The sequence below is a fragment of the Rhipicephalus microplus genome, chromosome 6 (assembly GCF_043290135.1).
Source record: "Rhipicephalus microplus isolate Deutch F79 chromosome 6, USDA_Rmic, whole genome shotgun sequence".
Taxonomy (NCBI): Eukaryota; Metazoa; Arthropoda; class Arachnida; order Ixodida; family Ixodidae; genus Rhipicephalus; species Rhipicephalus microplus.
Genome location: NC_134705.1, coordinates 80,725,240 through 80,797,328, shown reverse-complemented (window position 1 = coordinate 80,797,328; position 72,089 = coordinate 80,725,240). Strand labels below are relative to the sequence as shown.

At 45.1% G+C, this 72,089-nt stretch overlaps 2 long non-coding RNA genes across 2 annotated transcripts; both read left to right on the top strand.

Moving 5' to 3' along the window:
* Positions 1 to 41,046: 41,046 nt before the first annotated feature.
* LOC142765334 (uncharacterized) lies at positions 41,047 to 43,961 on the top strand. Its single transcript, XR_012884190.1, has 3 exons — positions 41,047 to 41,509; positions 42,785 to 42,984; positions 43,948 to 43,961. It is a non-coding gene; the product is annotated as an uncharacterized LOC142765334 (long non-coding RNA).
* On the top strand, positions 43,951 to 47,712 carry LOC142765335 (uncharacterized). The gene is made up of 2 exons (XR_012884191.1): positions 43,951 to 44,025; positions 44,899 to 47,712. It is a non-coding gene; the product is annotated as an uncharacterized LOC142765335 (long non-coding RNA).
* Positions 47,713 to 72,089: the final 24,377 nt, after the last annotated feature.

The window sequence follows — 72,089 nt, the reverse complement described above, 5'->3', positions numbered from 1 at the left end:
GCATCAATGAATACACCTAGAAATCCGTGCGTCCTCACATATGGTATGATTTGGCCATCGACAGATATAGCATATGGTCTCTTTGGCTTTCGACTAAAATCAATCAATGCGCATTTCGCTGGGGAGATTTTCGGACCCTGGTCCCTGAGGTACACTGATACCAATGTCACAGCTTTCTGAAGTCTTGCGCGTACCTGAGGTCTTTTCACGCCAGATGCCCAGACGCAGATGTCGTAAGCGTACATGGATAGCTTGACCACACTAGGTAGTCGTTCTACAAGACCAATGAGAACGACGTTGAAGAGGGTTGGACTCAAGGCGCCAGCTTGTGGAACTCCACGATGCGTTGGGTGTTGGGAGGTTGGACCATCTGCAGTGTTCACAAATAAGGTCCGCCCTTGTAAATAACTGCGTGTCCAACAATACAGTTGTCCACCTAGGCCCACTGACTCAATGGCTTCGAGGATGGCGTCATGTAGAACGTTGTCATATGCTCCTTTTACGTCAAGGAACATAGCAGCAGATAGTCGTTTACGTGCCTTTTGTTGCTGGACATATGTGACGAGATCTATAACATTGTCGATCGAACATCGGTGACGGCGAAAACCAGCCATGGCGTTCGAATATATCTCACTGTAGTCTAGGTACCATTCAAGCCTGGCCAAGATCTTTCTTTCCATTACCTTTCCTACGCAACTTGAAAGTGCGATTGGTCGGTAAGAGGCAATGTCCAGGGGAGATTTGTCAGGCTTAAGAATTGGTACCAAGCGGCTAATCTTCCAATCTTGCGGAACGACGCCAGTTTGCCGGGAATCGTTGAAGATGTTAAGCAGTGCTTCCCGTGCCCATTTATCAAGGTTGCACAGCATCCTGTATGAAATGTCATCCGGGCTTGTCGACGACGACTTATTACATAAGACGAGCACCGCATCGAGCTCCTGTAATGTAAACGGTAGATCCATGCGCGGGTCCCTTTGTGAGGGATATGAGTCATGTATGTAGGCTTGTGTACGTTGTCTGGCCCACGGTCATAGATCATAGCGCAGAAATCTTCTGCTACCTCAATTTTGTGCTGACGATGAAAAAGTGCAAGGGCTTTGAAAGAAAAGCGCTGCTCTGGAACAGAACGTAGGCCTCGCACAATTCTCCGCATCTGCGACAGTGGTTTCTGAAGATCTAGCGACGCGCAAAATTTCCTCCATCGTCGGGTGGCTAATTTGTCGAGGCGCCATTGTATCTTCTTTTGGATGCGCCGGGCTGTTCGTAGATCGTCTGTGGAATTGGTGCGTCGGTAGCGTCTTTCGGCCCGACGGCGGATCGCACGAAGTTGTTCCAGCTCGAAGTCAAATTCAGAGTACTTCGAAGAGCATATTATTGTGCGCATAACCGCATGTTCAGTATCCTTAATAGCTTGCTCCAGACCATTGGACAGGCCTTCTTCACAAGCATCCTCAAGTTGAGTTTTGAACAAACTCCAATCTATTCTTTGTGTTGTGGTAGAAGAGTACGTGTTCGAAATACCTTTATACTTCAGGTAAGTGGGGATTCGGTCGCTTCCGTGTGTTTCAATGTCCAAAAACCACTTTCCCGTGTGACAAATTGGCGTGAAACAAAGGACAAATGAATGCAGCTGCTATAGGTAGTGCCTCGCCAAAACGTAGGACTGGCGTCATTCAGAAGGACGAGACCATGGCTAGAAACCGATGATGCTAGACATCGTTCCGTTGAACTAAGCCTTGAGCTTCCCCAGATGGGATCATGCGCATTGAAATCCCCGGTGATAACCCGCGCGCCCAGATGTGCCCTTAATATGCTGTCTAGTTTGTTGGTGTCGAATTGCATTGATGGGGATATACATAAACCTAGAAGTGCGAATGTCACCTTACCTTTTTCAACAGACAAGCACACATACTGATTGCCGTCGTGAGGCTGCATGCACTGGCTGGACGACGTAAGTAAGCTCCCGGTGAATAAATACAACAACCTTGCTATTTTCAATGTCACTTGAGGAGAAAAATGGCTGGTAGCCGGATAGTCTGATTGGGCGCGATAATTTCGGTTCACATATCATCATGATAAAAAATTGGTACAAATGAACGAACTGGCGAAAATGAGATATGCGTGATCTCAGACCTCTTGCGTTCCACTGAAAAATCGACACTTCTCTGACCTCCTGTCGGAACGATTTGTGATTGTCGGCCATGGCTTTACTGGAGGCTTGCAAGGACCGGGCTCAACGCGTCCAGCACCTGTAGGCTGCTCCTAGCAGATGGCGTATCGATGCTTGTCAGAAGACTTCTGATGACAGTCACAATGGATCGCAGCATAGGAATAATTTGACGATATGCGGTTGGAGCCTCGTCAAAAACAGCATTGGCTTTCACTGGGAGCAGAGAGCGGGAAGGCTGCTCGGAAGGCCGTGCGTACGCAAGCACCAGCCAATTTTTAGGGGACAGCGGCTTCGCCGGTGGAGGTTTTCTTGTACTTTCTGGCTTTCTACTGGATGTTGATGGTGGTGTAGACCTAAGTGGTGCAGGAATATCACCATGACTGGAGCGCTTCCGTCGGTGGCGACGTCGACGACGGATTTTCTGTGAAGCTTCTCTATGGGTGGAGTTATCCCTGACCATTTCTTTCAGGATACCAATTTCTGTCTTGAGCCTTGGGCATTCCTTAGACATGGCTTCATGCGCACCTCGATAATTGCCACACCTATAAGTTGTTGCACAACAGGTGTCTACCGTGTGCGCCTCCGCGCACCGGGGGCTTACGGTAGAGTTCGCACAGACGCCCTTGACATGGCCGATCTTGAAACACTTCTGGCACTGAAGCGGCTTTGGGACAAAACGCCGTACCACATGCCGGAAATGTCCCACCTTGAGGTGCGTAGAGATTGAGTCGCCCTTAAAGACTATCTTAAGGCAGCGGCTGTTCCCGAGGCGGCTTAAATGCTTAATGACCACTCCTTTTATGCTTAATGACCACTCCTTAATGACCACGCCGGTTTTATCAGAATGGGTAGATCCGTGTTCGGGATTGCCAAGTCAATGTCGTAAATGACATTTGCAGTGCAGGTCCCAGTCATTGGTATGACCGCTCGTACTTTGACATCTCCAATTTCTGTCATCATTCGAAGCTTTTCCAGCGTGTCTGCATGTGTTGTGTCAAAAGTTGAAACGTTCTTACGTGTGTTTAGCCGGACCTCTTTGATTTCATTTTGTGCTATTCCCTCAAGAACAGTGGAGATAGCTTGTCTGTTCAACTTGCGAAGGCTGATGGAAGGATCCACGGGCATGAAGAAAATGGTATGCGGCCAGCGTTCAATTCTTGCCTTCATGGTTGGCGTGCTTGCTGGTGATGACGTCTTGATGAGCCCCTTTTTGGCCTTCCGACTCCTCACAGACACGAAGCTGGCATCTGATGATTCGTCGCCGTTGACTCACTAGATGTCTGTGTCTTCACTGGAGCTGCACCAAGAGCCTCGTTGCCTTGCGGAGCTTACGAATGTTGAGCTGTAGCCAGACGGGCCAGGCACGAGAGCAGGGCACGAGAGCAGGGGCACGAGAGCAGGAGCATCTCTTAAGCCGTCGCTGGTGTTGGACCATGAGCCTTGAGTCACAGAAGAGCTTGAGGGCGCCAACATTTGACCACGTGGGCCTGTAGAAGTCGCCACTGCGATCGCCACAAGGCGGGACGCAGAGAGCGTTCTCATGGTTACTGTCCTCATGTCCTCATGGTTACTGCAATTCTGAACATAAATATACTCCTCCTTCAACCCATGTTCATGTATTGTAGTTATTGCTTACACAGAGCAAAACCACACCTTTTAATGCTCTAACAGAAATGCAGCATGCATGTCACAGGTGTTGGAAGCTTCAGGACTTGAAAAGTCTGCTCTGAATCTTACGGGCACGCATAGGTGTGGTCTGACATTTATAGCTCTGCTTTTCTGACAACACTTGTTTATACACGTACGAATGCTTTGAAAGAGCTGTTAGGAAGCAGCTTTTGTGCATGGACAACATTTGTGCAATTTTTCACAACATACCAGAGCTTTTTTGTGACCAAAAGCTTCGGGGCAGCTCCCGTAACTAGTCAATATGCAGAAGAGTGTCTATTCAGGCTAGTTGGTTATATTTTACTGCAATAGGCGTTACAGCGCGAATGTCAAAAGTGCTGGAAAAAAGGCCAACAGAAGGCGAGGAATGGAAGGCGAAGAGGACAACATGTGTGGTCCTCTTTGCTTTCTATTCCTCGCCTTCTGTTTGCTTTTCTTCCAGCACTTTCGTCCTTGCGCTGCAACCCTTATTACAATTGAAGTCAAGGGGCTTTTTATTACCAATGCACACCTAGTAGTATATATTTGCTGCGCACGTCACAGGAAAGTCAACACGTCGTGCAGCAATGTTGACACCACGTTGCCGGTATGTTGCGAAAACATTGCTTTGATGTTGCAAATGTGATCCTGGACGATGCCATATCGTCCTGAATGTTACAAGCAAAGTTATCATGTCATCAACAAAGAGTAATTAACGCTGCTGACTGACATCTGGGCGCTTTCATTCAACGTTGGGATAACAATATGCATTACTTGGGTGCCTTCGTCACTTTGTTAAAGTCATGAACACGTCACTATATATATATATATATATATATATATATATATATATATATATATATATATATATATATATATATATATATACTTGTATGACGCTTCACGCGTGAATGGGGAGAGGGGAGCAGTAGAAAGATGAAATAGATGAAGAGTCAGAATAAACTGGTGTTCTGGCTGACGCCATGTCTCAACCGTTACAGTAAGTCGACAGGACATAGCGCAGTAATACCATGAGCCCACCGAAGAAGATGATTAGCCTGGCGAAATGCACCAGAGCTGAAGACGATGTCCTTGTGGACAAGTAATTGCACCCCTTCGAAACGAAGGTGAGCAACGTTATCTGGTCTGAACGAGATCGCATCCGCTGAATCAGCGAGTGCCTGGAAAGTGAGGAATTCCACTGGCCCATCACCGAGATTCTCGACGCAGAATATACGTGGGAAGGCAACAAACAAGCACGACAGCACAATTTTCCTAATCTGTCAGCGACCCTTTCCGCCAATTCATACACTGCAGGCTCGAAAGACAACAGCGCATCAGGCACTACTATGAAGAGAAAACGCTCCTTGGTCGCCTCGCATATTTGAAGGTCGTTCGCATAGTATCAAGATTAACCGACTGTGTACCTAAGCAGAACGAAAGGCACCTCGCTGGGTTGACGCTGACTACCCCGGCCAAGTGGCTTGGTGCTGCGCTTCAAGTGGAAGACTGAGTCCACAGAGATCCTTCACAAAACTCGTCCAAGCGGCAGCTCATGCATCGACAGCCTCATTCTACACGACGATGGCTCCCTACAGGATCGATGCGCACCCCTCACAGTCAGTGCCGACATTGTACATCTGCTGGTTTGCCGAATTAGTATAACTGGCACATTGAGCGCGCTCTACATGAAATGGTGTCTGCTCTAACTGAGGACCAGAAAAACGAACAGGGCGGCCCAAAGCTTCATTATTACGTTTTGGTGCACTTGTGAACAGACACATGGTGAACGCAACACTGGATAAAGTAGCGACCATGATCTGTACCAATTGGATTTGTGTTAAAAAAAACTAAAGCTGCAGCTGCTGAAGAATTCATGCATAAGTGTCCAACAAGTCATCGCAACCACAAAAACTTTGGGCCGCGTACACATACCATTAGAAACAGGGAAGATAAAGCGAGAAGTCCAAGCCTAGCTTCTGCCAGGCATGAGGCTGAATTCTTGCTAGGCAAGGACAACGGTTCCTTTTTCAACCTTTCACTGAACTTTAACACGATAACTTTGCTTCAAGACAACAAAGCTCTTCAAAATTTTTTCAAAGTCAAAAGTGTATCTTCAGCGCCGATACAACCCCACTCCAAGCCGTCAATTTCATGCACCTTCAAACATCATAACAAGCGGCTGTGATAGAGTTGCTTCAAAGTTACGAGGACATTTTCCCAAAGTCTGAGATGGACTTCGGATGTATCACAGATTAACGACATTGAATTGTCCACAGCAACAACGTCTCTATCCACAGACCACCATATCAATTCTTTCCGGCAGAGAAAGAGGAAATTTTCAGGCAAGTGGACTAACTTCTCAAGCAAGTTGTAGTTCATCCATATTTTTTGCCATACGTGGCTTCCGTCATTCTTCCAGAGAAAACAGACGAAGGATGTACGCGTTTATGCATTGATTATTGAAAGCTTAACTCTGTCACTGTGCCTGACTACTAACCTATTCCGCGTATAGACATAGTTGGGAAAATCTATCTGGGAAAATCGAAATATTTTTCTACATTAGATATCACATCAGGCTACTGCATGTCAACATGAACCCAGAAGACATCCTGGAAACAGCTTTCGTCACGCTGAATAGCCATTGTGAGTGGTTTGTTATGCCTTTCGGTTTGAGAAATGCTCCTGCTACGTTCGAAAGAGTTGTGAAATCAGTTATCAGAAAATATAACATGAAAAATGTCATTCAATATTTTGATGATATCGTAGTCTTCTCCGACACATTTCTGAGCACCAAGAGCACCTCCAAGCTCTATTTCATGCCTTAAAATGAAGAATATAAACTTTAAACTGAATAAATGCTATTTTGCCTCAAACTTTATTGAATATTTGGGTCATTTGAGAGTCGCACGATACAGTATTCCCTATACGAAGCAATAAAAAAGCGGTATTGTGATTCCCAAGACCAAAATCTATGAAAGAGCTTCGGTCTTTTTTAGCCACCACCAACGTTTACTGCCAGTTAATACCGTACTTCAGTGACATAGTTTTTTCCACTTACAAAGCTGTTAAAGAAGGACACACCATGGGAATGGAATTTCTCATGTGAGCAAGCTTTTGAGAAAACGAAATACTGTGTGACCAAGGAACCAATTTTACGAATTTTTTTCTTTAGGGAAGCCATGCATTCTTCATTGCGACACATGTAGCATAGGCATGCGTGCAGTTCTGAAGCAATGAGATCATTTATTTTATTAATTTATTTATTTATTTATTTTTACATACTGCAGCCCTATTCAGGGCGATTGCAGGAATGGGACGTTATATAATACTAGGCAACAGAGAAAAAATACAAACAAATAATACAAATTGTGAAGCAAGTACACTCGTAACAAAGCAAAAGTAAAAATGGAGTTAATTACGCGTCGGTAAGATATTCATCGACAGCAACTATGAAGTCGGTAAGTGGTAAGGAGCGAATGCTACCAGGCAGCGAATTGCACAGTTCTATTGCACGCGGAAAAAACTGTATTTAAAGGTATTAGTACGACCAAACAAAGGTGTTACATTCAAAGCGTGGGAACTGCGGGTACAACTATCATCAGTAATTGTGATGAGGGTACCATGACCAAGGCCAGAGGAGGAGTTAATAATTCCGTATAAAAATTTAAAGCTTGGTTTTGGTATCGCGAGAGTTGTGATGAGAAGTTGAATGATTGAAGGGCTGAGGTCGGCGATAAGTTGCGGCTATAGTTATGAAAAATGACACGGATAAATTTTCGCTGAATGTTATCTAGCAAGCTCATTTCACAGTGTTTGTAAGGGAACCAAACTACGGATGCATATTCCAGAGCAGGGCGAATGAGTGATTTATGTAAAAGCAGTTTCATATCTGTCGGAGCGTTAGGTAAAGTGCGGCGCAAATAACCTAATTTTTTTAGCGCTTCACGATATACATGATCAATGTGGCTAGTCCAGGAAAGGTGTTCGGTTAGAATTACTCCTAAATATTTGTACTGTGAAACTCAATTGAGCTGGGTGCCACCTAGAAAATAGTCAAAAGAGAAGGGGTGGCGCCTATTGGTAAAAGACATTACGACTGTTTTAGTGCAGTCAACGTTCATTAGCCAAGTGTCACAGCAGTTGCCAAAAGACGTGAGTGAGTACGCGAGATGGTAATGATCGTCAATGGAGATGATAGTTTCATAGAGGACGCCATCATCTGCGTAGAGTCTTATTTTAGATGAGATGCTGTGAGGTAAATCATTAATGAAAAGTAAAAATAATAAAGGGCCTAGAACGGATACCTGAGGAACACCGGATGTGACGTCAATAGAAGATGAACCTGTCGAGCGGAAAGAAACGAATTGTGAGCGCGAATGAAGAAAACTAGCTATCCAAGAAACAATGCGAGGGTTATCGAGAATAAGGTTTAGTTTTATCAATAGCTTAGAATAAATGACGGAATCAAACGCTTTGGAGAAATCAATGAAAATGGTTACCTAGGTCTAAGTTATAAGCAACGTCATGCATGAAATCGACTAATTGTGCTACAGTACAATATCCGTGACGAAAACCATGTTGAGCTGATGATAGGATATTATTAGAGTCAAGGAATTCAATTATATGTTTGTGAATGATGTGTTCTAACATCTTGCAAGAATAAGGTGTAAGAGATATTGGTCTGTAATTAGAAAGAAGTTGTTTATCACCTCATTTATGCAAGGGAAGTACTTTGGCATATTTCCATGATCGTGGTGCTACACCAGAGTCCAAGGATTTCTGAAAAATTAAGGTAAGGTATTTTGCTGTCCATAAAGAGTATCGTGAGAGAAAAAAATTAGGAATGCCATAGGAACCGGTAAATTTTTTAGTATCAAGTTTCACAATAAGGTTTAAGACACGATCACAACTAATTGCGATATTTTCTAGTTCATTATTCTGAGCAACATACCTAAACTCCGGAACTGCATGGTTATCGAAGGTGAAAACAGATTGGAAGTATGAGTTGAAAGCACTCAAAATGACATCAGGGTCGTTGGTTATAGCATCGTTAATATAAAACAGGTACTGCCAGTCGTACTAGACGATACTGATGTCCAGAACTTTCGAGGATTTGATTTTAGTAGTTGAGGAGGTTGCACTGAAAAATAGAAGATTTTTGCATTTTTAGTAATAGTGCGAAGTTCATCCTTAGCTTTTTCAAAGGAGACGCGAGCCTCGGGATTCGATTGTTTAATTTTACGCAGCCTTCTAACACGTCATGATAGGTGCAAGATATCGCGATTAGTCAAAGGAAGTTTATTGTTTATCTTTTTTGTTTTCAGCGTAACGTGACAAGTTATGCATTACCTCAATAGCGACTCAAAGTGTTCGAGAAGCACGTCAACATGACACTTGGTACTGAGCGACACAAAATGATCAAGATTATCTGCCAGGGCGTCAACAGTATTCGTATCATCAGCCTTAGAAAAATCATGATATGTGGTATAGCTGAAACGTTCATGCGGAAGGGGACAGTTAATGTGCACCAGGACGGCATTGTGATCAGAGATACCTTCTAAGATCTCGTATGTGACACCTAAATGAGCAAGACTGTTACTAACAAACACTAAATCAAGAATAGAGTTCTGCCGAGTATTTTCATGAACTAGTTGTATTAGGTTATGTGACAACGAAAATGTAACTAGATCCCTACAGACAGGGGCACTAGACGCGGAATACGTAAGTGAAGGCCAGTGAATGCCGGTGATGTTGAAATCCCCTAGAAGTATCAAATTCGAACTATCCAGGTGATGCTCATGTATGAAATGTCAGAGATCGTCGAACAGATCGTTATGGCCATCAGGAGGGCGATAAATACCACATATGGTTAAATTCTGCTTATTTATTATTAGCTTGCACCAAACTGATTCAACGTTAGGGGGACCAGATAGCGCCTTAAAACTAAAATCTGAGCCCCTTTTCTATTCTGGCAATCACAACGGAGAGGAAAGTAACCACGAGGCGTGAATTGACAATCGTGAGTTTCATTGTGAAGCCAAGTTTTCGTGATGCATATAACATGAGGAGAACATGAAGAAACTAGCGAAAAAAATTGGGGGAATTTGTTAGTAATGCTTCTGGCATTAACGTTCAAAAACGTGTGGTGGCTGCATTTCCGATGGAAACGGAAATGTTGTAGGCCCGTGTGCTCAGATTTGGGTGCACGTTAAAGAACCCCAGGTGGTCTAAATTTCCGAAGCCCTCAACTACGGCGTCTCTCATAATGATATGGTGGTTTTGGGACGTTAAACCCCACATATCAATCAACGTTCAAAAACGCAAGATTGGAGGCGGGTTGATAGAACGGTCAGGGCAGTGATGCAGATGCGTTAGTCGTTCTGGCATTGCTGTCAGAACCACGAGCTAATATTAGTCTGTTTGAGGTGCCATCCCAATCATACCGAAGGTTATAAATAAAAAAAAAGATCAAACCTCATCTTGACAATTGATCCGCTATTACGATGTTCAGCTGAAGCATCCCATAGCTTTTTTTACGTACGGCGCGTACTTGCGAAGTAAAATTTTCGGACAGTTTTATATCAGAATTTTTCAACTTGTAATCATTCTTTAGCAGTAATAGTTTGTCATTGAAATCTAGCAATTTCAGATTGACAGGCCGAGAACGTCCAGGACGTGTTTTACCTAACCTATGGGAACGTTCAACACGCGGACAATCAACGGCAAGCCTGTTGAACACGTTCACTACCTTGGAATGCAGTGTGTCACGATTTTCATCCTTATCTTCTGGTATACCATGAATAGTGATAATGTTCCTTCGCGAACGGCTTTTAAGATTATCAACTTTAGCCGTTATGTCAGCCACTGTGCGTTTTAAACGAACGAGTTCGGAACGAAGCTGGTCGGAATTTTGCTTAGTCAGAGCTTTGGAGCATGTGTTTTCGAGAGCAGTCACACGCTGTTTCAAGGCGTCAAAACGTGTCTTCACAGTATTTTTATTTCGCATATGTCTTGCGATAAACTTTTCTGGCAAGCAACTAAATCTGAAAGAACCTTCACGAGGGAAGGGTTATCACAATCTGACACTGCCAGCTCAACTGACGACTCAAGAGCGCTTAGGGAATATTCACGTGACTCGTCAGGTTTACTCAATTTTGAAGCAGCCACTTTCGTTGGGCCTGGGATAAGCTCAAAGTCCCCGCTCAGGAGTAGGCGGCTGAGGCAATCAACGACATGGGAACAGTAGCACAAAAGACCAATACGCGAATAACCATATGGGCAACACAGCAGCGGCAAGAATCGATCATCAGACCGGATACAGCACGAGTTGTCGAGGTAACATACCTGTGCAAACAAGAAGATGCATTTAGGCAACATGCCGTGGCGGCGGCGGCGGCGGCTGCTGCTGCTGCTGCTGCTGCTGCCGCTGCCGAGATGTGTGAACGACCGGGCTTTTATACTGGTGATGCCTGACGTCACCCATGTGGTGGCGTCACTTAGCGGAGCTGCGATGATAGTAGCGTCCACGGGTGTGCGCAAGATTCCAGCTGTGTCAAGCACAAACGCCGAGAAACCAAGCCGATGTCGCTCTTCGCTGAGGGGGCTATCCCACAGCAAACCACCTGTGATCGCCACGTGTGCGTCCGAACTAGAGATCGCCGGGCACTGGACACGAGCGGCGAGGCCGGCAAAAAAATTCAGGAGCTGAGCAAACAAGAAGATGCATTTAGGCAACATGCCGAGGCTGCTGCTGCTGCTGCTGCATTGCCATGATCATGATGGTAAAGAACGCCCCGTTGCTTATCACTAGCGCAAGCAAGCTGCTCACACAAATCAAATTACACCATTACAGGGCTTAAATGCCTCGCTCCAAATGACGCTGTTGACAAGTGGCACTGCTATCTCCATGGACGACCATTCACTGTTCCTACTGATCATGCTGCTTTGCAATTGCTCAAAACATAAAAAAATCCCACGGCTGGCTCTTTCGATGGTCTCTGAAGCTGTCGATGTACGACGTTAACATTCGACTTCGAAAAGGCAGTGAAAACATCGAGGCAAACGCAATTTCGCGGAGCCCTTTGGTTCAACTCTTTTCGTTGCCAGAACTTCAAACTTACCAGGATGACCACCATCGCTGCAAGTACACAACGGAAAACGGGGTCACTATCGGGACACGTAAAGGAATTCGCAAAGTGTACGTTCCTCTGAAGCTTCGACTGGACCTTCTGCAGAAAGCACTTTGTCGGTTCGGACACGTCAGAATAAAGAAAACTGTGGCCTTGTTGTCATCATGATACTATTAGCCGGAAATCACCGCAGACGTTTCATCCTACGTCCGCCACTTAGACATATGTCAGCGTTGCAAGAAGCGAAAAACCAAAAGGTTCGGATCTCTCAAGACACTATCACCTGCAGAACAACCCTTTGATATTTTAGCAATGGAAACTATAGGTGGCTTTTTCAATACGGCTTGATAAATAAGTTTATTCACTTAGTGATCGACTACGCTACGCGGTATGTCTGCGCGTTCCTCTACAATAATGAAACTTGTGACGTGTACATTCGTGCATCGCCACCATCTTTGCTGCCGGAAAGCCCAAGAAGTTCCTATCTGATTGTGAGCCAGCTTTCAAAGCTGGAAAATTCAGGCAGTTTCTAAAACGCAATGGTGTCCACCGATCTTCACATCTTCCCAACACCCTCAATGTAATCGCATGAACGTACGTATGAATCAGACCATTGTAACCCGGCTAAAGTACAAAATAAATGAGCAACCGCAGAATCTTAGGTCAAACATCTTTCGGATGTCGTCGATGAATACAACAGAACCAGACACAAAAAAACTCGATATCCACCATCTAATCTCACATACGCAGTCCCTTCATACGACACACTTTATGACGCACCAATGGAGAGTGTGCAAAAAGCAAGGAAAAGTGCAGTGAAGAACACGCTTCGCTTGCCTACCATGAGAAGAACAAAATTATCTGCGACGAGAATTTCCTACCACAAGGTCTCCAACATGGCGAAGTGGTCCTCTTCGAAACACTTTGGCACCTGAACAAAGGAAAGCTCAGTTTGGTCATGGAAGGACCTTACAGAATCCCTCGCAGAGTCTCTTTTGTGAACTCTGAGACCGACCGATGCGTGGCGCCGTTAAGCAGAACTACTGACATTGTGCACGTCAGCAAACTGCACCGCTACTATTGTCCCAAAGGGTTGACGCTCTCTCGGGAGGAGAGGGAAACGTATTTCTCCACCAGCAATAGCGACGGAAATGGCCTTAGCGTTGCAAACTGTGCAGTAGATCGTCCATGAGAACGGTATCTACGGAAACGTTTATTTCAGCAGTTTGGCCAGAGCCTGGCCTTCGTCAGGTGTGAGAGTACGTGTTCTGTGCTGTCAATATTTTAATCATTCATGCAAAAGAGTTTGTCAGAATCTGCGCCGTCGAACAAAACATTTGATTCCAAACAGTCACTGAGACATTGTGAGAAATTATATATTACCGTGGTCCAGAAAGCTATGGTAAAGCAATACCACAAAAAGAAAAGAGGGAACAGTTGACAAAATCTGAGAAAAAGAGTATGAAAAACGTGATATCTACCACTCATATTAATGAAATGCGCGGACAAAAGAGGGGTAATGGAATTGAATACAGCCGACTACCTATAACAAGCATACCTTCAATTAAATGAATGAAAGTTTAACGAATGCCTCCCAGGTGATCCGACGTACAAATACGCGCGCATCGCAACAACAGAACTGACGAACCAGTTAGACGACTCATAAACAATGCGCAGTGAGCACAAACAAATGGGAACTGTACACTCCCGTCTAGGTTTCTTCTACGTACTGTTAGGTGTGTAGCGAGAAGCTTATACTGCAGGCTATTCAGAAAATATTGCTACGTGCCGGTGCATTGAGCTGAAGAAGACGAAGCAGATAGACTGGCACGAGCTAATCTGTGTGGCTGGCGCTGCTCGCCTAACCGGCTGTAAATACATCGGTGACTGCCCCTCTGAGTCAGTCTCCTTCACGTAACAATATAATTACAACAGCGGTTGCAGTGCTGGCCAGTCCGGCCAGCGCTGCAACCGCATTCGATAACAGAGCGTGAGTGCTTCGCTCTTGTATGGGCGGTGGCGAAATTTCGACCTTATCTATACGGACGCCCATTTTCGGTAGTTACCAACCACCACGCACTCTGCTGGCTGAACTCTCTGAAAGATCCATCAGGCCGCCTTGGTCGCTGGGCTTTGCGCCTGCAAGAGTTTTCCTATTCGGTGGTCTACAAATCTGGCCACCTACACCGTGATGCCGATTGCCTCTCCCGGTACCCTGTCGACGATCTTGAGGACACTGACGAGCCCACGGAGAACTCTATCTTGTCAGTGTCCGACTTCCTTAATATTGGGGAAGAACAGAAGCGTGATCCAGAGCTGCTTGACATCATCAGCCGTATGGAATCCTCCACAAATGATGCTTCCGTCCGCTACTTTGTCATTCTTATACCATCGCAATTTCCAACTAGACGAGCCCGACCTTCTCATTCTTGTGCCTAAGCATTTGCGCCGCTGTGTTCTCACCGAACTTCAAGACGCTCCTACGGCTGGACACCTTGGCGTATCCCGCACGTACGAGCGCATCCGGCGCCGTTTTTTCTGGCCAGGCCTTGCTCGTTTGGTACGCCGATACGTCGCCACCTGTGACCTATGCCAACGTCGTAAGACTACGTCGCTGCTACCCGCTGGCCATCTTCAACCAATTCACATACCCGCGGAACCATTTTAACGTGTTGGGTTAGACCTGCTTGGTCCTTTTCCCACATCAACATTGGGAAACAAATGGATAGCCGTTATCACAAACTACGCTACACGCTACGCTATTACGCGAGCTCTACCGACCAGCTGTGCAACCGACGTCGCTAACTTCTTGTTACGGAACGTTATATTGATTCACGGTGCGTCGAGACAGCTTCTCACAGACCGTGGCCGTACATTTCTATCCCAAGTCATCGCCGACATTCTGCATTCTTGTTCCACGCAACACACGCTGACAACCGCTTACCACCCTCAAACAAACGGCCTTACGGAACGATTTAACCGCACTTTAACAAATATGCTCGCTATGTACGTGTCACCCGACCACCGAGACTGGGACGTTGCCTTACCCTACGCAACTTTCGCGTATAATTCATCCCGTCACGACACAGCGGGCTTTTCGCCGTTCTACTTTTTGTACGGAAGAAAGCCGACTTCACCACTGGACACAGTCATCTCAGCTCACACCTCGTCCACCCGCGAGTATGCCCGCGACGCGATTGCGCGAGCCGATTATGCCCGTCAGCTCGCTCGCACTCGGCTGATGGCGTCGCAAACCAACCAATCCCGTCAGTACGATGCGGGACATAGAGACGTACATTTCACTCCCGGTACCCTCGTTTTACTCTGGTCCCCTCACCGTGGGCTGGGCCTATCCGAAAAAATTCTGTCTCATTACACGGGACCCTACCGTATATTGCGTCAAGTAACACCTGTCACCTACGAGATCAGCCCCATCTGTCCATCACCATCTACTATGCGGCCCAGTGACATCTTACACGTCTCGCGGATCAAGCCCTACATTAATGCGTCAGATAACGACCTTTAAAGCACCGGGATGGTGACTCCGCCGCCGGGGGTCATGCTACGTGCCAGTGCATGGAGCTGAAGAAGACGAAGCAGATAGACTGGCACGAGCTAATCTGTGTGGCTGGCGCTGCTCGCCTAACCGGTTGTAAATACATCGGTGACTACCCCTCTGAGTCAGTCTCCTTCACGTAACAATATAATTACAACAGCGGTTGCAGCGCTGGTCAGTCCGGTTCCAACCACGAGCAGCAAGAGATTTTTGTGCTCTAGTCGGGCGCACACGTGTCAAGACAAGGTGCATTCCGGCTGCCTACACGTAGCACATCCCCATCGGCAAAGACGCTGCCTCGGCACATCTAGATGTCAACGTCATTGGACGAGTGGTGTTGCTTAAGGCGTGCGACGTTTACGAGGTTGACTACTGGCTTCTCGTGTATTAACTACTCGAACTCACCGCTGGGACCCTACTTTGATGCTCACTAATGTTCTCTTCTACTTCGAAAGAGCCACGCATTTCTGGTACTAAACACATGAGTCCGAGCTCACTAGCTAGGACACGTTCAAAGAGAACTTACGTGGCATCTTTTTGAACCGGACCAGTGGCCACGTAGTTGGACGATAGGAGCTCGCTACCCGTGGTCAGTCGCGAACTCAGTCGTATGTCTCTTACATACAAAATAGGCTCGCTCTTTGTCGGAAAGTAGACGAAGCAATGTCTAGAGCTTACTTACTTGGTCACGTTTTGAAGGGAATTGCCAAGCACGCTCTCAATTGACTGGTCTACACCAACATCTCGACTACCGATTGCATCATTAAAGAATGCCGCCGTTTCGAAACCGCAAAAAGCCATCGTGTGCACCCTCAATTTTCTTGGCTGCCGAACATGGTGGCTACATCCACCTGCTCAGATTTTGCCACCACACAACCCTCTCGTGCAGGGTGTAACACGTATCCTTTGACGAGAACTAGAAGCGGCAACTCCAGTGCCGCTTCAGCCATCTCTGTTCGACCATGCCACTATACCAACAGCCCCCGCGGTTTCCGTTATTTAGGTGGTCGTACGAAAAGAGATTGCCAACGTCGGGTTACCTGTCACCAGCCCCGTATCTCGCTCCTCCTCGAGACCAATGTCCAATAATGCATGTTGACGTGACCCATTCGTTCCCCCACGATCACGCAACTCCACAGAACCGCAAACTCCCGACGACAAACCAACCTGCTTTTCGTGCCACCGAATCGGACATATGTCACAGAACGAGCGCTCCGAAAGGGCGCGCCGCCAAATTCTCGCGACGAAACGCCGGAGTGGAGCCGCGAGGGCAACGATAAAGAAAAAAAAGAGAAAACAAAAATCTAAAAATTCCCCGGGCGCGCGACCCTCCCTTCTCGGAAGCGTAGGCTCGCCGACGAACCTCCTCATCCCACCACGGCGGCCGAGCAAGCACTCGAATTTTCTAGATGGAAAGGGGCGTGGTTGAAGCCGGGTTGAGTCATCTGTCGCGGACAGCATTCGAACTGTCTAGCCCCCTCCCCAGCCTTCGCTGCGTATCGCGCCGGCGAAATGACGAGAACTTTCTGGAATCTTGCACGGAGGGTATTTAATCGAGCAGCCGAGGTGAGAGATCAGGAGATGACGGAAGCTGGCGCCAGAGCACGTAGGAATTCTGCCCTGTAGTCGGCGAACGTTTTGTCCATGGAGACAAAGCAGGAGAAGAAGAGCATTTCCACCTGAGGAATGACGACTCGAGCTACAGGCAAGAATGTGTGTTTACCGCTATCGAGCGAAGACGCGTGGCAACAGCTGCGTGTGTGAAGCCGACGTGTTTCTGGCGAAGAAGTTTGAAGCTTGGAGAGTGGCCTATTGAAGACGTGAGGTTTCCTGGAAGAGAAACTTCGGGGGCAGCGGAAAGACAACAACGCTGGACTTTGAGTGAGTGATTCTCGGAAGAGTATCATCTAGATGTTTGTTCCAAGAACTTTGGACTGAATAGGTTTTCTATCCCTTTAGTCTTTAAGTGTCTTGGTTGTTCAATGCAGGCGACTGCATTGTAGTGCATATTGTTGTCTGTGTCCGTTGTTTCGAGTGTGGCTGATTGTACTGTATAGTACGTTGTTTGGTAGGTGACATATTGTATTCAACTATTGTGGAGTGTGCATACTTGTGTTTTGTTTTTGATCTGCCATTATTGAGGATATAATTCTGTTTTGTTTATCAACTCTCGGCTGTGACTTGTTATTTGGACCACAGCCGGCGTCCGCTGGCGCGCCAAAAAAGACCACTTCTAAACTGTCCACGCTTTCGTGGTGCGGTTCGGGGGGTCGATACTTCGGCCCTTGGAATTAGTCCGGCGATCGCCTCCCTAATTAACGGGACCTGTGTGACAATTAATCTGGCGTCCGCGACAGGACCTTTTCGTGCACAGTGTGTCCAAAGTAGTGAGAAAGAGCCTCGAGTTGTTGATAGTGCTATCGGAATGATTTTGTGTGTTGTTCAGTGTTCTCGTTAACGAGTGCAGGGGAGTGTTCCAATAGACTGATTTAGGCAGACACTTTTTCCACGCGGCAAGGTTTTATTTGCGAGACACAATGGATCTCGAAAAGTTAGTCGCCCTTGGTGAGAAGATGGGTCTTTCTGGCGCCGAACTACGGAAGTGGGTAAGCCAGAAGGAGAAGGAGGCGGTGGAGAGAGAGAGGTTGGCAGCTGAGAGAGCCAAGGAAGAAAAAGCAGCAGAGTTGGAGAGAGAGAGGTTGGCAGCTGAGAGGGCCAAGGATGAAAAAGCAGCTGAGTTGGAGAGATTGAGGTTGGCAGCTGAGAGAGCGAAAGAAGAAAGAGAGCAGCAATTGAAGTTGGAGCTGGAGAGAGAGAAGTTGGCAGCCAAAAAGGCGAGAGAAGAAAGAGAGGCAAAGGAGCGACAGCTGAGCGAAGAAAGAGAGCAGCAATTGAAGTTGGAGCTGGAGAGAGAAAGACTGGCAGCTGAGAGGACGAAAGAAGAAAGAGAGGAAAGAGAACGGCACCGACACCACGAGATAGAACTCGAGTGGTTCCGTTTGCAACAGCGAAGTGAAACTCCGTTCCAAGCTAGAGTTGAAAGCAGCGAACGGGAGGATTACGGCTTCCGCTTGAACCCCAGCAAGCTGCTCGTAGCATTTGATGAAAGGAAGGACGACCTTGACGCGTACCTTCACAGATTTGAGACGATTGCAAGGAGCCAGAATTGGCCGGAACATCAATGGGCAACTGCTTTGAGTACTTGCTTGAGTGGTGAAGTGCCCAGTGCATACGGTAGGCTGACGCCGACCGATGCAGCCAACTATGCAAAGGTGAAAGCTGCTTTGCTGAAGCGATTTAGATTTACTGTGGAAGAATTCCGCGACAGATTTCGGACAGGAAAGCCAGCTGATGGTGAGACAGCTACGCAGTATGCCGCCCAACTTAGCCATTATTTCGACAGATGGATTGAACTTTCAGGGACAGCGCAGGAGTACGATGAGCTTTTGAGCTCCTAATTAGAGAACAATTTCTTACTAGTTGCCACCCAAGCCTGTCGCTGTACTCTAAAGAGAGGAAGGCTGAGTCACTTGAAGGAATGCTTGAATTGGCTGATCAATTCTTGGAAGTGCAAGGTGGCACTAGTTTGGCCAAGGTCAAGAAGGATTGTCCCGAAGATTCGAAGAAATCGGCTCCCGAAGAAAAGAAGCGTGCACCGGAGAGCATTCCGCCATGTTTTCTGGGTAACCGAGTGGGTCATCGCGCGAAAAACTGTCGAACGATCTTTACGAGCCCTACGGTTGTAAAATGTTTCAAGTGTGGTTAGACTGGGCACAAAGCAGACGCATGTCGAAACAGAGCGAGTCAAACTCACCAGGCGTCTTCTGCGCAAGCGGCACCGAAATCCGGTAATAATGCCGTCACAGATGGATTCGCAGAGTTGAAAAATGGGGAGAAAATTCCTATTTTGGGTGCAGTAATGGCAAAACAGCCAACCGGTGTTTCGAAGGGAATGCCAAACCTGCCTGGAAAAGTTGCGGACAAAATGGTTAGGGTGTTAAGAGACACCGGTAGCTCCACGGTTATCGTGCGGAGAAATTTGGTACGGGAAAGTGAGTTAACAGGCAAAGCGAAACTGGTTTGCCTAATTGACCGTACGGTTCGGATGCTTCCCGAAGCAGAAATTGAGGTTAAAACCCCGTACTTCAGCGGGAAGGTTACTGCTCTATGCATGACGACCTCCCTGTACGACCTTGTCATCGGAAAGATTGATGGGGCGCGCGGACCGAATGATCCGGAATGCTTGGAAGAAGACCCTAAGATAGAGCCCTCGCCAACCCAGCGACCACGAAATACAGTGGAGGAGCAGCCCGTGATGGATCTCACTAGAGCCCAAGGTGAAGCCGCGGTGCAAGAGACAGCGAATGAGAAGGTGATCGTGTTGAATGAGTTCACGGGCCGAGCAGCTGGACTTACGTCGGCACGACCTCAACCGACCGACAGTGTAAAGGTGACGAAGTTGGCCAGCCAGGACAAATGTCGGGACGTGAACAAGCGGGTGAATAACCGGGCAAGATCGGTTGAGCGTCATGACCCGTTAGCAGTGTCGGAAGTGACCACGATGGCTGAGACGCCGCCTCAGATACCGTCGTTGGAAGGAGCTCGCCGGAACAAAACGAGCAAAAACAATAAGAAGAGATCGAGTGAGCACCGCAAGAAAGGGCGCAAGCGCCGTTCGAAATGCACAGGATAAGTGTTGAGCTTGAACCGGAATGTGTTTGACAGTGCTATATGTTAAGTTAATGTGGTTGTTGTCCTGTGTCACAACTGTATGTCGAGTGAGTCAAAATGTTTGTTACGGTGATGTGATGTATAGTATTGTATAATTGTTGTATTGAGAGAACTTTGTACATTTGTATTGTTTGGAATATGTGATGGAGTGTTGCATTCATGTACCTGTGGCTATATTTCATTTGTTGTGGAAATGAATCACAATGTACAATTGTATCGAGTGATCTACCGTGAATGTGAAGTGTCATGAGCGACGAATTGTGTTACATTCTGTGAGAGTGTGTGGTGACTGTTCGCGCTCGTTTGTGTGGTTTTGAATATTATGAGATAATATTCTTAAAGTGGGGGGCAGTGTCACAGAACGAGCGCTCCAAAAAGGCGCGCCGCCAAATTCTCGCGACGAAACGCCGGAGTGGAGCCGTGAGGACAACGATAAAGAAAAAAAAGAGAAAACAAGCATCTAAAGATTCCCCGGGCGCGCGACCCTCCCTTCTCGGAAGCGTAGGCTCACCGACGAACCTCCTCACCCCACCACGGCGGCCGAGCAAGCACTCGAATTTTCTAGATGGAAAGGGGCGTGGTTGAAGCCGGGTTGAGTCATCTGTCGCGGACCGCATTCGAACCGTCTCGCCCCCTCCCCAGCCTTCGCTGCGTATCGCGCCGACGAAATGACGAGAACTTTCTGGAATCTCGCGCGGAGGGTATTTAATCGAGCAGCCGAGGTGAGAGATCAGGAGAAGACGGAGGTTAGCGCCAGAGCGCGTAGGGATTCCGCCGTGTAGTCGGCGAAGGTTTTGTCCGTGGAGACAAAGCAGGAGAAGAAGAGGATTTCCACCTGAGGGGTGACGACTCGAGCTACAGGCAAGAGTGTGTGTTTACTGCTATCGAGCGAAGACGCGTGGCAACAGCTGCGTGTGTGAAGCCGACGTGTTTCTGGCGAAGAAGTTTGAAGCTTGGAGAGTGGCCTATTGAAGACGTCAGGTTTCCTGTAAGAGAAACTTCGGGGGCAGCGGAAAGACAACAACGCTGGACTTTGAGTGAGTGATTCTCGGAAGAGTATCATCTAGATGTTTGTTCCAAGAACTTTGGACTGAATAGGTTTTCTATCCCTTTAGTCTTTAATTGTCTTGGTTGTTCAATGCATGCCACTGCATTGTAGTGCGTATTGTTGTCAGTGTCCGTTGTTTAGAGTGTGGCTTATTGTACTGTGTAGTACGTTGTTTGGTAGGTGACATATTGTATTCAACTATTGTGGAGTGTGCATACTTGTGTATTGTTTTTGATCTGCCATTATTGAGAATATAATTCTGTTTTGTTTATCAACTCTCGGCTCTGACTTGTTCTTTGGGCCATAGCCGGCGTCCGCTTGCGTGCGAAAAAGGACCACTTCTGAATTGTCCACGCTTTCGTGGTGCGGTTCGGGGGGCCGATACTTCGGCCCTTGGAATTAGCTCGGCGATCGCCTCCCTAATTAACGGGACCTGTGTGACAACATATCTCCCGCTACTGCCATGCCACCTGGAAGCCGCCATATAGGAACCAGTTTTTCGCACCATCTCAACTACTCGAATATCTTCACCGGTATTCGCCAAGCCGTATGGACACTGCTTTTTACACACCTAACAGCCGCACTCCCGTTCGTTCACCGTCCCCTCAACGCCGTCGTTCCCCGTCACCCCAACCACGCTGTCATCCCTCGCCGCCCAAAATTGCACCGTACCCGACGAAAAACTAGATCGTGCAGCTGCCGGAGGTGTTCCTGGATCAACTCTGTCTGAATCAAATCCTGCATTGACACTTCCTACGAACAAGAATGTTTCGATGTGCACGTGGACGCTATTTTGGCAGCCCTATTCTATACTGGCACTCACGTGTCCATAATCAGTGTTCATCTTTGTCGCCACTTGAACAAAACTATCCACGCCTCCTACTACAGAAGCTCTACGTGTTTCCAATGGAGGAACTTAACTTCATTAGGATTGTGTCAAATACGGAAATACAAGTCCTTAAGTGTACAGTTCTGTCCTTAAATCCTTAACGAGGGTCTCGTACTGGCAGATTCTAGCCTTTAGGTTGTATACGAAGAAATATTGGTCAGCTACCAGCTCGTGATAAGCTCACGTGCTAAATGAAACCAAACAGGTTCGTAAAGAGTGTGCCACACCCGCCGTCGTGGTTTAGTGGTGGTGCTGGCGGACATTCCCATGTAGAAATTCACATATATACCCAATAAAGTGGGTGAGAGGATAACCGCGGTGGTAGCTCAGTGGTAGAGCATCGAACGCGTTATTTGAAGGTCACAGGTTCGGTTCCTGCCCACGGCCAGTTATATCTTCAGCCACTTTTCTTTCTTGACACTTGGAATAGAATTCTGTCTAATAACTTTTCTTACACTTTTCATGGCATTATTTTATGTTAGATCTCAATTATACTGTGTCAAACACGAAAAAACGAGCCCTTAGGTATGCAATAACTGCTTCCCATCTGAAACTTGGCTTCTTATTTCAAATTATACCCGCGCATCCTAAGAATGTTTCTAGATTAGGTGCAGCCAGGGCAATTTTCAGACGTTGGGCATTGCTATGTGAGCGATAACTTATTTTTAAACCCCTGTCTATAGTTTCACACAGATAATTTCGACCCCACGTCCACTCTTGACAGTAGTTGATTTGAATATTCTGAAATGTTTTATTCAATTGATCAAGCTCTAGTTTGCTATTCCATAACATGTATATATTCTCTAGAAAGCGAAACCCCATTCTGACAAGTTTCCAAAAACGCGTCTTCATCGATTTTATGAAGCTATATAGACTGCATTTATCCATGAAATGTTTCCTAATACGAAGGAAACCCAGGTGAGAAGAAAGCTATCATAAGCCACCTCTGCATTTTCGCATAAATAATTACGGAATATTAATGTTATTTTTGCGAAATAAACCTGATCACCTTTGCTAAGTAAGCTATTGGTACTTGAGCTTACACACGTTTTATACCACATTGTGCATGTGCATCGTCTTCATTTCATAGACGATTGTTCAAGGTCATTCACTCAGTGATATCACAGAGTTTTTGGAAGGGTCTGTTCCCAATGCTACTGGTATTCAAAAGAAACTTAAATCACTGCGGATATTTAAAGAATTATTCCAGCATAGTTTAATGAAATGTATGTTTCATGCACCTCAATATAAGAATTGTTTCTAAATTAGTTATACAAACAAAACATACATGTTTCTGCCGAATATCAGAGTACAACACTTGAGAGGAAGCTTTACAAACGAAAGAACTTTTTCATACCAAATTGTATAAACCGAATTTCTTTATTCTTTTTCTCCTTGAAAAGAAAAAAATGGTGCGTGTCGATACGCGTGCGTCATAATGCCCACAGTGTATTGAGCACGAGAGCAGCTTTGAAGCCAGAAAACTTAGAAGTGCGTGTCTTACAATAGTACGTGAGATAACAATCGTTCAGTTTTATTTTTTTGGTCTCAAAGCAATTGTTCGTAGATGAGAATAATCAGGTAAAATATGTGAGTAGCTGTAGTTTGAAGTTTGAAAAAACCTCCATTTGGGTTTTAACAATACGCTAAAGGTTGGATGGTGGCAAATGTGGAGGGACCTACACTTTTTCCCACCCCTAAGCATATGATAAGAAGCTATTCTTGGGCTCTGATGGCATAAAACACGCCATTGGTTCTTTACTAATTAAAGCTCTCTTAGGGCATATCTGGAGCGAAGGTAGTCCAAGAAAGTTGTACTCGTTTTACACGGTTAAAACTATGAATTGTACGAAGAAATTGAATAGAACTGACAACCGCCCGTAAGGCGTTTGCCAGTTCCTTTTTCGTGATCTTTCCGCTACCTCTCCAGATTCCGCCGAACAATTTGCAGTATTGTGTGTTTATCTACTCCAAAGTGTACACCAATGCACCTTAGTGTTGCTTATTTTTTGCTTAATATATAGCTGAAACGATTGAGAAACCGCCCTGAGAGGGAGTTATACTTATGTTTCATTTTCGGCAACTAATAATTCTTTCAGAGAAATCTCTATAAAGTTCTTCTTGGCTTCATGCTTTAAAGGGGTGCTTTTCATTTCTCTTACTAGATTATTCTAGCACATTTCAAAATTCCGCAGAACCGATGCCCAGTAACAATAACATTTATAAACTATTTCGTTTATTTTTGGCATATAACTGAAATGCGCGGCAATTCCTTGTTATGTTTAGCTTGAACGGAGGTTTCGTTTCAAATCTACTTAACGGCAGCAGGCAGCACTGGTACTAGATAGACGGCTGTAAGGTAATATACGCTCCTAAGTAGGTACGCACAATTCGATGTTGTGTCAATTGGCTACGAAGAACTTTAAATGTTTTTTGTAAAACATGGAAAGCTTAAAATATCGCACTCGTTGCGCTGCTACCGGGATTTGGCACCTCGTATTATTTCATTCATCCACCAAAAATATTTCATTTGCTAAGGTGGTTTGACTGTTCTTGTTTAGATAAGTTTTAAGTGCAGTAGTAGTACACTCGACTGATATGCATGCTTTTTTAGCGTGACTGAAGCAAGAACTCTGCTTGTTGGCCCTATTCTGTGCAATAGCTGCAACGAACACCGGTGTACAAATGCGTCGTCAATACTTGGGGGTGATGTGAGCTCGCAGCAGCTACTGCTGCAGAATATCAACACAACCTACGCACATACAATAATCAATTTATTCTAAAGCTCTCAGCTTATGCTGTGTATGATGCATCTGTGGTCTTCAAGGGTGGCTAAAGCGCTTTCTATAACTGTGGACTTAACCTGAGATCACGAATGAAGTTGGCAAGATAACCATGTAAAAGGCAACATATGGTGATACGTAACGCTGAGTCACTTTAAATAACGGCTATCTCTTTTACTGCAAGGCAGTTTCAAGAACGTTTTTTTTAATCTACCCCCGCGGACATCAGCAATCGAAGCTATATTGTAACTCCGTGAGTGATGGAAGCGCATATGTATTGTTAATTACGTTAATATTCAGCCGATGGCGTTCATTCCATATACCACTCATGTCAGAAAAAAAATTATTCATGCAGCACATTTATTAACAACTTATACATGTCATTGTTGAGGGATAAACGCTGCCCAAGAAACACTACCTATTTATCTTTTTCAATCTCCACAAGATGTTGTATAGGATTTGGGTGCACGTTAAATTAGCCCATGTCATCGAAATTTCAGCCGCCCTCCAGTACGGTCTTTTATAACCATATGGTCGCTATCACATGTTACACTCCACATAACGATCAAATAACAAAATGTTAAAAAACTTCAAATATATGTGACTGCGGTTTCTCACTTGTACGCCGTGGTTTCTCCCTTGTACGCCGTGGAGTTAGCCACGTATCGAGACTGAGGGTGTATAACGAACTGTAACAATTTCAACATAGCAGGTATTGAGCAATATTTATTTATATTTATTTATACATATACCTACAGCGCCCTCTGGGGGCATTGTTGTAGGGGGTTTACAAATTCAAAGTACATTTAAATCAGTGGAGACAAGTCGAATTGCACGGCACTCAAAAAATGAAAACAAATCAAAAACACTTAAATCACAGCATACAATATCGTTATGTGACCACATATTCCTTTAAAAGGGAAGGAAACGCTGTGGAAGGGGCGGTCACAATGTTTTTTGGAAGATCGTTCATTCGTGAATAGTTTTAGGAAAAAAGTATTTGCATACGTTGATGTTCATCAGATATATTCACACACTTTTAAAGGATAGTCCCGTCGTGATGAGATGTATGTTGGTGGTCTGATGTATTTGCCTCTATCGATCCCAATTTTGTCGTTTATTAGGTTGTAGAAAAGGCATAGCCTGATATATTTAAGCCTAGAGGATAGTAACGGCCAACCAAGTGAACTAACAATTTCGCTAGACCTTCTGCTGAAGTCGTAATCACCCGTCACAAACCAGGCGGCCCGTTTCTGCATGCGCTATATTGCACCAATATTTAACTTTGCGGCCGGGTCCCAGGCAGTGCAGTATAATACACTGTGGAGTCTACATCTGCTTGTAATTGGTCAACCTCAACCAATATCTTTCAATTTAATAACTATCACTGAATGTTGTCAAAAATACCACTTATACATGTTATAATTTTCCCCCTTTGACAATAAGGAGTTACTTTTTTCACTCCTATTTAAAACCAAATATGAAGTATTAGTTTGACACCGAACTATGTTCCTACACTACAGCAAAGTGGCCAACTAACACTGTTGACAAGTGAACCGTCTAAATTGTTTGCCTGCATAATCAATATCGAACTGCTTTTAGAGCTGAAAACTGCCCACTTACTGTCATTTATTTATTCATTTATCTATTTTATTTATTTATTTATCACTGCTGGCCTGAATTTTCAGGCCATAAGCATGAGAGGAAGGGTAACACTGATTAAAAACGGACTTTAAACAATAAAGGAGAGGATTTATAATATGTCCGAAAAAATGTCAAAATGCAATTCCATGTATGCTTAGGGTAAAAAAGCCTCCGACAAGGAATACTCCCGTGTGTTGTGAATATCTGTTCATTTCATTTCCTTTCTTTTGCCTTCCTTCTGTACCTTTTTCTTCTCTATCTCATTTACTGTGCTTCCTTTCCGCACCGCACGTGAATGGTCACCAATGAAACCTACAGCTTGATTAGAATGCCTGGCTTTCTCTTTCAATTCTCTCTCTCTCACTCACAAAATAGAGCTCTCCTTTCTTCGAGTTTAATGCGTACGCACTGCGCTAAATTTCGGTAATAAATCTAGCTATTCAGCTGGCTGGAATGTGATATATGCACTGACAGTAATTTTCGTTCAATTATGGGGAGATTACTGACAATTATTTCATAGTGGTAAAGTTCTTTCATGTGCTCATTGACGCAAGCCTGAGCGTCGGTTTTCATCAATTATGGAAAGAGAACGTGTGCTCTCTAACACGCTTATTCTTTATCGTCATCAGCGTCATCGTCATCGTAATGGTGTACAGTCGTTAACATGCATCGATATCGGCATTCTGCAGACACGGTAAACGCACAGCCCTGATTCTTTAGGTGCTTCACCGCTAAAAAACATTTTGTAAAAACTGCGAGTTATAAAAATCGAGGCTAAAAATCGATGCAGAAAGAACCATGGTAAACAATGCTCACACGTATTGATTTCCATATCTTCGGCTTTCACCTGAAGTTACTGTTAGCTGCTCTCGATGCAAACCGCGCCGTCATGTTCTGTTAATAATAAATATTTTATTAGGGTTAAACACCAGACGCTAATGGTAAAGTTTATTTGAGCGTTTTCGACAGCACTCGTGTTGAGGCTTGAATATAGGGCACGGCAGCGGAGATCACTCGATGGCCAGCGCTGTCCTGCAGCCATCAGTCTACACCTTGAATGACTTGTACTTTGAACATTTCACTTTTCGTGCATAAATTAGACCGAATGATGAGTTTTCTCTTGAACACACTGACAGCTGCCCTCTTAAATGTCACAACCACACGAAATCAAGTGGAGCTGCTTCCTCGTTTATGCACCAAGTTCCCCCTTTCCCAATACGCCAAGCCCACGCTGGCAAAAGAGTATCAACGAAAGCTCTTATCAACACATTGGCATCACACAGCAAGGCATTCAACGAAAAAAAATGCGGCAGATCCCACGTACCTGGGTATTGACATTATGCGAAGCATGCGGAGGAAATGTGACCGTGTTTTATTATTATGGAGTGACACGTCATCAAATGACGCTAAATATATCTACAAATGTGGCACGCAATGACATAATTCCAAGAGTGGCAGATATTTATATAACCAGTTGTTCGCATTTGCGCAACGATGCCAACTGAAACATGCGTATTAGCAACACCGGAAGCTTATATAAGGAGCGCTGATGCTCACGAAGATGCTGGCCCTGGACACTGCTACATAAATCAACTTCAGCGCATGGCAACTAACCCCAATTTATGTTAACCTGACATGATGGCCGTATCAAATGAGTGCATATGTAATGTATAGAAAATTGGGTATGCTGCACTGCAACCGCTCTTGACGTTTTAATAAGATTAACGTCTATTTGAACAGTATTTCTAAGACCTGTCATAACTGTGCGGTTGAATGCTTAACTGCCACGCAGAATGCTAAGATTCATTTCCTGCTTGAACCCTGAAATTTATTATTTGCATTTGTCGGGGATCAACGCTGCCTATGTCAGTTTTTTATTAACATTGACATTTATTCTATGCCTTCGTTGGTTCGACGCTACCGATGTCGGGTATTCCTTAACGCACGTGCGTTAAAATTGCCCAAGTGTGTTCTCGTCCTTCCTCGGTAGATACTCAGTGTCAATCGCTTGCGGCACATACTCGCTTACAAGCGGCACATACCCGCCCGTGAATATGTGCCACTGTCCAGCGGGAAGTGATTGGCGACGTATGCGAAGAAATTGTAACAATATTCATGTCTTGCCCAGCGTTTCATATTCGTCAAGCCATCTTACCCTCCCATGCAAATGTTGGTTCACGCCAAGTGAAGGGGGTGACCTTGAAGCACCCAAATATAAGCGGCTAGATAGATAGATAGATAGATAGATAGATAGATAGATAGATAGATAGATAGATAGATAGATAGATAGATAGATAGATAGATAGATAGATAGATAGATAGATAGATAGATAGATAGATAGATAGATAGATACGCTCAATGTCACCGAAGTTCGCTAAGAAATGCTTCGCATTTAATACATACACCCTACGTAACAATACAAGGGCCACAACGACAACGAAAATACCTACGAGGAAGGCCACTTTGTCAAGAACAACCATCGTCATGACTCATTCTGGGAACTGCCGACTTTCTGCAGATCATCATGCCAGGACCCAGAACGCTGGCTGGAGGCTTAAAACATGCTCTCCGCGTTCAACTGGGGCTTCACGATGGCGTCAGTACCTGGTTCTGTAATCGAGAGCTCACGCTTAGAAAATGGAACATTTCCCCCACCGAATTCTTCAAAACATTCGCGAGCGTCACTGAAAATTCTTCTGGAGACCCATGTAAAGCACCAAAGTGAGGACATCGGGATGTAGAATGAATGACATGCTCGACCACTCATACTGAGTCGCTATCGGGCTTCCACGCGAGTATGAGAAGCCATAAATAGGCCAGTTGACGAAATGGTGCAGGATGACATCAACCAGCCATCGAGGTTGGTTGATGTCATCCATGGTTAGCATCATGAGTGTTTGCGGTAAAGAAGGATGGAACTGCGTTTCTGTGCCGATGATTGTCACCTGAATATGAACATTAAGGAACACTTATGGACGTACGTCAACACCAACGGATAGACGCTACCTTGGGTGCACATTGTGACGCAAATTAATGTTCTTCGATGACCCTTAAGAAGACGGGCTATATTTGACAATTAAAGTCGGTGAGAGAGACCACAAGGGGGAGAGAGAAGTAAACGTTTATTTTCGAAACAGTGCGCTGAGCAATGCCCGGTGCCATCCTGAAGTGGGAGGGCTACTTAGTCCAGGATCTCTCTGGCTTCTACTGCCCTCGTGGCTCTGGCGACGAGTTAATTGTTGCTGGTTTTTCAGGTACTTGAGGGCGAGCTTCGCTTCCCGCGTTTAGGTTAGGTCTTCGTTCGTCCGTCCTGCTTCTTTATCAGTTGTGTGTTGTTGCAGAATACGTCTGACAATACACTGGCATGCAAGTGGCAAGTGTGCTAGGGCGTCTGGTACACTATCGAGCGGGCACATAGAGCTATATCTCGTTGAGTACAGACAGTGCATTGGCGCCCTATGTGGGTATATGTTGCTTTGCAGGCGTCTCAGTATCACGCTTTTCCCTTTTGTCATTCTTGGGTGTGATGGAGGGTATACTCCTCGCTCCAGCCTGTAATACTGGAGTAACAGCAAATAGGTGTTTTGAGCAATCTTCGTGCATTCAGTGACCGGTCGGATGTCCCGTGGGCGGAAGACAGCCCGGCTGACGTGCTCACAGGCAGCGGCGTGGGCCGCTTCGTTTCCCTGAAGACCCTCGTGTCCTGGCACCCATAATATGCAAGTGTACGGGAGTGGAGTGCTTCGCCATTTAAAATATTGATGGCATTGGCTGAGATACGGGCCTTAGCAAAATTCCTGCAGGCGGCTTGCTTATCGGTGAAGATCACGGCGGCGTGTGTACATGTATTAGTTGCGAGAGCAATTGCTGACTCTTCTGATGCGTCTGAATTGAGTGCGTTGACCGTGGCCGATGCTAATTCTTGACCTTGAGAATCTACGACGCTGACAGCGTACGTGTTTCTATGCGGATACTTGGCCGCGTCAGTGTAGCGGGCGTCCGGGTCTTGCTTGAACTTTTGTTGAATAGCGTCAGTTCTAGCCTTGCGTCTACCTTTGTGGAAAGTAGGATTCACGTTGCTTGGAATAAGTTCGATGGACCGTGACGCTTTAACGCACAACAGTATTCGCCTTTTCTGGTCTGCATCGGCGATGAACACGTCACTGTAGTTGAGGTACCAGAGCACCGACCTCCCCGTGGGCGTCAGCTTGAGCCTCTCCAGCTGGCTGTTCTTATGCGCTTCGGCGTGCTCTTGGTACTTGTTGTGGACGCCCATCTTTAGGAAACGTGTGATAAAGGCCATTAGGGGAAGTACCAGGGCTTCTCTAGTGGCCTGCCTTATCATGATATTAAGTTTTTCTACCTCAGCTGTTTTGAAATTCAGGTACGGCGTGCCGTACGTAATGCAGCTGGTTAAGAGAGCCTGCATTATACGTAGCGTGTCACGCTCTTTGAGTCCGTTTTGTTGGTTCGCGATTCTCTTGAAGAGGTGCGTGAGTTGTGGTAGTGTACGTTGGAGTCTCGGTAGCGCGGCAGCTCCCGATCCATCCTTGTAGATGTGAACTCCCAGCACTCGCAATGTCTTGAATTTTGGAAATAATGTACCATTCAGTGTTACGCTAGGGTCGGGCTCATCGTATTGAGGGGGTCTGTTTCTTGTTCTCGCGTTTAGGACGAGGTGCTCGGATTTCTCGAAGGCACAGCAGAGACCGCAGTTTCGAAGATATCGTTCGAAGGCTTCTACGGCGGTTTGTAGGCTCTTGTCTCCCAGTGTTCGAAGCCATGATCCAGAGCGTGATGTAATGAGCGTAGATCGCGTGCCGTGAATATGGTATTTTGTCGAGACTTTTTGGCAGATTGATTATGGCCACATTGAAAAGTAACGACCGGCAAGATGGCCGAACCCTGCGGCGTGCCTTTTTTCGGTAGTTGGAAGCTTTTGCATTGGATATCGCATATGCCCACAGTTGACGTATGGTCCGTCAGAAAGTTTCTGACGTACGTGTAGGTTCTAATGCTACAGCCAATGCATTTGAGGTGGTTGAGAATCGCATCCCGGCTGACGTTATCGAAGGCTGTCTTGACGTCGACTGCGAGTATGGAGTACTTTCCTATATAGTTGAGGCGATCAAGGATGTCTTGTTTGAGTAGTAGGAGCACGTCGTACGTCGAAAGGTGCTGACCGAAGCAGATTATGGTGTCCGGTAGGTGTCCACTATCTTCTAGGTACTGGGTTAAGCGGTCGTGCACCATATGTTCGAACAGCATTCCCACGCACGAGGTGAGAGAGATCAGCCGTAGATTCTCAGTGGCGACTGGTTTATTAGGCTTAGGAATCACGATGATTTCCGAGTGGTTTCATACCGAAGGTAGCTCTCCTTTATCCCAGCAGTCGTTGTAATATCGTAGAAGAGCCGCGGTGTCCTGGTGCGGTAGGTTGCGTATTTGCTTGTTGACAATCTTGTATATTCCGTGGTAGGTATTTTTTGTCAACTTTATTAGGGCTCAGTACAGTTCAGTCTGGCTGAAGGGCTGGTAGAACTCAGTGTCAGGTGCGCCAGCGTATTTTTTGGTGTGAATTGAAGCCCCAGGGGCTGCATCGCAACAGAGCTCCTTTGTATGTGACCGCAAGAAGATGGTGTTTATGACACGCACTGCTTGTTTGAGTTGATGGCTGTGCCATTTGGTTTTCATTTGGCGCTTGGGACGTCTCAGCACATTATGAATGCAGTGCTGGTTGGACTACAGTCAGATACTCGTCTTGCCCACCTAGATGACGTCGTAGTCTTCCCTCTAATCTTTAACCAACTCCTCTGAGGTCCTTGCAAAACACTTCGGGTGGTCGGGGCATCCAACCTAACAATCAAACCGCAGCAGGGCCGGTTCGGCTACAAAAAGCTCCCCTTGCTAGGACACGCCATCAGCAACTGGCGAGTTCCCCTGATCTTTCAAAGGCGACCACCATCACTATATTTTAACCACCAGCCGAGATGACCGTGCGTTAGTTTCTGGGACTTTGTGCCTATTACAGGAGGTTTGTCAAAAACTTTGCACCCATCGCTGATTTATTTCCTACAATATGTAGCACCAATTTATGTTTAGACTGAAAATTTGACACTAACAAGCATTAAGAAATGTGAAATGGCACTTGCAGTCGCCACCAGTTGTGGTATAGTTCTACGAAAAGGCGCATGCAGAAATACACGCAGGAGCAAGCTGCTTTGCACTGGGCCACTTGTTTTCACAACAGAAGAAAGGTCGAGGAACGTAACAACTAACGTTCACCTATCGCTGGTGAAGGCGTAATCAAATTGTTCGACGACAGAAAAATAGTGTCCTACTATCATCTACGCTATATGAAACGTTTGCCCCTCCCTATACACCAGAAGTGAAGATTTTGAGTGACCACGGCACGTTGTGTTGACTAGGAAGTAATAAAGTACCACTAAGCAGGTTTAACAATTTTGAGCTGACACGCCCAATGAATAGATTAGGTGTTATTATCACGTCTGCCAAAATTCACAACGCTACGCATCACAGAAATGGGTCAAATATCAAGATGAACGCTGCTTCCTCCTCCTTTTGCGGGCGCGCGCCCAGAGAATGAGGGCATGATGTGCGCGTATGAATGACCCTATGTACACGGCAAGGCAGTGACGTTGGTCCTCTACGTAGACGACTATGTTCTGACCTTGCCAACAGTAATACAGGACATGACAAAAATATTTACCACAACATGCGTAGTTTACGTATTTGTTGCTTGAAGAGAATAATAAATCTCTAGGTAAATAATGAGACGCCATAAGAGAATATGAGCATTCTTTTTTCTTTTTCAATTTTTTTTTCTGCGAATGGCAAAAAGATGCGGGGCTAATGTGCCGGTGTTTTGCATGCGTTCGTGTCCCCGCGATTCCGCGGTCAGCGCATCGAGCAGACGACAGCCGTAGAACGCTCCTGCGGGTTCGTGTCCTCACTGTGCTCATCTGTTTTACCGCGTCTAAGCCAGCACTTCCCAATAATCCCTCAAAAACAGGCATTAGACCACGACAGGAGATAACGCTGCATGGTCAACAACAAAAACAGAAAAAAATTGGCCCCGTATCTGCATTTATTTTTGCAACTGTCGTCGAAAGACGATAGTCCTGCGTGTGGAGACAGTTAACCAAACATTTATTTGATGTTCTCTTCAAGAAAATTTGTGAATGGTATTCTGGAGGCCCTGCGTTAGAGTGCCTCGAGCGTGCAGCGGAGGCGAACGAGCGCATCAAGTCCCGTCACACATGAGACATGACCACCATCTGGCAGTTTTATTCAAAAACAAAGCGCGTGGCTCTGAGACAGGTGTGCGCGCCCGCCTCAGAGGTGATAAGGTGTAGAACGTAAGGCGACGGGTAAATGCCACCACCGTCTCGTTTTAGCAAAGCGTTTGAAACACTCGCCTTTCCGGGCAAGCGTTAGATTGTCAGCGCAGCGTGATAAGCACTACGGTCCTTAAATTTACTTATGTATGCCTTTTCTAGTAAAAGGCGCACTTGCAAAAAATATGCGTGTTGTTATGGTGCCCAAGACAGGCGCAATACTTGCTTTTTAATCGACAATTGCACAAGTATGAACGCTGAATCTTGAGTAACATAGGTGGGCGCTGCGGATTGGGTCGGCCATTTCATAAAACCGGTGCTGTTAGGAGTGGACAAACAAAAAAACGCACAGACAGACCGACAGACAGACCAAAAGTTTTGCGTGGAAGGTCCCCAAGAAAGACTATCGTCTTTAAAAAACGCCACGCGCATGCACGGGGGTTAGACTGTTCGGGCACGTTATGCGCCCGTGACCTCTTGGTCGGATGCCGGAGAGGGTAGGGAAAAGGTTTATTTTGCGAAGGCTACGCGGAGGAGTGGCAAGGACTTTGAGCTCGGCAACTCTTGTCCTCGTTTCGCACTACTTAAAAAATACAGTTTTTTCAGCTCGTAATGACCAAATTCAAAAAAAAAATTATGGCAAAACGTTCTTCATCAGACTCACGACAACTTCTACAGAACAACTAAAATTTGGTATGAGACCTGGTGAGTGGCCTTTAAGGACGCTCCCAGGCGCCACGGCAGGTGCAGTTTGAGACATCAATAATTCGACTATATTATCCTTCACAAGCCTGGACGTAAACATTCGGCCGCTTCAATTTTAGGGCCGGATAGGTACAAAACATGCATATACAAAGAATGGTGGCTTAAAAGCTGGGCGGAGGCAGCTTGACTGGCCCTCCTTCCCCAAAACTAGCAGCATAAACTTGACAAGAAATCTCACCTGTTGTGAAATAAAAATAGAAGCGCAGAGAAAAAATGCGTAAAATTAAGCAAGAAACACATAGCATGGTTATTATTTATAGTATCAAAGTAAGTTATACGTGTAAAGAAATATGACGTAGTTTTTCATCGGACATGTTTATTATTGTTAAGGGATTGATTGATTGATTGATTGATTTGTGTGGTTTAACGTCCCAAAACCACCTTATGATTATGAGAGACGCCGTAGTGGAGGACTCCGGATATTTTGACCACCCGGGGTTCTTTAACATGCCCCCAAATTTGAGCTCACGGGCCTAAAGAATTTCTACCTCCATCGTAAATGATTTCTAAGGGCAGATTGTGGCAAAGTATTTGAAATCAATAGCTAGTGACTGGTCGCAGAACTCCCTTATGACCAATGTGTCGATTCAAACAAGATGCTACCTATTTTATTTTATTTATTATTTATTTAGCAATACTGCTAGCCCCAACGTGGGGCCATAGCAGAGTGGGTGTACATAGTACAACAAAATCATCAGTACAATACTGCAGTCAACACAGAACAAAGCACTTCAAACAACTTAAAAAATGTTTAGCTAGTCAGATATAAATTTTTCAATGCCTCGATACTGGCTGTTTCAATAATTTTGCTGTCAAGCTCATTCCATTCTTTGGCAGTGCGCGGAAAAAAGGAATACTTGAATGTATTATTATTGGGCTGGAAAGGAACGACAGTGTGTTTGTGACGTTGTCTGAAAGAGTAACCGGAAGAGAACTTTAAGTATTCACCTGTGGCACTATTTATTCGACCATTAACTATCTTAAAGAAGATCAACAAACAGGAAATTCTATTTCGTTCTGAAGTCTGTTTGAATCCCGCTTAGGCAACTAATTCAGAGACTGACGTTGGGCCGTATTTCTTGAAAATAAATCGGACAGCCTTGTTTTGGATTCTATGTAGTTTATGGATATTGACATTGGTGTAAGGATCCCAGATAATGTTTCCATAATCAAAAATGGGTTGGATAAGAGATTTGTACGCCAGAAATTTAGTGTCGTATGATGAATAGCGAAGAGAACGTCTCAAAAAATCTAATTTCATCATTGCAATATTAGATATGTAGTTGATATGTCGATCCCAGTGGAGGTTGCTACATATATGCAAGCCTAGATACTTGTACTCTGTTACTCGATTTAGGATATTTCCATCAGCTGTGGAATTGTAAACAAGGGCACACTTCTTATTTGTTATCGACATGGTCACACTTTTTTGATAGTTTACACACATTTGCCAAGAATTACACCACTCATGAGTTTCTCAATTTCTGTGTTAAGCTTTACTTGGTATTCAACTGTGTGAATAAGAGAATACAACGCACAATCATCAGCATATAATTGTATTTTAACACTGCAGTTATCAACAATATCTATAATGAACACCAAAACCAACAACGGGCCGAGCACAGAGCCTTGGAGAACCTCTGAGCCAACAGGTAACATGTTTGAGGGAGTGTCTTTAAAAACAACGCATTGCTGCCGGGATGTTAGATACGATTTAATCCAGCTACACAGTTTCCTGTTTTTTAATAATGTGTTCAGTTTAATGAGCAATTTAGAATGGGTGATCTTGTAAAATGCTTTAGCAAAATCTAAAAAAATTACGTCTATCTGTTTTCTCTCATTAATAGCTGCGGCGAAGTCATGTGTCATTTCAACCAGTTGAGTTACAGTAGAAAAACCGTGACGGAACCCATGTTGCATTGGTGTTAATATTGAGTAATTTTCCAAGAAGTGCGTAATATGCTTATGAATAAGATGCTCGAGAATTTTACAACACGTGCATGTTAAAGCTATAGGTCGATAGTTAGAAATAAGCTGCTTATCGCCATTTTTAAACAGTGATTTTATCTTGGAAAATCTCCAGTCATCAGGTAAAGTACCCGTCAAAAGGGATGTACGGTAAATAATTAACAAAAATTTAGACGACCACTCAGCGTATCGTTTAAGGAATGCATTAGGCATATTATCAGGTCCATATGACTTTTTCACATCTAAATTAAGCAAGAGGTTGAATATTCCACTTTCTGTTATTTCCAAATCTTCAATCGGAGGCAATGTCTGGAACTTGTCAAATAAGGGTATGCTACCATCATCTTTGGAAAAAACGGATTCAAAGTGGGTGTTGAACGCATCAGAAATCTTAGCAGCATCGATGTGAAATAATTGCTCATGTTAAATGTATTAGTACTTGACGTCTTCGGTGGGATGGTCCTCCAAAACTTAGCTGGTGCCTCCTTTACCAGCGTGCCTAAACGGACGTTATAGAAGTTGAAACGTTACTGCTTCATCTTTTTCTTAAGTTCACGAGAGAGCATTGCCACTTCAGCGATACGTTTTTGACTTCTTAATTCTTCTTAATTTGTTTCCTGGCACGGTTTAGTTTTCTTTTAATGTGAATGCTATCACGCGTTATTCAAGGATTCGCAGAATTGATTTTTCGATACTTGACTGGTACAAAGAGCTGAATGCAGGCGGGAATTGTATTTTTGAAATTCAGCCATAATGAATGGACGTCATACACTTCAGTGATCATACTACTGCAAAGTTCATGGTAGGCTATTTCCAGTCTGTCTAATATCGACGTATCATCAGCAGCTGAGAAGTCAGGAAAATGAGATACGTTAACGATGGGCTTCTGCAGTAATGAAGAGAACTCTATTAAAACACATTTATGGTCGGAAATTCCCTCAACTATTTCACATTTAGAATCACCACGAATACTTGAACTAACAAAAACAAGGTCAAGCACAGATTTGCTAGTTCTGTGAACACGCGTGAAGTCTTTAACTAGTTGGATTAAACCAAATTGAAATGCAATATCAAAAATGCTTCATTATTATTTGCGTCGCTTCTGTCAGCCGAAAGAGTGTTCCAGTTAATGCCGGGGAGGTTAAAATCACCACACAAAATAAATTTATTGTTATCAGTTGTATTGCAATCAATGTACTTTCTAAGACTCTCGAGTACTTCTAAATCACTCGCTGGTGGTCGGCATACAACACCAACGATCACATTTTGGCCCTCATGCAACAGCTTACAGAAGAGTGCTTCAACGTCTACAGCATCAGACATTCTGACCACGCTAAAATTTTTCTTGAAGAGAAGGGCAACTCCCCCACCGCGAGAGTAGCGATCACGACGATAAACAGAAAAGTTTGGGGGAGTGAATTCGTTATCATAAACACCACTGTGCAGCCAGGTTTCAGTAAGCGCGATAACATCAGGCTCTTGAATTGCCACCAAGCGTTCAAGATCAAGACCTTTATTCACTATGCTTCGAGAGTTCACAATAAGCAGCTTTAAGGAATTGCAACCGGTTATTCGTCATGTATGATGGCGTTTAGCAACACGAAGAATAGAACCGCTGGTTTCGTCCCACATGTAAAGAACATCATTAATGGACACTTTGTCGAAGATAAGCCTCACTCGCTGTTTATTTTTTCTATATTCTGCGGTGCAGTCCCACAATTTTGATCTATTATCTCTCACTTTCTGAGAAAAGTCTTCTGTGACATAGTAGTTTGATCTCTTGAGCTTAGCGCAGTTTTTTTAGAATTGTAAGTTTTTCACGGAAGTTAAATAATTGCACGATGACAGGCCGCGTTTTATCAGGCCGTTTACCACAAAGTCTGTGACATCTTTCTATTCCCGATATAGTAAGGCCGAGCTGGTCGAGCAAAAAAGTTTGAGTTACGCTCTCTCGTATAGATGCAGAAGTTTCGCTAGCGGGTTCTTCAAGACCTTGAATAATAATGTTGTTACGACCACCACGAGTTTCTAGATCATCAATTTTATCCACCATAGCAACAACCATTTTTTGCAGATTGCTAACTTCGGATTCAACGGCTTCCAGTTTGCCTTGCGTCAAGGATAAATTGACAAGAGCCGATTCCAACGAATCAAGCCTACCCTTACATTCGGTTAGTGTGTCAGATAATGTATTCCCCGCAGCACTGAAGTCATTCATGCGCTTGATAATTGCTTTCTGGCCTGTTAGAACATTGAGTATCAGGTCACGATCACTGAAACCGGAGAGCGATGCTTTGAACTCTTTACCCCTTCATCGCTATCAGAATCAGGCCCCGGATTTCGCTTGACATCCCCACATTGTACAATCAAGTCAACAAAAACGCACAAAATGGAACAAACATCATTTAGCACATGAGGGCAAGGTAGCAACACTAAGCAAACATTATTACTACGAACACAGTTGGCGTTGGGCAGATAACTAACCTGCACAAGAAAGAAGACGTGCTCGTTCAGCATTGCTGTCAACGTGCTGCCACATTGCCCACTGAAGTGCCAGAGGGACGTCGGCCGGTATAAGTAGCTGTCAAGTCGTGCCGTCACTCCGAAGAAAACGCTGTAGTCAGTAGCTTCCACACGTTCATACTGCATCGGCTCGATGAAATCGCAGATTGTCGAAACAGTGAATGCGTCATTTTCTTCTCGAACTGCGGCAGCTGGCGAATCTAACCGGATGGAAGCATTTTCCAAGGCAAGCGCATGCTCACCAAAGGCGACAGTCAAAATCTGCACAAGAAAGAAGACGTGCTCGTTCAGCATTGCTATCAACGTGCTGCCACATTGCCCACTGAAGTGCCAGAGGGACGTCCGCTGGTATAAGTAGCTGTCAAGTCGTGACGTCACTCCGAAGGAAACGGTGTAGTCAGTAGCTTCCACACGTTCATACTGCATCCGCTCAATGAAATCGCAGATTGTCGAAACAGTGAATGCGTCATGTTCTTCTCGAACTGCGGCAGCTGGCGAATCCAACCGGATGGAAGCATTTTCCGAGGCAAGCGCATGCTCACCAAAGGCGACAGTCAAAACCTGCACAAGAAAGAAGACGTGCTCGTTCAGCATTGCTATCAACGTGCTGCCACATTGCCCACTGAAGTGGCAGAGGGACGTCCGCTGGTATAAGTAGCTGTCAAGTCGTGACGTCACTCCGAAGGAAACGGTGTAGTCAGTAGCTTCCACACGTTCATACTGCATCCGCTCAATGAAATCGCAGATTGTCGAAACAGTGAATGCGTCATTTTCTTCTCGAACTGCGGCAGCTGGCGAATCTAACCGGATGGAAGCATTTTCCAAGGCAAGCTCATGCTCACCAAAGGCGACAGTCAAAATCTGCACAAGAAAGAAGACGTGCTCGTTCAGCATTGCTATCAACGTGCTGCCACATTGCCCACTGAAGTGCCAGAGGGACGTCCGCTGGTATAAGTAGCTGTCAAGTCGTGACGTCACTCCGAAGGAAACGGTGTAGTCAGTAGCTTCCACACGTTCATACTGCATCGGCTCAATGAAATCGCAGATTGTCGAAACAGTGAATGCGTCATTTTCTTCTCGAACTGCGGCAGCTGGCGAATCTAACCGGATGGAAGCATTTTCCAAGGCAAGCTCATGCTCACCAAAGGCGACAGTCAAAATCTGCACAAGAAAGAAGACGTGCTCGTTCAGCATTGCTATCAACGTGCTGCCACATTGCCCACTGAAGTGCCAGAGGGACGTCCGCTGGTATAAGTAGCTGTCAAGTCGTGACGTCACTCCGAAGGAAACGGTGTAGTCAGTAGCTTCCACACGTTCATACTGCATCCGCTCAATGAAATCGCAGATTGTCGAAACAGTGAATGCGTCATGTTCTTCTCGAACTGCGGCAGCTGGCGAATCCAACCGGATGGAAGCATTTTCCGAGGCAAGCGCATGCTCACCAAAGGCGACAGTCAAAACCTGCACAAGAAAGAAGACGTGCTCGTTCAGCATTGCTGTCAACGTGCTGCCACATTGCCCACTGAAGTGCCAGAGGGACGTCCGCTGGTATAAGTAGCTGTCAAGTCGTGACGTCACTCCGAAGGAAACGCTGTAGTCAGTAGCTTCCACACGTTCATACTGCATCGGCTCGATGAAATCGCAGATTGTCGAAACAGTGAATGCGTCATTTTCTTCTCGAACTGCGGCAGCTGGCGAATCTAACCGGATGGAAGCATTTTCCAAGGCAAGCGCATGCTCACCAAAGGCGACAGTCAAAATCTGCACAAGAAAGAAGACGTGCTCGTTCAGCATTGCTATCAACGTGCTGCCACATTGCCCACTGAAGCAGGGGGGTGAAACTTCGCGGTTTTTCTGTCCCGTGACCGCAGCGATCCGAACGTTTGGGGGCTGTACTACCTAAATGAACGTTTTTGTTCTATTTTATAGTTATTACTAGGTTACTCATTAACTCCGGAGTTTTTACTACACATGTGAACCTAAAGGTTGCAGTTCGAGATTGCGAAAATAAGAGCGCCACCCGAAGTGGAAAACGGGAACTGCGCAGTCGTCCTATCTCTCACGGCGAAAAAGGGGCGTTTCTTTTCGCGCGCCCATGTATGCTACAGCCTGCGGTGTCCCAAAGGCCGCTTTTACCGCTGTAAAGTTTGTTTTAGCGAAACCCATGCAAGATTCAGCCAAACAGACGCATCCATGAATTCTCGCCGTCATCACAAATCGTGCTGCGCTGAGTGGTGTCAGAATTCTTCACGACACACCGGCATAAAATTTTTTCGGATCCCGGCGGACGAAAGGTACGATCTGCATGCTGCTCGTTTTGTCTTTCTACGCTTGCACGGCATATCAGGATGCGGTTGCTGCAGTAGCTGTGTAATTTAATTGAGCTACACGTACATGATTTATTCATTACATTCTGATTGTCTGCTTTTCAGCTTCAATTATACATGACATGCACAGCAGAGCATCTGGAAATTATTCCAGCGAATACATTTGCTACGCACGATTGTTTATACTTGCGTTTTCATTTTAATGAGTTTCGATCGTGCATTGCATTTCGATGTTGCACTTTGGCTCAAGGCAATGCAAGGCATGTCACAAATGTATTTGTAGCAGCATATACAGTGACTAATAGAACAGTGTAAGCTTATCCGCACTCTTTTTATTACCTTTTGATTGCCTGCGTTCAGTCTGTTCTCGCTGCATGCGTTATTATTATTCTTGAATATTATCAGCCTATTTATGTCCATAGCTAGAGGAAGGCGATTCCCATAATCTTTTGGCTATAAGGGAGGGTCCATATACGTTCATAGCATGTGTTGTTAGTACTATGTTAATTAAGTACTGAGTACATAAATTATTACACTTGCGAGTTTAGACGGATGTTATTACATTATTGCGTTTCAATTGTGTGTTTTCATTTTGGCCTCACGTAAATCCACGGCATATTGCAGAGGAATTTAGCAATAAATTTATAAAGTAATAATGTATAATGTATACTTCAATTTCATGTTTTCAGTTTCAGCCTTAAGTACAATTACGATATATTTACAAGAATGAAATTGCAGCTAAAAGCCCATAAATAATTGGACAATGTAAACTTACGTGTTCTACTAATTTATTACCGGTTTTAATAAGGTTTTTATGAAAGATTTGCAGCAGGGCGCGAGAAATACCCGAGGAATACGCAGTGCGCGAGGGTATATATGTACGAATAGTTGTTTAGAGATTTTGGTTTGGGATGATTGCTATTGTCTGCAAAAATATATTTTGAATTAGGAGGAAAGCTGGGGTCGTTGCCACCAAACATTACTATCGCGCAAGTAGAAGCATGTATCCGCGTCTCTTAATAATAAAGACAGATTTTATTTTAAAGTTTGCTTCTAGGATTGCTATCACAAGTCATCTCGGTTACAAAAATTCAATTAAAAAAGGAAGATGAGAAATGTATCAAATAACGCTTACTTCAAATAAAGATGCCAGTTTTCACTCAAAGCTATCCATCTACGCCTGAAAACAGAAATAAATCCATTCTAACCCAAATACTACTCACGTACACATTGATTTTCCAGATCTCGCGCTTGGCTTCAGTATGCGACACGGCAGGACCTGGCTCATTTACCACCTCGTCAGAGCTACAGCAGCTACCGCCTGTGCTCTGCCCATTTCACCAGCAGAGACTACGCAGACCCTGGACAGACAAGGCTGCTAAGATGTGCTGTGCCAACAGTTTCCATCTTTGGCGATGGGCAGACACACGTCGAAAGTCCAGGTGGGAATACTGTAAAGTGATCATACAACAGCACAAACTTTCATGCCTCTACATATATTTACAGAAATGCTTTAATACTCAATATTTGTACCTGTCCGAGTTATCATGACTCAGTATTTTTAAGATTCTCGTGCAGATTACACCAACAATACCAACGCATGGTGTACACAGCATCCATGGATTCGCCGGCATGATTTTGCTGGTAGATATAACTAGCTAAGTAAAAAATTTGCCGGCTTCACAATCGTTAAATTTAGAGCAAACGTCTCACTCAGAACGCTCTACATGTAACCTCCTCGATTCTGATTCAGTTGTCTCTGCTATTTTACCCGTGGCGTAGCGTTTTACAGGAAAAGGTGAAAATGACCTCATAACTTGAGAGAGTACTCCATGTGGCGCGTTATCAGCTATTTCGCACATGGCGAGTGAGTAGCGGCCAACTTGGTGTCGCTGTTAAAACAATTGCGCGATAGCTCTGACAGTGGGAGCAACAGAACTGGCCTTTTAGAAATATATATATATATATTCTTCGACACCCTAGTTCAAAGTCGCTTTTAAAATTAAGAATCCAAAAGGTACTTTATGTTTATTAGCTTTATTATTACAAAATTACTTTTATTTTCAATGGGCCAAATAAGTGTAATTGGCAAGAATTCGGTTACGCGCTAGGTCATCACGGGCACCACGATGTTAACCTGTTCTAGGCACGTCGCATTAAGATTTTTAAAATATTGGTTTAGGATAGTTGGGACACCCATATATTTAGTGAGTGACACGTAGCGTTCTCTTTTTGTGTGTTTGCACTTTTTTTATTACTCGTACTGAGACATAATACGCGAGGAGACCAATTAATAGTGAGAAAACGCCCTGAGTGATTGTAATTGCAAATATTTAATGTGACGCCTTATACCAGCTGTATGTATGTCACGCAAAAATCTGTGCTCCGCCAATTTCTCTTCACAGGCTCTCCTCGGCCCACCAATACCACTGCAATGCCCGCTCACAGCGCCGATGAAGAAGTTCAACAGACTGAGCCCTCATGTACGCAAATCGTATTGCTCTCTAAGCTCTTTAAAACTATTCCAGATAAATTAATGCCCTGAAGCTATCGTTTAAATGTCACGTACCATTTAACAGATCCCAAAGTGCACTACGGTGTCAGCTGGGCGAGCTAGTTCATTGCTAGGGGACGAGAACCAGAGCGATGTATACCGAAAGGCAGGACGAGACGAGTGCTTGTCCGATCCCTTTCTTGCTTGTTTGTTGCCTCCTAAGAGGGATTAGTGCCCCGCCGCGGTGGTCTAGTAGTTATGGCGCTCGACTGCTGAACCGCAGGTCGCGGGATCGAATCCCGGCCGCAGCGGCTGCATTTTCGATGGAGGCTAAAATGTTTGAGGCCCGTGTGCTTATATTTAGGTGCACGTTAAAGAACCCCAGGTGGTCGAAATTTCCGGAGCCCTCCACTACGGCGTCCCTCATAATCATATCGTGGTTTTGGAACGTTAAACCCCAGATATTATTATTATTATTATAAGAGGGATTAGTGTTTTTTCAAGAAGACTATGAATTCGTTGTTTTTTCCTAAACATACCATTTTAAACGTATAACCAATAATGTTTGTTAACAAGGAGTATGCTAATGATTAGGAAAAATTAGTTGACGCTTCATGTTGCCCACGATGCTTATACATGCCATTAGTAGGCTCAATGCCCAGCAGTGTGCTTATCAGAGGCCTGTTCCCAATGCCCCAAGTTTGAATAAGTGAAGGATCGAGAACTAAATATGACCAACTGATTACTCATGGAAGTAATCACTTAAATTCTAAAAGCCGCTAGAACTTTTACTAGGTTTAAAGATCATGGTCAGCTTTCACAAAAACACAGTATAAATGAGCTTTTTTCCTAAATCTTTCAGGTTTCAATCCAGCCGATCGACAACACAAGCCTTCTAGGTGCTCGCCCCGGACAGCCAGAAAAATGAAGAACCTGGAGAAGATAAATTCAAGGCTTTGGAAGGCACTGTCAAGAATTGGCAAGAGAAAGGTTAAAAAGCTTTCCCAGTCCGAGGCGTTGAATGCTATCAGGCCCTATGTCCGCAAGACATTCTTTAGATTGCTTGAGACTCAAGTTAAAATTAATGGCGTGAAACGTAGAGGACGGAGGTGGTCGCCTGAGCACCGCCAGTTCGCTTTAAACTTATACTTTCATGGTCCGAAAGCGTACAGACATCTGTCAAGACTGCTTGACATGCCAACTGTGAGGTCGCTAAAGCAGTGGTTATGAAATATTCCGATGACTCCCGGAGTTATTCCAACCGCTATTGAAGCCCTCGAAGAAGCTACCCGAAATTGGCATTTAACAGATCGTGCGTGCACATTAATATTTTAATAAATGTCCTAGAAGGAACATCTGCAGTATGATGCAAAGCATGACATTGTGATGGGATTCTCCGATGACGGTAGGCAAAGAACACCAGCCGTGGCAAATTCAGCGCTCCTGATACTTGTGGCAGGCATTTCGAAAACGTGGATTCAGCCTGTTGCTTACACAGTATCAAGGACCAAAACACACGCAGATACTCTTCATCATCTGATCATAACAATAATCAAGCAGCTGCAGGGAGCCCGGTTGTTTGTGAAGGCGCTCATCTGCGACCAGGGGGGAAGCAACATCACTTTGGCAAGTAAGCTAGGTGTGACGCCTGAAGAGCCGTTTTTTGTGCTTGAAGGCCGCAAGATTTATTTCCTATATGACACACCACACTTACTTAAATGCACAAGGAATAATCTCCGCGCACCTCACAAGCTCCATATCGGGCAAGAAATTGTGGATTGGTCTTTCATTACGCAACTATACGAAAGCTCGCATCCTCTCAAACTCAAATTGGCGAAGAAACTAACCGACAACCACATTTACCGGAAGCCTTTCAATAACATGAAATTTAAATATGCCAGCCAGGTGATGAGCGAATCGGTCTCAGTGGCCATTGATGTATTCATTGCTCTTGGCGTGTTGCCGGCATCCGCCAAACCAACAGCTGATTTTCTCGAGAAGATAGATAAGTTATTCGACTGTCTGAATAGCTCTTCTGTAAAAAAAAGCCAGTGACAAGTTACGTTATGCAATTTCGGAAGGGTCCGAACACCTAGCCTTTTTGCGGGAGTGCCTGTCGTGGGTTGAAAGGTGGAAATTTGACGGGCCTCGGCAACCACACACAGTTGAGGCATGGAAGGTCACCTTAAAGGCTATCCTTCTCCTCTGGGACGACCTCTTCCAAGATTTTGATTTTCGTGTTCTCTTGACTCGCTGGCTACAGCAGGACCCCCTGGAAAACCTTTTCGGGCTTCTTAGGCTAAAGCATGGCTGCAATGACAACCCAAATGTGCTTCAGTTCACAACAGGTCTGAAACACATTTCTGTTGGCAAACTGGTTGCCCTTTTTTCAGAAGGAAACTGTGAACAGGATCGCAGCACTGTGTTGTCACAAATGTCAGAGCCACCTCATTCGCTTCCTACTACTTGTGATGCAGCACCAACAGTCGATATGCTTCCTGATGAGGAACAGCCCGTTAGCCATGATATAGTAGAGGACAACGTTCTCTACTATGTTGGGGGATATCTCGTACGGCAATTTTTGTTTCACAGGCCTCCACACTGTGTGTGCAACACCCTTTTGAAGAAAGGCGACCACCAGCTTTGTGCATCACACCAGTATTTTGCTATGTTTAAGGCAAGCAACATCTCCTCAGATTTATTTGGCAATGTAACAATGCCTTCTGACGATTGCTTTCAGGATATTAAGGTCATGGAAGCTTGCTTTTTGGAATATATCGGTGTTGTGGCGCACCTGCCTAATGTGAGTGGAGTTTTGGCAGGCATTTTGCACAGTTCTATGGGAAGGCAAAAATTCTGCTCTGAAGAATGCAAGAAAGCCTTTGTGCACCTCTTTGCAAGGATTCGCCTGTTGTGGCATATTCGCTTCGTGAACATCTCCTTGGCTAATCAGCGCACCAGAAAATCTACTGCAGCACAAAAAATGCGGAAGTTTTTTGTAACTTTTAGGATTCTGTTTGCATATTTGAGGTCTTGAAAAACTGAGCGCTCAGAAAACACGGACGACAAAAAGACACACATATGCGCAAAAGTAGGCGCTACTTCCATATTTTTGAGTCACCGCTACTTCTATAGCTGAGGTCACCATTTTCTGCCTCTGAAGCGGACATGTGTGTGTACTATTTATCTGCTTGTATTTTGTTTTTGTGTTTTTCATTAAGCAATATAGGTATGTTACGCTGAAGAAAGCATAAACCCTTCGTGTTATTTTATGAGAACACTCTATAGTGGCTTCAGTATTTTGTAAATTTTTGCTTCAGCTTTTATAAAGAAACCTGATGCTGAATAAAAAATGTAGCATTGTCTAACTCCGGTACCTTATGGTTTTTGTATCATTTCCTCTTGCATCCTAAGTGTGCGGTGTGCCGTATTATCTTGTCCCATTCATGGGATGATTTTATATCGGGATACGTGCTGTGAACTTGTGTATAGTTATTACTGTTTTTCTTTTGTCTTTGTATATACGTATGTGTGGCAATGTGCACTGGATTGATACTAGGTTATTAGCATGCTGGCATGTGCGGTCCACTTTTGTATGCGACCAAAAAAGTAAAACATTCAAGTTGTATTTGTACTGCATAAACCGTACGTTTAGGCAATAAAACTTTCAAACAAACTCTGCTCTTTATTTTGTCTAATTTATGTGTATACGTAAACAAAAACGTCTTACTTAGAATAAGTAGTGCACAAATAGGTGGATGGGCAGACTATCAATCAGAACGCAATGATGGCCGTTTTCATCATGTGGCGGGTTGCGCAACAGGAAGAAGGTCGCGTGCTCGCCATCTGAGTACCTTCCACTCGCTCAATTTGGCTTGCTGGTGCATCCCAATTGAATTTGGCGCTGAATCCCCCCCTCGCCACTCGGATCCTCAGTCCTCATCAAGATGGCGTCCCCCAGTGCATGTCTGCAATGCGCCGCCATGTTTTCGTACCGCCCCCAAACACCAGGCGTTCGTCCGGCGCTGCGAGCGAATATCGCGTTCCATGGAGGGTATAGGAAGTTTCACTCCCCTGACTGAAGTGCCAGAGGGACGTCCGCTGGTATAAGTAGCTGTCAAGTCGTGACGTCACTCCGAAGGAAACGGTGTAGTCAGTAGCTTCTACACGTTCATACTGCATCCGCTCAATGAAATCGCAGATTGTCGAAACAGTGAATGCGTCATTTTCTTCTCGAACTGCGGCAGCTGGCGAATCCAACCGGATGGAAGCATTTTCCGAGGCAAGCGCATGCTCACCAAAGGCGACAGTCAAAACCTGCACAAGAAAGAAGACGTGCTCGTTCAGCATTGCTGTCAACGTGCTGCCACATTGCCCACTGAAGTGCCAGAGGGACGTCGGCCGGTATAAGTAGCTGTCAAGTCGTGACGTCACTCCGAAGGAAACGCTGTAGTCAGTAGCTTCCACACGTTCATACTGCATCGGCTCGATGAAATCGCAGATTGTCGAAACAGTAAATGCGTCATTTTCTTCTCGAACTGCCGCAGCTGGCGAATCCAACCGGATGGAAGCATTTTCCAAGGCAAGCGCATGCTCACCAAAGGCGACAGTCAAAATCTGCACAAGAAAGAAGACGTGCTCGTTCAGCATGGCTGTCAACGTGCTGCCACATTGCCCACTCAATTTGGTTAACAAGTTCGTAATCTTCCCTCATAGAAGTAGTACCCACAGTCCATTGTTTCAAATTTAAAAGAACACATGAGGTCCTGCTCAAGTACACTCTGCCAACTGGGATAATTTTCAAGTTCAGAAACGACGACACGTACGGCAATATTAGCGTGCGTCACTAATAGCCTGAAATGCTTACTAACGGATTGGCACTGAATGAAGTAATCACTTATTTCTACTGGTTGACCTAAGGACGGCGCAATTTCGGAGATGCGAAGCAAGTAGCACATCATATATCATCAGTTTCTGCTGTATGAATATCTGGCATCTTCGCAACATGCTTGACGATTCTCAAAGCTTGGATTTCCAGTAATTGGTAGTTTATGAAGTGGTCAGTTTATAAGAACTAACACCCAGTGTTCTAGATAGCGCTGAAAGTTCTAGTTTTCTGATATTTACTCCAAAATGCTTCGTAAGATTTCAAGAAGCGGACTTGACTCTAAAAAGCACTCAATTTCTCTTAAAGCAATTTAGCTGACGTAAGTGTTTTTACCAATAAAATATGCGTTTTTCTTAGTACTGCATTTTCTAAATGGGTGAGTGAACATCGTTGATTTCTGAAACAAACAAAATGTTATAATTTGCGTACATGATGTAGATAATGTAATCTTCAACAATGAGGACATAATTCACTTACATAACCAATAAATGAGAGCCCAGCGTGCTGGCCCTAGGCACACCCTGCCTAATAGCTTTTTAGTGAAGAGTGATGCCTGTTTATTATTGCACAATACTTTTTATTTGTCATGTAACGTCTATATATATGTAAAAACATTCCTCCGACTTCTTTACCCGCAAAGTTCTCCGCGGATGCAGAATATATTTGGCGCGCAACAGTTGATCAATTGCTGCGTCAAAATCTTGACAAATACGTGCCTAAAATTCTCCTGAAATGCGCCTAAACTGTTGCGTAAGGAGGTGCCGACGTCTTTGTTGAACAGGAGCAAGAAATTCGGAATCAAGAAGCCTGGCAGAGTAGTTGGAAGACAAGACCACCGTTGTACCCGAGGTGTTCAGGTGAGAATTGATGCCGTCATTCTTGACGAACGACGTCCTTTTAACGAATAACTCGCCGGCCAGAGCCAGCTAGTTTGTCGTTGTACCTTCGACACCACGACCCGTTCTGCAATCTCTTCACGATGACTCCTTTGTTTTGCATACCAGGCAAAATAACGTGCTTATCTTGACTGCTATTTAAAATTATGCAAAGCCATTCTTTTTCTGGGACAGCACTCAATGTATTGTGTCTTCCGTAAACCAATGATGCGTGTTTGTGAAGAAAAACATGTTCGCTTAGAGAGAGGCAATAACTAACAAATGTTTTGAAATGCAAAAAGCTTCTCCCCTTTCAGAACATTTAAGAAAGTTCAATAATACCAAATAAAATAAAATGAAATTGCAAAAGCCCTAAATTTTTTATGTGTCTCACCTCTTGTCTCACAGGACACAAGCTCGGCATGTAACGGTTAACAGAACTTTCCCGGCTCTGCATGGGTGTGTTCTTGGCCGATGATTTTTACGTCGTCGCGTTCGATACAAGAGAGATAATTGATCGTGAGACAGAGAGAACAAACGCGAAAGTTTCCAAGCATAAGTAACGGCTGTGAGATGGAGGTGTTCTTTACGCTCCAGCGGCTCTTGGTAAAATTATATTCCTTCATTACACAGATAAATGAGCATTGAAGGTGAGACGAAAGAAACATCAGCTTTGGAGAGATCTGTTATATCACTGTGAGACTGTTTATAAATAAATGGCATGCACGCCCCAAACGAGCTGCTCAGAAGCGCTCATCATTAATGCGTTCGCGGAGATTAATATTCATGACAGACAGAAAAGGTCACTAAAACTCAAACACTGAGACACTGTGGGTGAATTGCGCCAGCGTGGTCTACCCACGCCTGTCAAAGAAACACTAAGCAACGCAGAAAACTTGGCTAGTTGGTGAATATTTATCGTGAGTTAAAGCGCAAGACACCCGGAAATAGACTAGAGAAAAGGTCACATTTGAATCTTGTGTGTTTTGTGTGCGTGTGTGTCTCATTATTTGTGGTGGGATACCGTGCACGCGACAAAGCCTTGTTGCGCTGTGTATATTTTGAGCAAGTGAGGGGGCCAGCTCAGTTACGAGGTATTCTATTCATACAGTACTTACATCTGTTTCTTCAATAAAAGTTCAGTTGACAGTCAGCGCTGTACCATGTACTTTTCTCTTGTTTATGTCCGGGTGTTTCGCGCTATGAGCCACGACGAAGGAAACACTTTTTGTGAGTGTACTGGGTAGAGCGATCTAGCTAATATTTTACAAATCCTTTAATTTTTGTCGCTTCCGTTCTTTTATTTCGCTACTATCTTCATGCCTGTAAAAATTTAGCATAATGTCACTAAAATACTCGTCGCTGAAATAAAAGTTTGTCGTACTCGGCTCTCTTTTTGCTCTTTTAAATGTGTTCAGACTATTTAAAGGCGTAGTTACATCAATTACCGTAGTTATTACAGTGCCGCTGTGTATATGCCAAGTCATAGCACTCATCCTCACATTAAAACATGCTGATACTCTTGCGTTCAAGATTTCGCGCGCAGGACATACAACTTGTCCCAAGAGAGCGTGCAATAAGGTAGTGTGAAGCAATTTGCGTACACAAGCCAACCTTGCAAAGATACTGAAACAACACAGGTATTTACACTAACTGCAATAAAACACCCCGAACGACGGAGATGGAATGTGTTTAACAGTAAAGGGCCTCGCATCAGCCTTTGAAAAACCTAAAAACGAGTGCCGTACTCTCTCGTAGTGTTGCTCTTCGGGCGCACTGAATGGCGTATGAAGAGTGATTCGCGTGACGTCTGTAAAACACGCCTTCTATTGCTTTCTTTACGATATAAAGATATGGCTGATCCCTCCTGACGTAAGAATTGTTATAAAACGAAAATAAGCCGTGCCTTCGTAGAAGTAATGCTTATCGCATAATGATATTCGAGAGCTTGTACAGTTGCTATTGGCGTTTCGCAGCTATAGCACCCTTTCACGTGGATACATTCACGTTTACGCCAAGACCCACGTCTCCATTGCGAGCCTGATCATCACTTACCCGCTGTGGTAACAGAACATTTTATCGTATACCTTAACTCAGCGTATCGTTAATCGTGATAAAAGGTGACATCAATAAGCGCACACTAAATACTGCTCTCAGATATGCGCGTTTTAAACGGTCGCCAGTTATGGAGAGAAACAACACGGTGTTTGCTTCTACAAACTACACCAGCGCTCGCGAATACTGCGCATCAGCAACGCAATTCGCAGCATGAGCCGCGACCACACATCGTAGTTCACTGCTATCTGGAAGCTTAACCATGGTCTCCAAGACTGCATGCTGGTGCGCAATCTCGAACGGCATGCTTTTACTTCGTCATGCCGCACCACGTCTCTTGAGCACTCGACGGATGTGTGAATCCAGCTGTACCCTTTCGATCGGGCGGTGGCTCACGCCACCTAGCCATAAAGTTAAGTACCATGACTGTGTGTTTAGGGACTGAATTTCACTCGTGCCTCGATTGTAGCCGCCGATAAATTAGCCTCCTCCTCGTTTATTTCTACCCGTTTGAAGTCTATTTTGCCTTCACGGTCCCTAAACCCCAATGCCATGAAAATTCAGTGCCCTTATCTTCACTAATAGGGTGGAGCTCTTTACAGAGCATTATAAAATGTTCAGCCGTTTCCTCCTCCTCTCCACACGCAGTACATACCGTGTCTGTGCCTTCGTAATTTGATGGTACTTCTTGGTCAGCAATGCTCCCGTTCTAGCCTGGAAGAGCAGATAACTACCCCGAGAATTATCGTAGATCTTTTCCCTTGCAATTTCCTGCTTGAAACGGTAGGTCTTCAGTGATGATTTCGTAAGCATTCCCATCTTCCACATCTCCCTCTCTCTTTCCTTCAACACTTTCTTAACCGGTGTTTCCTTTTGGCTTGGTATTCTGCTGTTGTCCAAATACTTGCTTGACAATTTTCGAGTTCATTTCCTCCATTTGGAATTGACATTCTTCATGTACAAGTAACTGAAATTTTTCCTAGCCCAACGCTGCTCTCCCATCTTTTTCAATCGCTCCTCGAATTCTATCTTGCTCCTAGCTTCCCTGTACTCAAGCGATGTGCATGCCATGCCTCCCTGAACAACACCTTCTAAAATTCTTCAGGCCTGCGCCTCACGTGACATGACGTCAGCTACGTCATCACTCGCCGTCCGACCGGTCCTGCGGGAGCGCGCCGCTTCTGGCACTCCTCTCGCAGTGAACCAGTTGTATCACAGCAATATTGTTTTCTCTCGCGTCTGAATGTCTTCAAAGGATATTGTTAATTATAAGAAACTTGTCAAACGTTAAAACTTCCTGTAGTAAGAGTTAGTTTATTCAACATGTACACAGGGAACAGGGGCACAAAGCGATGATCAAAAACACAAATAAATGAACATACTAATGAAAATTGCAAATGATACATGAGCATTTTATTTTGGAGCAACAGTTTTCAATTTCCGTGCTTTTGCGACAGTTTGGGCATCGGCTTTAGCAACAGCGGCTGCGTCATTCCTCTCTTTGCAAAAATTATTTAGCAGAACATTTGTTGCACATTTTATCAACATATTTGTCACCAAATCTGGTTCGTGCCCATTCGCACAAGTCACCAGTTCCTCAAACGCTAGCAAGCTCTCTTTCACACGCTGTTGAACAATACATCTGTGATTTCCTCCCTGCAGAAAGCACGCGGCATTTTTTTTCAATTTGCAGCAACTTTGCAATAACTTCAGTGTGCATCACTACTGTCACAACACACGCGTTCGGAAATTTCCAGCCAGCTCGATTGACACTTGCTATTAAAGAATTAGCATCGCCATCGCACTCAGCATCGCAACTGTCAGCAACAAGGTTCTCTTGACAGTAGTTGCACATCAACAGTTACCACAGAGTTAGTGTAAAAGCCTCCAACATAAGCAAAAACAGCGACGCGTGTGCTTAAGCTGTCAAGGTCTTAAGGTTTGACAGTAACTCTGAAGTCCTGTCTATTTGTGGCTGTTGCCGATGGAGCAGCCTCATCAATGAAATCTTCACTGCTCATTATAGGAAGAGTATTTTGTAGGCGAATTCTGCCTTCATTCTCGTACAGCTGCCTAATGCTGATGTGGTAATGACCACTAGCCATTTGCCTGTACTGGCCAAATCGGTTTTTGAGGCCGTCTATCTGCAGCTTGCCGAGCAGGACATATTTATAACGAAGCTCGAGAAGGCAGTACTTGTTGAATTCAAGTATTGCATAGGCGGAATGCCTTAGAGCAGATTGAGTTTCTCGCGTGAGAATGCCGCTGTCGTGTTTGTTGGATTCCCACACATCCAACAAAATGACAAATGCATCAAGAAATTCCAGCTTAGGGTCACCATTCAGGCACGAAACTGGCTCTTCATAAACATCTCTGTGGTGATAGCTCTTGTGAGGTGTTTAAACGTTTTCATTCTTCCACCAGAGCAGAAATATCCTAATAAAATTGGCAGTTTCTTTGGCATGCCATAAAGCATGAAAGTTCCAGTGGTGATCCAGTGCCTCAGCTACAAAAGCATTGAATATTTTTAGTACTAGCTTAACATTCTGCCTTTCGAAGTTGCTAGGATTTAGCTCCTTTGACGAAAGGCGATAGCTGTATTTCAAAAGCTGAAAAGCCTGTAGCTTGTGCAGCTCCCGAAGATCTTTGAATGATGCCCGCTGTATGCAGTCGGGATGGACACTGTTGTTTGTAAGATCAAACATTGGAAAATATAGGTTTGTCCCAAGAATATTTTGATTTATCCAGTTGTTTTGGATGCATTTCGAGAAGTGCGCATAATCCACAACATAAAACATAGGTCTTGTTGCGTCTTTTGGATTTGGGTAAACGATGCTCAGCTTTGGCGGATCTGAAAGCATACTGAGTGCCTTGCGATTGATTGCGTTGTTGTCTTAAACTACTGCAAGAACTTTAAAACCTATTTCCTCAAGGCGAATGATTACATTTTTCAGGACAGCATGAAGAAAGTGAGCATTCATTGTTCGTGCAGGCAGAATGTGCACCACCTCGCGAAAAGAACTCAGCAGGTTTTGCACCATAAACACATGAGCAGTAGTGGCCTCTTCACTGTTTCCTGCTGCCCCTGAAAATTTTCCGCCTTTAAAATCGAAGAAAGGCTAAATGTGAATTTCGTCAAGCATGAGAACCACGGCACTTTCATGCGGCTGCAATTGCTCAAATCTGTGCTTTATATACCTGAGAAAATTTTCACTGGCTGACTGAGTGTCAGGTGACAAGTGAAACGAGGAGCAGACATTTCGACAAGTACTGGGATGTGGCAGGGCAAAAAAAACTGAACCCCTCAGAAATTTGTAGGCGTGTGGAGATATGGTACGCAATATGCAAGCAACCACCATACTTTCTGAGGAATACTGCAATCGTTGTTTTCCAAGCAACGCCACTTGTTCTCGCAAGAACCGACTGATACGTTTCTTTCTGTCAATGGCATCTCGTTCAAGTTGCTCGAGAAGGCTAACGGCTACGTCACAAAGACCTTCTGAGGAGCATTTTTCATCGAGGATGCTTTGAAGCCTACTCAGGATGGCAGACAGGACATTCACATTCCCAATTCTTCGTGGCACGACATAATCACCTATACGGCTTAATTTCCCATGAAAACATACACTGATACTCCGGTCGCTGAAAACAGTAACAGACGACCGCAACAGTGGCATGCTCTCATCAACAATATTTAAAAACAGGGAACAGTTTGTGCGGTGAATTACAATCCACTAATTTGGCACAGGTGCACTTTTCAAACATTCCATAAGCTCAAGAAGCGAGAAAAACCAGCATTTCGTTTCTTCATTACGATAAGAAGCCTCCGATTCTGCGATGGCACGAGCGAGGTCAGCCGCTTCTCGGCGCATTTTTTTCGTTTCCAGGCATTCTCTCGGAGAAGGGTCATCCTTCGACAAGTACGTAGGACTTCCGGGGAACAGTGTGGGCACTGATCCTGAACGCAGGCGTGGCACTTTCAGTGAGACCTCTAGCACTCTTCCTGTCATAGGATCCGTGTAGGACGACTTGTTCTGAAGGCATGACTCGGTGAAGTGCAATGCGCATACCTGCATACCAACAGCAGTCGCAGAGTGTCCACGAACCTTGGAATGCATCTAAACATTGCACAAACGCTTCGCGAACTGTTACAGTGAGTATAATGCCACCATCACTGTGATGCAATGGTGACATCCAGTTTGCTCTTACCTTGTTGTTTTTCGTAGGAAAGAAATCCTTTCTTGGAATAGCACTGAGCCACTTCTTCCTTAGCACTTCGTTCTTGGGAATAAAAATACTTGGACTTTCTTCCCGGTCTTGTAATTACTTGAACATGCCGGCACACAGCACTTATTGGGCATGTCAGAAGCTTCATGCAGTAAAATTCCGGCAGTAAAATTCACTGCACACAACGCAAACAAAATGGCTCGGCAGACTCGCGAAAAAAAAACACGCGCAGCACGGCCATCACCTTTGCAGCGAGCGGAAATTCGGGAATGCGCGACGGAACTGGTCAGGAAGTATGGGACTGGTAGGACGGCTGGTGGTTGTTTATACGGCGTTGTACCCCTTTCTTTTATAGATCATGCTCATCCTGCTTAGTTTCCACCCTTGGGAGCTTCACCATCTATTATTGCGTTGCTCTCTGCCTCTCTGAATGTTTGCTTAGTGTTCCATCCTGGTTTCTTTATTAGCATGATAGGGATGCCATCAGGCCCTTTTGATGTGCTATTAGGAACTCTTTTCTCTACACTTTCCCACTCTCGTTGCCCCAGAGGAGCCACTGAGCTGATTGGTTCATGCTCATCTGGTACAGTGCATGCAGCGCTTTCTTGGTGTTTAAATGTTCTTGTCATCATTGTTTTTATACAATGCATTGCCTCATCCCCTTCCAGTGTGACCGCTTGAAGTGTAGTTATAAACCACTGTTTCATGCTTGCCTTTTTACTCACAGAACTGAGATGGTTCCAAACTTTGCAGCTGCGTTTCTATCTTTTTTGTTTACTTCCGCCATCGATTGGGCCTCCTTTCTTCTAATCTTGTCACTGATCATATCGGACGCTTCCCTTCTGCAGGTCAAAAAGATATACTATTTTCTTTTGACATCATCTTCTGGTTCACCCCTCTGTTTAGCATACCTGTGTTCTCTGCAAGTTTCCTGGCATCTTACTATGGCTCCCTTAACTTCCTTATCTCCCCAGCTCTTGGGTTCGTGTCTGCTTTTCCCGGTTGATTCGACTAGTACCTTAGCAAGCTCTAAATCCAACAATCAAGTTAGATTTGTGTATGTCCCATCCCTTTTACTATCCTTGGGGATTATTTTCTTAATCTCTTTAGTTAATATTTCTATTTGCCTTTCTGAATAAAAATTACCGCGTAGTTGCTCGTAATGACGCCTTTCCAACTTCATTTCTCTCCCAAAACTCAGCTTGATTAGTTTGTGATAACTTCTAAAGCTTTTATACCTATATTAATTTATATTCATCACTCTTAGCTGATCATACATCCTATGTGACAATACCGGGTATTATATCGTCGACTGCAGCCTTCCCACCTTCCATGTTATCTGTGCTACGCATTTCGCGGTGCTGTTTCAAACAATTAAATCACGCTTTTCACACATATTCATTAGCATTCTGCCTGTTGGGTAAGAATACCATATCTCCTAATATAATTACCTCGCACTCTTCTCCTAGTTCGTCAATGTCAATTTCTATGCACTGCACCATTTGTTGATTTTCCTCTCTGGCTTTTGCACCTGTCCACAAGTATACAAAACCGAGGAGTGTCATTTGCCCTGCCACTTTTTTTTATCCACAAATGTTCCCTGCACTCCTGCTTTACCCTTTACAATCTGTACTTTTTTGAATGAATGCCTCAATAACACCCCCTTTTCTGCTGTCTTCTGTTCTATTACAATATTCTCACGCGTAGTTGGGATTGTTAGCAGGTTGTTCCATGTTCCTAAGATTTGTTTTTACAAAAACATATACTATCGTCCTCTCCTCCCTTAACTGTTCTTCAATCTCTTCCCACTTCAGCCTATTCCTGCCACCCTGCATGTTAATATACTGTAAAGTACAAGAACCACTCACTCGAACACAATTCAACACAACACTGTCTTTGTCGTTCTCTTTTTTCGGTCTACCCCTCACGCGCCAGTCACCCCAATGCTATGATCCACTACATTTGCCGCCCCGCTCCCCTGGAGTCTGAGTCAGAAGACGAAGAGGCGTGAATACAGGAATCACGCGGCACATAAAGTTTCAACTGGCTTGAATGGGCGAGAAAATTATGGTTTATGCTTTTGGTGCTCAGCTCTGGATTAACTTCTAGGTAGAAAATAACAGGACCTAGGGCTTTCACCACGCGAAATGGGCCGGTATACCGGAGAAAAAGCTTCTGGCAACGCTGTTGAACACGCTGGGTACGTCGAACCAGCCCTAGGTCTCCTGGTTTGAAAGGAGTGTGGTTCTCGCTGGAAGGTGATCAGAATTTCGCCCAACGATGCGCTATGGCCAGGTGCGCTCTAAAGAGAGCCTTCCGATGAAGTTTCGAAGTACTGGTGTCATCCAAAGGGTTTTGCTTTAATGTGTTCAAACCACACAAGCTCTCTTGCAGAGCTTGAATGGTGACTCCCGTGTGATTTTCTGCTGTGACGTGTTGAGGGCGAAGGCAGCTGTGGCGACGTATTCGTCGTAGTTTTATGACTGGGACTCACGTATGACGACAGCATGTCCTTTATGGTACTGTTTGTACGTTCCACCAGACCATTTGTGTGTGGGTGCTGTGGAGTGACCAGGGCATGCCGAATTCTATGGTCGTTCAGTGGGTTTGTGAGTGCGCGGGACGTAAAGGCCGTGCCAAGGTCAGTGACGAGCAAGCGTGACATGCCGTGTCGAAAAATGACGCACTCAAAGAATAACGTCAGGATGTGCAGAGTCTAAGAGCCAGGAACAGCCCTGACTTCGGCCCACTTCCTGAGATAGTCCGTGGCAACGATGAGGAACTTGTTGCCGCGCGACGTACGTGAAAACGGTCCCAGATTATCAAGTTGCAGAGTCTGAAAAGGTGTTTCCAGAGGAGGGATGGGTTGCGTGGGGACCGGTTGCGGATTCGTGGTGGCCTTCTGTGCTTGACGGAATGTGCACAACAAAACGTAGCGGGAAATGTCACAGTGCAAGCGCTGCCACCAAAACCTCTCTTTGACGCATGCCAGCGTCTTGTGCAGCCCTAAATGACCGGCAGTGAGAGCGTCATGGCATATGGATGGCACCGATCGTCGTATGGGTGCCGACACAACAGGGACGCACGACCCATGTCGATAGTTTCGGTGATAAAGAATTCCTTCTCGGACGACATACGGCGCTGAAAGACTTTCACGACGATGCTTGGCTTTACGTGCTTCCTCCGGTAGTTGTCGGGTAAGGTCGACGATTTCTGCGTCTTGTAGCAGTGTTGTTCGTAGATCAAGAACTGCATAGACTGGGGAGATGTCACTGAAAGCTTTCGGGTGGTGAGAAAGGAAATCAGCGTCTTGATGGCGAGCGCCGCTGCGATGAACAATAGAAACGTTGTAACTTTGCCGTTTGAGAGCCCACCTGGCGAACTTGGCATTGAGGTCTTTTTTTGTTTAAAGCCAGCGAAGGGCGATGCTGTCGGTAACGACCATGAAGCTTTTACTATAAACATACAGACAAAATTTTTCTACTCCCCAAACTACAGCAAAGCACTCAAGTTCAGAGGAGTGGTATCGGCTCCCTGGTTTACTGAGCAAGCGGCTAGCATAAGCGACTGGTTCCTTTTGCCCGTTCTCGTTAACTTGCAAGAGAGCAGCTCTGAGGCCAAGACCACTGGCATTGGTGTGTAGAATCATCGGGGCATTTTAGTCGTAGTGCGCGAGCGTTGGTGGTGCTTGAAGGGCAGTCTTGAGGTCACAGACGGCAGCTTCTTGGTCGGGTTCTCAACTCCAGTGAACTTCTTTCTTCAGTAGCTTGTTGAGAGGCGTCATGCGAAAAGCGAAGTCCGGGACATAGTGTCTGAACTATGAAGCGAAGCCGAAGAAACTTTTAGGCTGCTTAGCCGTGGTGGTAGGCGGAATACAGGCAATGGCTTGGAGCTTCACGGGATCACGGCTGATGCCTTTGGCGCTGACTACGTGTCCTAAGTAACTAACTTCCGAAAAACCGAAAAAGCACTTGGAAGGTTTAATGAAAAGGCGAGCGTCTTGGAGAGTATGCAAGATTATTTCCAAGCACCTGAGGTGTTCGGGAAACTTGGGAGAACAGACAATTGTGTCGTCTAAATAGACCAAAGCCATCAATCACTTGAGATGCCCGAAAACCCGGTCCAATAACCACCAAAATGTAGCAGGAGCGTTGGAAAGACCAAATGGCACGCGGTTAATCTGGTGTAGGCCATCCGAAGTTGTAAAGGCAGTTTTCTCGGCGTCATTAGGGTCTAGTTCCACCTGCCAATCGCCAGAAAAAGATCCAGCGTAGTGAAAAAAAACAAGCATCATGCAGGCGGTCAAGCGCATCGTCAAGACGAGGAAGCAGATACACGTCAGGCTTGGTGACGCTGTTTAGCAGTCGATAGTCAACACAGAACCGGATAGTGCCATCCTTCGTTCTCGCAAAAACTACGGGACACGACCACAGACTTGACGAGTGCGATATGATATAACGCTTCAGCATGTCATCCACTTGCTTAGAGATTTGTGCGCGTTCAGAGGCAGAGACTCGACGCGGGTGACGTCGAACAGGAACTTTAAAGCCGGTGTTGATTCTGTGCTGCACCAAAGGAGCGTGGCCGAGCTCGCTGTGTGACATCGCCACGCAGTCATGGAATTTCCGTAGCAGTGCTTGAATCTCAGCTTTCAGTGACGCAGTCAAGTTGGGGCTGAAGTTGATTTCATTCCATTCTAAGGGCGATGCAGATGGTGGCGAAGGTGCTACGGGCTGTACTACTCCTACGACAGACGGTGCTTCAAGGTAGGTACAGATACCGAAGACGGTGCCTGATGGCACGCATAGGATACTGTCAGACAGGTAGAAGACAAGCACTGCTAAGGTTTTGCCGAAACAGCGATGGAGGGGCCGCAGCATTGCAAATTCGCCTCCAGGCCGTGTACAAACTGTACTTTCTACAAGGATGTTCTTGTCAACAAATAACTTATCGGGGCTGTAAACAGAAACCCACACAGCAGACGATAAGGGGATGTTAACTGAAGTTGGCATAATGACAGGATTGGAAATCACGGATGGTTTTCTAATTTCAGGTTGTTCCCTTCTGTTCGTACCCACGGCTGTTTTCGTGCCCGTTGTTAGAATGCCAATTTCAACTGCGTTTGTTTTAGTATAGATAAATCAAGCTTCAGGCCATACAGAGATGCAAGCACCGCCGTTTTTGTTTATATGGTGGCGAAGGCTCAGCTAGAGGACGTAGGTGAGTGTCTTTGCAGTGAAAAAGGGGTTACGTCTATCCACTTTCTGCGTTCAAGCCATGCTAGACTTGACAGAGTATACGTGTCTTCTGAAATCATTCCTTCGTGCCTTGATTACAGAGTTACACCTGTTACATTTAGTGATCATTGTTTGGTTTCATTCGCAGTGGGTAAACATAAAAGGAATAACAAACATTCCCCTTGGGACCTCTGGAAATTTAATGTAAAGCTATTAAAGGATGAAGAGTTTAACCACATTTTTCCAGAAGGCATAGAAGAGGTATCAAATAGAACACTTGAATCCAGGGGACATAAGTGGGAACTATTTAAGCAGACCATTAAACTGAAAGCCCTTGAGAGAGCCAGTATCCTGAGACATGCTGAAAAAGAATTTGAAGAGCGCTTGCGTGAAAACTTGCAACAGTTAGTAGCGGAAGAGTGTACTCCGACCAGAACATTTTCAGAGGAGGTAAACAGAACTAAACAGAAGCTAGAGTTGATAGACCTAGAACGTTATCGCGGAGCATTGATTCGAGCCCCAGCAGAAAACTTGGTAGCGTGAGAAATGCCAACAAAGCGAGCTCTTGGAAGTGTGGCAGCTTGGGCTGGTTGGTATGGCTTGACGATAGTTATAGCGCGAAAACAAAATGACGACACAGAGACAAGGACACGAAAGCGTTCGTGTCTTTCGTGTCCTTGTTGTTTCTGTGTCGTCGTTTCGTTTTCGCACTAGAGCTCTTGGAGCTGAGAAAAAAGATACCTGTAAAAGTGAAATAAAAGAAATAGAATATAAAGGAACAAGGTACCATACGAAAGAAGCAATAGCTGGTGCGTTTTTTGAATATTACAAAGAGTCATTCACACCAACCAGTGTACATGCAGATCGTTTCATAGTGATTTCATTTCATGAATGCCAAGGCTTGATGATGAAAAGAAGGAAATATTAGAATTGCCTATAACAGAGCGACAAGTTGAAAAAGCAATTGATGTAAACAATGGTAAGTCTCCAGGACATGATGGCCTGAGTGCTGCAGTGTACATGAATTCGAACACGTGATTTCACCTATTTTGAGGGAGGTATTTAACGAGGCTTTTAAATGTACAGAGCTTCCATCATCGTTCTTGTCAGCCCGCCCCTAAAACAGAAGATCCCGCGAAGTTAGGAAGTGTTACTGCATATAGACGAAATAGCCTAACTAATGTTGAGTATAAAATATTGATAAAAATATTGGCCGGTAGACTTCAGACAGCTATGACAAAACTGGTCGGGTCCCACCAAACTTGTGGCATAAAGGGAAGAAAAAAAATTACCAACAAAAACATAGCACGATCAATACTAAAAGTTATGACGCTATTCATCTCAATGTTGCCATGCTTCAAATAGACCTCGAAAATGCATTTGATCACGTGCCACACGACTTGCTTCTTTCTTTACTTGAGCACATTAACGTAAGGAGTTTGATTAGCGATGGAGTGCACATGGCTTACACAGGATGCACGACGAGAATGGTAACAAATAAAACTGCGGGTGAGCATATAACTGTGCTGCGGTCAGTGAGACAGGAGTGCTGACTATCACCCTGCTTTTTGCTATTTTTATTGAACCTTTATGTTTAAGTGTAAATAATAACACTGCAATAGGCGGCATTAAACTGCATGAAGCTGAGGTTAGCCTTCTTGCATACGCAGACGACATTGCAGTTGTTGTACAAATTATGAGAATATAATGCACGCTGTAAATGTCGTGCAAACTTTTTGCCAGGCAAGTGGTGGTGCCTTGATCTGGGATAAGTGCTGTGGCTTCTGGCATGGGGAACGGGACGTCACGCCAAGAATATTTATAAGCATTAAATGGCAGGAAACACCAGTGAAGTACTTAGGAGTGCCGTTGGAGTTCTATCACGACAGTAAGCCGTATTGGAAAAAAGAAACACAGGCATTGCACAATGATGTAAAAAAACGAAAAGGTTGGGGTATTTCGATGTTCGCGCGGGCCACAACGTGCAACTTGTTTCTGGTGAGCAAGCTGTGGTACGTAATGCAGGTTTTGCACTGCAGTAGAATAATTGTGCAGAAAATACACAAAGAATTTGCGATTTTCATTTGGAGCACTGTATGGGAAAGGTCAAGCCACACAAACCTCTTCAGAAAAAGTAGAGTGGGCGGGCTCAGATTAGTTCATTTGTACATAAGACAACTTGTTCATCTATTCCTTTTTCTGCGCGATGTAGATGACCCCTTCTTGAGAACTGTTATACAACTAAGGTTATCTACAGTACTGCCGGGATTTTCCATATCGTCATCAAATATGCAAGGATCAATACAAGGGTATTGATTGATTGATATGTGGGGTTTAACGTCTTCAAACCATCATGTGATTATGAGAGACGCTGTAGTGGAGGGCTCCGGAAATTTCGACCACCCGGGGTTCTTCGACGTGCACCCAAATCTGCGCACACGGGTCTACAACATTTCCGCCTCTATCAGAAATGCAGCCGCCGCAGCTGGGATTTCATTCCGTGACCTATGGGTTAGCAGCCGAGTACGTTATCCACTAGACCACTGCAGCGGGGCAATACAAGGGTGTATGAAGGAAGTTGTTTCGTGTCCACTTTTTTCAGTGAGAATCTCGTTAGAGTGTCTGGCTGAAGTACCACGTGAAAAATTGTCTAAAGATCTTGTCGATGTTTTGCTGCCTCTACGATTGTACCGTCAGCTATATTGTGCAAGCCCAGGACAGGATGTTCTGAAACGTGTTGAAAGAATGCTTGTAGCGCCAGGGGCCAAAACTTTTTTTAAATTACATACTGGTACATTACCAGTTAAAACGTGGTTGCAGGATAAGGAAATATTCGTGCCATGAAGCCCAAAACGCCACTTGTGTGATAAACCGAAAACAATTGAACACGTGTTTACAGATTGCTGGAGCAGGGTCTTTTTCTGGGACATTTTGCAAAGAGCCTTGAAAAAAAGAATTACCCTTAAGTCAACACGGCATCTGTTTTCTTTCGGTTAAAAACAAGGCAGGTGTACCTTATGATCTAATCATTCTTCTGGGCCTGCACAGTATACGGAACACCCTATGTGCCTTTGAAAACGCGGATGTAGAAGTGCTATCTCTGTGCCAATATTTTTGCCAATCTGTGTGCCATTTTCTTGAAGCACTGAAGAGCCAAGAAGATGTACCAGACTGGACTGGGGATTTTGAGCGATTGTTACAAATGCGCAATTATTGATTTATAGTCAGCTAAGGGCTGACGGTACCTCAATAAATTCTGTGGGTGCAATTTGTGACGCACTTGTATTTTGACCAATATGTAATCATGTAAAATGTGAACAGTCTTGATATGCAAGGCAATGAAGAAAAAAATGAGTATAACGTAGCAACCCTTTCTTGTCAGATAGTGCTCAATGTACATGCTAATGGCTGCTAATGGGGAACGAGAGACAGGAGAATTGGGATTCTAGTGAACGCGCACGCTGCGAACTTTTTATTGTTTAACAATGCACAGGAGAAATCTCGAACCAGCACTCCCTTGCAGGTCAAAACGTAAGACTGGTTACGCACTATGCCAAGAGACGAACGGGTGCGCTTTAAGGAGCTTCGCCCCTAAAAAGCAACGCGCTGGAGGCCAGGCGGTGAGTGGGAGAGCAGATGGCGGTACTTCAAAAGTACAATGTTCTTTTTATCTGCGCCGCTTTCATCTTCTCACCGGCTTCAAAGCAAACTGCAAGCTCGTGGCGCGTTACAGGGGTGCCACTGATGCAAGCGAAATAATAAAAGCAACGCGCCTGAGGGGAGGCGGCGAGTGTGAGAGCTAATGGCGGTACTTTAAAAGTACAGTGTTCTGTTTATCTGCGCCGCTTCCTCCTCTCACCGGCTCAGAAGCAAACTGCAAGCTCGTGGCGCGTTACAGGGGGCACCACCGTCACAAGCGAAATAAGAAAAGGCAATGCACCGGAGAGGAGGCGGTCGTCTACTCAGCTTGCTCGATCTGCTTCAAAGAGACTGCATCAGCTCGAACTTAATTTTTGTTAGGCTAACTAGCTAAAACTAAATTAGTATATCATTGAATATTTGTTTTGATTGGTAAGGTCTTTGTTGAAACGACAATATTTACTTCGGTTGCAAATATCAATGTCTTGATTACTACGAAGCTAATCAACGTAATGCTTATTAGTGGAATTGTACATCATTAGCTTCAAATGATACAGGTCTATTAGCCTAACTCTACTCAGCCTAACTTTACTTATTTATCATGGTCTTAGCACGCGCAGGTTTACATGCCTTCCTTTTAAAAGTTTCTTTTCAATGTGCCTAATTAGCTCGATGTTTGCATGACATAGCCTAATTAGCTTTGTCACAGCATGTCCTGACCTTGCTCATGAACTACACCGCCCAGCCAGCTAGCTAATCAACTGGACCAAGTGCTCGGGGAGCTAGCTGGCGGCGAAGAAGGCCCGCGCCGGCCAAGCAGCACGCTAAAATGTACAGGCCGACCAACATAAATATACACGATCCCTCACGTTTAGCAACAATCATGATGCCGTAAGGCGCTTGGTAAGATTTCTTATCAGATGCTAATATGCTGATAATAAAAACAATGCATAGTACAGACATCAAAAGTTTGAAATTGATTTGAAACAGCCTGTGCGTGTCTTCAAGAGCATCATCAGTAAGTTTTTGTGACACTTTTTGTATGCGTGGACTTCTGCCCTCAATATTATCGCAAACAAATAAAAAAAAGTTGCCTCTAGTTTAAAAATACTGCCACACATTGTGAACCATCCTTGACGTCCCGCCACGTCAAAGATGGTTGGGGGTTGTATTGTACATTTTCGTACTCTTGGCTTCTTCAAAGATGGCGTCGACGGACCTTGGAAAGATCTTGAGTTTTGACAAACTCACACCACCGTGCAAAGCTTCTCTGCACTGCTTTTACAAGCAGCCGCCTATCCGTTTTTCTCTGTCTCATATGGCTGTCATGCGCGATCAGGTATCTCACTTCGCTTTTCGTGTTTCGACTGCTCAAGTGAAGATGAAATTTAGACCGCAAGCGCGAAATGCTAATGCGCTAAACGCTGGGTGCTCGTGGTTTTTTAAAGGAAGTAGCAAGAAGTAGATATTGCTGCCAGAAAGAGTGCAGCGAAAGAGAGGAGGAAACCACTCCCATCGTCTTCGAATGCGGGGTATTGAGCGGCCGTTTTAAAGGGACACAAAGGACCTCATTCGTAAGAGGAACCTGACACTTTCAAAGGCAAGAAAAGGGCGTTCACTTACTTCTATTGTTATGAAACTGAAATAAAAGCAGCCCCATCTTCCTTTTACTCAGTTCACACATTTGTTATATTTAGGCTATCATGATTGTCTCTTACTCTCTATGCATTTACATTGCGTCTGTACTCCTGCTATGCTCATTGAATGAAATTTGGGTACTTGTTTGGGCTGGCACCAGCTCCACTTACCCTCCGAAGGTAGGCAACAAATATCAAACAACAAGGCACCGACCACCTCCATTACGACTACCACCGCGGCAGCCACCGCCACCACCACCAACGCCACGACCACCACCTCAAGCACCCCCTCGATTTCCTCCATATCGTGAGTAACACACTTGATTATTTTTATAAATGGTAAGAAGGCGACATACGTATATGTTGCTTCCATGGAAACTCATTTTATATCACAGCGGTTTTTCACGACCACAAAAGCAACCAGCCTCGCTTGCTCTTACCTTGTCCTCGTTGTTATTCATATTGTTACAAATAAGACACGACACCGTATCAACGAGGCTGTGGAAGAGATTTTCTTACAACCAGCAGTAATGGCGTGACCAGTTCACCAGCGAACGAGCCGAGAGCACCTTTCTTCCTCTTTATCAGGCACACACGCGCATCGTCCCACAAAATATCAACATGCATGTAGCGTAATCCCCGGCGGCAGAAGCGCCGTCTCAGCGCATCTAGATGTCACCGTCAGTGGGAGAGTGGTAAGGCTGCAAGCGTGCCACATGTATGATATCGGTGGTCTGTGGGGCAGTTGAAGGCGATGGGGCAGCAGGGATAATTTCTTATGTCACAGGAGTATTTTCACGATGAACTCAATATGAACCTGTGTAGCGGGAAAGAAGTTTTTCTGACAAGCCGACTTGACGGACCGGGAACCACAGCAGCACCAATGAAACGGGTAAGAAGTGCACGTCGCGGTGCCGTTGATCGTTCAAACGCCGCTGGTTCTCTTGAGAGGTGAGAAAGCGAGTGCTGGCGATTTTGCGTTTGTTGGCAGCCCGAGTGGTAGCGTCCAGGGCATATTCGCTGGTTGGTGTCGCGGTACACGGAATGACTGTATCTAGGGGTATTGTAAGTTCTCCACCGAATAACAAAAAATGGGGAGTAGGCAGCAGTGTCATGGCGAAAAGAACTGTAGGCAAATGTGGTGTTTGGCAACGCAAGATCCCAGTCGGTATTGTTGGAAGAAACATACTTAGCGAGCATGTCTGTAAGTGGTCGATTTAGACGCTCCGTGAGTCCATCGGTGTGCGGGTGGTATGACGTATTCAGCTTGTGTTTCGTTTGACAGGACTGCAAGATGTCGGCTATGACCTTCGACAAAAAAGTACGGCCACGGTCTGTAAGCAGCTGCCGTGGGGCTTCGTGTTGCAAACTCACGTCCTTGAGGAGGCAGTCAGCGACATCTGTGGCGCAGCTTGTTGGAAGAGCTCGTGTGATGGCATAGCGCGTGGCGTAGTCGGTGGCCACGGCTATCCACTTGTTACCCGAGGAAGACAAGGGGAAGAGGCAAGTAGGTCCAAGCCAACGCGGAAGAACGGTTTTGATGGAATGTCAAGTGGTTGAAGGCACTCGGCGGGAAGCGTCGATGGTGTTTTGTGGCGCTGGCATTTCTCACAAGCCACAACGTATCTTTAGACTGAGCGTGCAAGGCCTGGCCAAAAGAAGCGTCGGCGTATTCGGTCGTAAGTGCGTGACACACCAAGGTGACTAGCAGTCGGAAGGTCATAAATTTCATGCAGAACTTCCGAGCGAAAGTGTTTCGGAATGACAAGCAGCAGGGCCGGTCCATCCAGCTCAAAACTTTGCCAGTATAATACACCATCGTGGAGCACGAATGAACGATAGGACTGATCGGAAGATCGTGGTTCGAGGTGCTCAATGATAGCACGCAAGGACGCATCGTGGCGCTGTTCGTCACCGATGCATGTCATTTGCGAAAGAAAAAAGACGCAAGACTCGGTGTCGGTGTCAGGCATAGAGCTCGACTCAGCAACCAGGTAGCGGGACAGGCAGTCTGCATCCTGATGTAGGCGTCCGGACTTGTACGTTACCGTGTAGGTATACTGTTGCAGTCGCAGAGCCGAGCGCCCGAGCTGGCCAGTAGGATCCTTCAGTGACGAAAGCCAACATAGCGCATGATGGTCCGTTATTACAAAGAAGCTTGCCATATAAATATTGGCGGAACTTCGTGACGGTCCAAACAAGAGCAAGACATTCACGCTCTGTTATTGAATAGTTGCGCTCGGCAGCGGTGAGAAGGCGGCTAGCGTATGCGATGACTCGGTCGTGTCCCCGCTGATGTTGGGCTAGGACGGCTCCAATCTCGTGACCACTCGCATCGGTTCTCACTTCTGTCGGAGCAGACGGATCAAAGTGCTCAATATAGGTGGAGTCGTCAGGAGGGTGATGAATTGAGAAAAAGCGGCAACTTGAGCGGAACCCCACGTAAAAGTCACGTCATTCTTCAGAAGGTAGGTGAGTGGTCGAGCGATTGTTGCAAAATCTCTCAGGAACCTTTTAAAATAGGAACAAAGTCCCACAAAGCTCCGGACATCCTTGAGAGACTGGGATACAGGAGAGCTCATGACGGCACGAATTTTCTCTGGGTCAGTCTGCACTCCTGATGCGTCGACAAGGTGGCCCAACACCGTAATCTGCGGGCGGCCAAAGTGACCTTTCGACGAGTTCAGTTGAAGGCCAGCAGTGCAGAAGATGTTGAGAACCACTGACAAACACTGGAGGTGCGTCTCAAATGTAGCCGAATATACAAGGACATCATCCAGGTAGCACAGGCATGTTGACCACTTCAACTCTTGCAATAGCGAGTCCATCATACGCTCAAACGTGGCTGGGGCGTTGCATAGCCCAAACGGCATCACCTTCAATTTGTATAGGCCATCGGGAGTTACAAACGCGTTCTTTTCTCGATCTTTCTCGTCCACCGCAATTTGCCAATAGCCAAAACGTAGTTCAATTGAAGAAAAGTATCGCGCGTCATGAAGACAATCAAGGGCGTCATCTATTCGGGGCAAAGGATAAACGTCCTTTTTCGTGATTCAATTAAGATGGCGATAATCAACGCAGAATCGCCACGTGTCATATTTATTTTTAACGAGCACAATGGGAGATGCCCAAGGGCTCGAGGGGGGTTCAATATTTCCTTTGGCTAGCATCTTGTTAACTTCTTCTTGATTTACTTTACGCTTTGTGGCTGACACCCGGTATGGTCAGCGGTGAATGGGAGGAGAATCAGCAGTATTAACGCGGTGCTTCACGACAGAAGTCTGACCGAGTTGACTGCCGTCGGTGTCAAATATGTCGCGGTAGAAAGCCAGAAGGCGGAATAGGGCGTTGGATTGCTCAGGTTTGAGTTTCGGGTCGATCATGGGCCCTAGGCTGAATCGAGGGATGTGGCATTCTGCGGGCGACATGGACGATCGGAGCATGCGTCTGCCGCAAAAGTGATGACGTGGGCGTCTATTAAGGGTCGAAGCGTGGCGACTGAAATTCCGTTTGGTAGTACTTGCGGCGTGAAAGCAAAATTGATAATGGGCAGACATGTTTGGTTAGAGGCCATATTTACGACGGAGTGTGGCACAGTGATGTCACGCGCCAGGAGAACCTCAGGAATGGGCGTGACGACATATTCACCGTCAACAACGGGTGAACTTGTTGACGATTCAATGAATATGAGGGCTTTTGGCGGTATCCATCTGAACTCTCTGGTACAGAGGTTTTTCGGCATCTCGGGGTGAGAGTCTGGAAGAAGAGGAAGTTCTAAACTGAGAGTGCCGGCGGAACAGTCGATCAGCGCCGACTGCGTCGATAAGAAGTCCATCCCGAAGATGAGATCATGAGGGCAATTGTCGATCACGTAAATAAAACAGGAACATAGAGGCCGGCAAGGCTAGTATGTGCGGTACACATTCCAATGACGGCCACAGTTTCACCATCGGCGATACGGACGACTTGTGTTGCGGCAGGCGTGAGTCCTTTTTTGACGTGGCGACAGAGACGAGCAGTCATGATCGACACCTGAGCTCCAGTGTCAACTAAAAACGTCAAAGAAAGACCATCGACATGCACTTCCAGCAAGTTCTTATTAGTAGGGAGCCTCAACAGAAGATTTGAGTCACTCGCACTTGATGCAGCAATATGAACAACTGAGGAGTGGTCCGACAATTCCAGTGACCCTGGCTGTGGTGTATTTCTTGCAAACACTGGCGGGTATGTAGGTGGTGGAAAATATTTCTTTCTCTACTATAACTATGACGTCAGCCGCTCAGCAGACGTTTTAATAGCTGCGTGATGAAAAAAGGTACTTAAAGCGCACTTGTGCCTCAGGCTGGTTCACAGATTGGTTGACCTATTTTGGTTTAAACGAAAATACCGCGGAAATACGTCCTTCGCTCTCCCTCCTCCTTAAGTTATACATGTGCACTTTAGCTGCAAGTAATTGAATCACCACCACCTGGACCCACATAAGGCTCGTTCACACCGAATTATGAACGCTCAAACTCGCTTTTCAACGCAGCAGGGTGCACCTAAGTACCGTAGTATGCAGAAGCCCTTATCCCTATTACGCGAAATAACCCTTCCCTCCCATTTCTAACGTTACTAACTACGTATGCATGGTTTACTGCACAGAGCCACGCCCACACAGGTATATATATATATATATATATATATATATATATATATATATATATATATATATGACGCTATGATGACTGGGTAGAGTGGCTTGGCTCATACGCCATGTTTATTTATCCTGTCGACTTGTGTGACGCTATGATGAATCGGAGACGTGGCCCGGCTCATACTCTATGTTTATTCTATTCTCTACTTCTTCCTTCTCTACTTCTCCTAACCATCCCTGCCTTCTTACGTCATATATATATATATATATATATATATATGTATATATATATATATATATATATATATATATATATATATCGTCCAGCAGATCTTTCGTGAGCGGTCACAACGTGGTTTATTTTGATGTTTCGGCCTAGAGTCTGGCCTTCATCAGGATTGATGAAGGCCAGACTCTAGGCCGAAACGTCGAAATAAACCACGTTGTGACCGCTCACGGAGGTTCTACTGGACTATATGCAACGCTACGGCCGCTCAACCACCATGCCTGCATATATATATATATATATATATATATATATATATATATATATATATTTATATTTATATATATATATATATATATATGTATTGTTACGTCTACGAGGGGTTTATTCAAAGCAGACGTAACGGTCGACTCGATGGTATACCGCAGTGAACGTGCATGAGCGAGCTCTTGCCACCAACCGAACGTCCTTTTTTTCTGCTACCACCATGTTCCCCGCTACACAGGTGCACATACCTAAATTACACATGTGGTAACATTTCCCTCCGCGCAGACGAAGCCCACTGGGCGAGTCAAACAGTCTCTCGAGGAATAAAGCGCTTCAAACGTGCAATATGGACAAGTTCCGTTTTTC